The sequence below is a fragment of the Esox lucius genome, chromosome 9, assembly GCF_011004845.1.
Source record: "Esox lucius isolate fEsoLuc1 chromosome 9, fEsoLuc1.pri, whole genome shotgun sequence".
NCBI lineage: Eukaryota > Metazoa > Chordata > Actinopteri > Esociformes > Esocidae > Esox > Esox lucius.
The window spans coordinates 18,968,920-19,040,317 of NC_047577.1; the positions used below are offsets into that span (position 1 = coordinate 18,968,920).

General features: G+C 42.4%; 5 protein-coding genes across 10 annotated transcripts in view; 2 read left to right on the forward strand and 3 right to left on the reverse strand.

Annotated features, from left to right (window-relative positions):
- Positions 1–12,830: 12,830 nt before the first annotated feature.
- Positions 12,831–17,540, reverse strand: zgc:66455 (CUB and EGF_CA domain-containing protein). Of its 3 annotated transcripts, none has more exons than XM_010889275.3 (9): positions 17,142–17,344; positions 16,986–17,016; positions 15,673–16,875; positions 15,547–15,588; positions 15,364–15,431; positions 15,178–15,236; positions 14,888–15,054; positions 13,685–13,849; positions 12,831–13,462 (listed from the first exon to the last, which is right to left on the reverse strand). In XM_010889275.3, exons 1-9 carry the CDS (start codon positions 17,223–17,225, stop codon positions 13,080–13,082), a joined length of 2,202 nt encoding a protein of 733 aa, XP_010887577.1. In that variant the 5' UTR covers positions 17,226–17,344; the 3' UTR covers positions 12,831–13,079. The 3 variants fall into 3 exon arrangements, with proteins under 3 accessions (XP_010887577.1, XP_010887576.1, XP_010887579.1); XM_010889274.3 differs by having other exon boundaries at positions 15,364–15,458; XM_010889277.4 differs by lacking the exons at positions 16,986–17,016; positions 17,142–17,344 and adding an exon at positions 17,366–17,540 and having other exon boundaries at positions 15,364–15,458.
- A 469-nt stretch (positions 17,541–18,009) lies between these two features.
- On the reverse strand, positions 18,010–27,918 carry b3gnt2a (UDP-GlcNAc:betaGal beta-1,3-N-acetylglucosaminyltransferase 2a). Of its 4 annotated transcripts, none has more exons than XM_010889278.2 (3): positions 27,566–27,918; positions 21,868–22,006; positions 18,010–21,098 (listed from the first exon to the last, which is right to left on the reverse strand). In XM_010889278.2, exon 3 carries the CDS (start codon positions 21,072–21,074, stop codon positions 19,866–19,868), a length of 1,209 nt encoding a protein of 402 aa, XP_010887580.1. In that variant the 5' UTR covers positions 21,075–21,098; positions 21,868–22,006; positions 27,566–27,918; the 3' UTR covers positions 18,010–19,865. The 4 variants fall into 4 exon arrangements, with proteins under 4 accessions (XP_010887580.1, XP_010887581.1, XP_010887582.1 ...); XM_010889279.2 differs by having other exon boundaries at positions 21,836–22,006; XM_010889280.1 differs by having other exon boundaries at positions 27,831–27,912.
- A 4,820-nt stretch (positions 27,919–32,738) lies between these two features.
- On the reverse strand, positions 32,739–44,095 carry commd1 (copper metabolism (Murr1) domain containing 1). The gene is made up of 3 exons (XM_010889284.4): positions 43,868–44,095; positions 43,064–43,351; positions 32,739–35,666 (listed from the first exon to the last, which is right to left on the reverse strand). The coding sequence occupies exons 1-3, from the start codon at positions 44,036–44,038 to the stop codon at positions 35,559–35,561; spliced, it is 567 nt and encodes a 188-aa protein (XP_010887586.1). The 5' UTR covers positions 44,039–44,095; the 3' UTR covers positions 32,739–35,558.
- A 3,763-nt stretch (positions 44,096–47,858) lies between these two features.
- On the forward strand, positions 47,859–50,150 carry LOC105021534. Its single transcript, XM_010889285.3, has 2 exons — positions 47,859–47,923; positions 48,447–50,150. Exon 2 carries the CDS (start codon positions 48,459–48,461, stop codon positions 49,185–49,187), a length of 729 nt encoding a protein of 242 aa, XP_010887587.2. The 5' UTR covers positions 47,859–47,923; positions 48,447–48,458; the 3' UTR covers positions 49,188–50,150.
- A 7,707-nt stretch (positions 50,151–57,857) lies between these two features.
- The window catches only part of LOC105021536 (protocadherin Fat 4), a 20,742-nt gene continuing 7,201 nt past the window's right edge, over positions 57,858–71,398 (forward strand). Inside the window, exons 1-19 of the mRNA XM_010889286.3 lie at positions 57,858–57,996; positions 58,956–59,024; positions 59,329–59,492; positions 60,183–60,227; positions 60,314–60,403; positions 60,519–60,608; positions 62,109–62,216; positions 62,307–62,420; positions 63,191–63,284; positions 63,604–63,716; positions 64,005–64,178; positions 64,333–64,461; positions 64,721–64,876; positions 65,657–65,834; positions 66,239–66,372; positions 66,860–67,807; positions 67,995–68,120; positions 70,113–70,364; positions 70,575–70,673. Of these exons, the coding sequence (XP_010887588.2) occupies positions 57,897–57,996; positions 58,956–59,024; positions 59,329–59,492; positions 60,183–60,227; positions 60,314–60,403; positions 60,519–60,608; positions 62,109–62,216; positions 62,307–62,420; positions 63,191–63,284; positions 63,604–63,716; positions 64,005–64,178; positions 64,333–64,461; positions 64,721–64,876; positions 65,657–65,834; positions 66,239–66,372; positions 66,860–67,807; positions 67,995–68,120; positions 70,113–70,364; positions 70,575–70,673 (3,183 nt within the window). The 5' untranslated portion in view covers positions 57,858–57,896. The remainder of the gene's footprint in view (positions 57,997–58,955; positions 59,025–59,328; positions 59,493–60,182; positions 60,228–60,313; positions 60,404–60,518; positions 60,609–62,108; positions 62,217–62,306; positions 62,421–63,190; positions 63,285–63,603; positions 63,717–64,004; positions 64,179–64,332; positions 64,462–64,720; positions 64,877–65,656; positions 65,835–66,238; positions 66,373–66,859; positions 67,808–67,994; positions 68,121–70,112; positions 70,365–70,574; positions 70,674–71,398) is intronic.

Genomic DNA, 71,398 nt, shown 5'->3' on the forward strand with positions numbered 1-71,398 from the left:
CTGGGGTAGCAGGAGTATGATAACACTCGCAGACAGAATCTTCCACTTCTAAAAATGATATCCAATGACATCTCTTGTTCTACGAAACGGTTTACATATCCAACAAACCCCCCCCACTCCCCTCCAGTTTCCCTTAAAGCATGCAGCTCTGTTAATCGGCAGTCGGTGTAATTTGTCCTCGCCAAGATCTTTTCACAAACACGTGGCGTTCCCTGCGCCCCGTTTTATTTGCTTGCATTGTTGTGTTTTTTCTCGCCTTTCCAAGTCCTCGTCCCCGCCTGCCTGATTGTTTGCGGTTTAATCGCAGCTTATTCCTGGGCCTTGTTTCCTTTTCTTGTGTTTTCATTTCATCCTCGGCGTCTCTGAGGGCTTGTTTTCTGATCGTGCCATGGCTCCGTTCATTTGTCCCTTGCAGGCAGAAATCGACGCTTAGATACACAGGGAGAAAGAATAAAACAAACAGACAAACGCAGCCACAAAACAGATGCAAAGTGACTCACAAAATGTCTTTTCCGTCTCCGGCGTGACATTGGAGCCAGCCAGAGGAGGGAGGGACGAGCCGATGAAACGGTCGTGTCCATGGCCTCGGCGCAGTACAAGGAGTATGGTTCCCGAATGAGTCTGTTGCCTATAAGCAATGTTGATGGTAGGCCAGCTCGTAGGGTCTTCACAGAGTACTACACCTCTGTTACCTATTCTCATTGTAGAAGCCACCTGGACTAAAGATGAAAGCGAGAGGCCAGGACTGGTGTAAGGAAGGGACACCTGAGCGTCCGCTCTGCTAAAACCGCGGCTGAACACATCCGCAGACTGCAAAACTTCGCCTGGCGGAAAGCTGAGCCACAGATTACGAACGGAGACCGGCTATGCCAGAGAAACTCTACTGGAATTAGGAAAGCCATCCTGATAATAAATCAGAAATAGAGAGAGATTCACAACAGAGGGAAGGCCGGGTTTTTCACAGGGGGGATGGTGATTTGGCTCATTACAGAGTCCGGGCCTATTAAGAGATTTTAACTGGTTAACAAATACCAAGGAATAGGGATGGTGGTGGTGGGGATGGTGGTGATGGTGGTGACGGCGGGGACGACGGGGATGGTGGTGGTGGGGATGGTGGTGGTGGTGGGGATGGTGGGGGTGGGGATGGTGGTCACAGTGCGGATGATGATGAAGGTGGGTATCGGCGGGGATGGTGGTGACGGTGGTGGGGGTGACGGCGGGGATGGTGGGGACGGCGGGGATGGTGGTGGTGACGGTGGGGATGGCGGGGATGGGTGTGACAGTGGGGATGGTTGCGATGGTGGTGGCATTTTTTTTAAAAGCATTCTGGTATTCCATCATGGCGAAAGCACTTGACATTTCTGTTGACATTTGAGCCCCTTTGAGTCTGCTCGAAATTGCTACGTTTCATCCCGGCGTAATGCTTCACTTTAGAAAACCCATCTTATCAGTGGTATTATACAGCGGCATTATGCAGAGGTATTATGCAGTGCTAATAGTGCATGTAGATAGAGCACTTCACAAATGATACTAAAAAAAAATGCCTCGCATCACACATAAGGAGGATTTGGCCCGCCACTAAAGGAATACTTCCGAATATGCAAATACCAGTCGGAAGAATAAGGGCTTAACAGATTTGACTCATTCAGACAATGACGTGCGCCTCTTTCCCAGGATGCAACTGTCCGTCAGCAAGCGAGATTAGGGCTCGGGGATGTGACAATATGTTAAATGAAAGAGGACAATGAGACAGTTCCTTCATTACCGGGATATGACTATAAATGTTTCTCCTATTGTTGTATCCAAAGAATGACTAAAGCCCTAGCCTGGGAGGACAGTGTGTGAGTAAGGCTGGGCACTGCCCCCTGTAGATTAATATACTGTATCCAACTACTGCTTTATCCAACTGAAGGCCAACAACATGTCACTGGCTCGATCTGGAAATAGATCTACGAGCCAGGTACCCCCTGAGGGTAATTAGCATGTTGTCTTTCTAATGTGTCTCTATTCATTTCAAAGGAAACAGACCGATTAAAAAAAATATATCTGTCAAAGGGTTGGTATGGAAACCCTCTTGCAGGCACATCGGTTTGGGTTTTACAGTTGGGTAATAAGGGCACGTTACCAACCAGAGAGGTAGTTACTGAGAAGCACAGCGTGCCTGTGTCACAGCTACAGCCTACGTGTTGTAGCGGGTGGGACGTGGGGTAGAAAGGCGGAGACACAAGCAGATGTCCCCGTATTGATCTACAGCTGGTCCATGTGGATCCACGCTGGGGGTGGGGGGGTCATCTCTGTTAAAGGGGATAGAGGAGGTGCCAGTGAGGGGTGCCCTGGCACCACCTCCATCCTCCCCATGCTCCAAAACCCTTCTGTCCCGTCCTTTTCATCAATGGCCCAGGGCCGTTTTGTGACATTTCACCAGTAAATATTCACCCTGGATTAGTGAAGACGCAAAATACCAACACCATCTGCCGTCCATTACTGCGAATGTGTTTGATGGCCGCAAATAATCGGCTGTGTATGTATACATCAGGGCCGAGGACAACTGTTCTGCTGATTCACTTCCAGCGTAGCCGAGGCGAGGTGGTGGAGGTCTGTAGTAGAGAGCTTGACCTGAGGAAGTCAGCCCTGCTTGCGTGTACTGGAGCTTGTCTCTTAAGGGGGATGGGTGGTCGGTCCAGTTCCTCATATCTAGATTCAATCACAGTACTAAAAAGCGGCGCACCCATAGCCAGAGTCACCGCGTTGAGTATTGGACTGACTGGAGCCTTATCAGCCTGACCAGTCCACTCTCCACCGGCCAGGCCAGTTACCACTGGCTCACAGCCCAATCACACTTCAGAGGACTTGGCTAATAGAAAAATAAATTGCAGAGGCCAATTCCAATACAATGTGCCATGAGAAGAAAGGGAAAGAAAAAAAGAAAAATAACTCCCTCCCGCCTCTGATATAATAGCAACTCGACGCTCGTATCAGGTTAATAATAATCTATGGGATTATCACCAGCCTCATCCTGTTTCGGGAGATGCGAGCTCAGCGCTTTTTTCCCCCGATGGCGGCTCTTCTTCGGGACTGGAAATACAGGCGTTTCCCCCGACACACAGACACACTCCGGTACGCAGAGACGCAGCCCTCCTGTCCTATTAGTCCCTGTCCAGCTCTGCCCCGCAACAGAGACGCGGCCCTCTGTTCGGCAGTTCAGCTGCTCACTGAGGCGAGTGAATGACATTCCACACGTTCTACACACAGCGGAGGGGGTGCAAGAAGTTCCACGTCCAGCGAAAAAACTCTGGCGCAGTCCGTAAGTGAAAATTGGCGCCCACGAGATACAAATGAGTCCAATAAACCTACGCAGCACTGGGTTGGTTGGTCACTCACGCGCCGGCCGCGGGTTGGAAGCCCATTTGGTCGTGTCGACGCCTGCTGACACAGAAATGTTGTAGTTTCACACCAAACACACCCATGTTGACAGGATGTAGGCCCAATGCGGGTTGAAACGTCAGGCCCATGTTGCCTGCACACTGGGGCCGCCGGTCTTGAGGCCATGTGGAGCCGATGAGCAAAGTTTAAAACAAGGCCATGAGCTCAGTCTTTAGTAGTGGCTGCACATTACATGGTGTCGGTAAACGGAGCAATCCATACATATTGGAACAATAAGGAATCGTTTCATCTTTGGGTCAATATTCCAAAAGTGTGTTTTTGAAAGTTCAAACAATTAATATAGGGTTAAGGCCTTAATTCTGCAACCCACTGACCTCACCTTCTGCCAGGCCTGTCCTGCAGCAACCTTCAGGGTTGTGTTTGGAGGTCTCTCCTGCAGCAACCTTCAGGGGTGTGTTTGGAGGTCTCTCCTGCAGCAACCTTCAGGGGTGTGTTTGGAGGTCTCTCCTGCAGCAACCTTCAGGGGTGTGTTTGGAGGTCTCTCCTGCAGCAACCTTCAGGGGTGTGTTTGGAGGTCTCTCCTGCAGCAACCTTCAGGGGTGTGTTTGGAGGTCTCTTGTCCTAATTTATCAATATAAATTCAGCTGCCATCAGCAGTTACATCATCAATAAACAATACTGAGTCAGTCCCAGTCTCAGTCCAAGTCAAGCCCAAACCTCTGCAGAGGATTCCTAATCCACTGAAGTGAGCATTTTTGTTTGGCTATGTTTTTTAATATTTCACTCATTATGGCTTCCTCAACTTTCATTTGAAACCTATTTCGTTCTCCAAATAACACCAAACAATAGCAGACTAATGACAAGGCTAGAATTAAGACTTAATAAACCACTCTATTGCCAGTACAAATGAAAACACCAGACTAACTAGCAACACCTGTCAAGTCAACTGTCCCAATATCTTTGGTTCCCTGGACTGAAGTCAATGTATAAAAAGTGTTGTAATTTCTAGTAAAAACATACTGTCCCAATACTTACACCTACACACAGTAAGATACTTAATTTTCCATGTCACACACAGGCATAAGAGACATAAGCGGCCGCTTAGGTCCCCCAACTGCCAGGGGGCCCAGAACTGCTAGTGAGCCCCGGACCACTAGGGGAGAGGGGGCCAGAAATCACATTTTGCTTAAGGCCCCCAAAAGGCTAGGTCCGGCACTGGTCAAACACAGGCTTTTAACAGACACTCTCAATGTGCAATATTATTCCTTTGAAGACATTACACAACAAAAAAACAGGAATGAGGATACCAAAATTACTGGCATTAAAGTTTCTTCACAGTTTTATATGGTGTTAAAAATCTCTCTTGTTTTTTTCATGGCATCTAAATTGAATTGGAAGTGTTGCCAACTGTAGCCTGTAATATTCAACAATATGGCTGAACACTACCCTCCTATGTCATTTTTGTTTGACGGTGATCCATAATGAAGCAACAATGTGGGTGTTAGAAGGCAGACATGCTGACCACCCAAGTCGTGGCTAGCTGCTAAAGTTTAAGCAGAGGTTCATTAACCAGTCTCTTGACACACTCAATGGGTAAAGTCACTCCATCTTTGTGGCGGTGCTCCCTTGTGCACCTAACTGAGCAGATCGCTGGCTTGACCACAAACAGAGAGCGACAGAAGCCCACCCTCACCGTGGCTGGGAGCACAAAGCAAGGCGTCAGACCCCCGCAGAGTCGTGTAGGGGCACGTAGTGTTCCATCTAACCCTGTCCGTACGTGGCGTCTAAACTGGAAAAGGCAGACTAAGACTTAAGAGGCAAGTTTTACAAAGGACCACTGTATTTAAACAACAGCACAATAAAGCCTTCCCTGAACATATCCGAGCAGACTGACTGCCCTCAAAGATATCCAACAACACATCAGTCTCTGACCTCTGGTGGTGACGCTGTCTGCAAAGGCAACTTGACATCATGGTTCCATATGGGGTTGAGCTGCGACAGGTGGGAGTGAAACTGAGCTCCGACACATTTTCAACTACAGATTTCAGCACCCAGAGAATAGCCCTATAGCATACCACTCACTCTTGAAGAACTGCAACTTAAGTAAACATGGCGACATCAAAATGACGACAGAAAGTCTTTCTACAATCGTCTCTGTAGAAATATCAGTGTTTTCAAACTACAGTAAAGCACTTGAACAGAATGCTCGGTTTGTCATCAGTCGTAAACTAACATACAGAACTTATTTTGGGACGAAACATGCAGCCCATGAATGTTAGCTAACTAATGACACCACTGCCACGGCCCAAACATTCTCAAAAGACTATGAGGATGAGTATGGACCCTTGCTTTCAGCATGAAAACCACTACGAAAAAAGGTTGCTTTAAAATGCATCCAAATAAGAAAAACTATATACTTCGCTTGTTATAGTATCACACTAGTCCTGTATCAAAAGTGAATGAAAATCAGCTCATGTGGGTGCAAAAACGTATCCACAGTTCTTTGGCAAGAAATCTGAAAGGACTCATCAATTAGTTATACAACCGAAAAAAGTAAAATGTTAATATAAAATGTTGGAACGGAACTAAAACAATCCTTGCTGAATGCCCTAATTTAAATAGCATTGAACATTCAACCATAGCAAACATATTACCAGTTAAATCACTTCCGCCAATGACAATAGGTTTCTACACTCTGAGGCAGGCGGTAGTGGCTAAATATTTAATCCGGCTTCATTTTTCATTTTGACGCTGCAGGAAAATTCATATGGAGGCTCAAAGAATGTTTGAGAAGCCCTGTACAAAAGAGGTTTCCAGACATCCCAGGCCACAGACAACAATGCTGTTCCACCTGGTGAAATCATTGTTAGTAGTTTTGCAGTGATTTTCACCATGGTCTTAAAGGCCCCCCAAAATGGCTAGCACATCTATCAGCAACATTCTCTTTCACATTTGTCCTGGACAAACTCACCTGATTCATCTCATTTAGGGTTTGACGTCAGGGTGAAAATAACCACTACCACAATAATTAAAATAAAATGGAAAATAAATTAGGGAACTACACCAATAGCTGCATGAAAATGCAAGACTTTACATGGAAACAGGCTGAATCCACTACAAAATATGTGTTGGTTTTATGAGAACACTAAAATGAACAATATAAGTGGCAGAAAGGAAGATAAACACATACAGTAGGGGACGGATCAGTTCAGGCTACAAGGGTCATGGAAACAACGGTCGTCAAATTTCCATTTCCATTCACATATTGAATTGCATAATGTGTGCAGTTCTGTCAAGTAGCCAACAAGGGTGACTTTTAAAAGTCATTATTTTTTTCAAATGAACCCAATTTTCTTCTCCCTTTGTGATGTCCAATTCATGTTTATGGGATCGCCTCACTGCAAAACCCCCACAGCAAACTCAAGGCAGGGCAGCCTCGTTGAGACATCCACCCATCAACCCGAGTGACGCTGAGTCAATCTGTGCTGCAATACGCAGGACCAGGATTCCTCACTCTACTGCGAGGCAGTGACTTCGATCGCCTTCCTTGCCGGTACCAGCTTTGGGGCAAGGCCAAAACAGCCCAACCGCTTCTGTGATAGTCACAGAAAGAACCAGCAGTGGAGGAACCCTACAAAGAAATAGGGATTGTGTAATCCTTATGGGATTCTAATAATGATAACCATAAAACACTGTGGGATCGGGAGCGCTTCACTCTTGCTATTACAAATACTGGAAGGACTGGACTTGGTGTGGTTGATATCTGTTCAGCACTTTCAGGGAATGTTTTTTCTAAACCTGTGCTTTTGTTATTTCAAAAAGGTTGTCTTTTTTCCAATGAAACCTAATTGGATCTGAGATGAGATTCTGTAATTGTCCTTTAATTACAGCTGGGTAGTCCAAATGTCTTCCGGGAAATCTACACTAATATACAGTGCCTTCGGAATGTATTCAGACCCCTTCACTTTCTCCACGCTTTGTTGTGATATATACTTCATTTATAATTGATTACATTTATTTTATGCCACCCACCCACAACACCCCATCATGACAGAGCAACATAATGTATGCGTGTTCATAATGCATGCCAATTTATTGAAAATCAAAAACTGAAATATCACATGTGCATAGGTATTCAGACCCTTAGCCATGACATTCCAAATTGAGCTCAGATGTATCCTGTGTCCTTTGATCATCCTTGAGACGTCTTCAGATATTGATTGGTAAACTGACTTAGAAAGGCACCACCTTACTGCATGAGAACTTTCACTTCACAGTGCACAGCAAAGCAACAAACATGCCATTAAGTCCAAGGAAGTCTCCATAGACCTCTGAGAGTGAAATGCGTTGAGGCATAGATCCGAGGAAGGTTCTGAATGAATTGCTAGAGCATGGGAAGTACCCAGGAGCACTGTGGGCTCCATCACAGTAAAACAGACAAAGTTTGGAACCACTAACACACATTTAGTGCTGTCCATCAGACCAAACTAAGAAACTGGGCAAGAAGGGCAAAGGTCAGGGAGGTGACCAAGAACTTGATGGCCACCCTAACAGAGTTTCAACATTTCTCTGCAGAGATGGGGGAATCTGCAAGAAGGATAATCATCTATGCTGCACTACATCAATTTGGCCTTTATGGCAGAGTGGCTAGACGGAAGCCACTCCTGAGTAAAAGGCATATCATATGACATCTGAAGGACTCTGGTAGCATGACTAAAAATTTTACCTGGTCTGATGAGTCCAAAATGTAAGTATTAGGCTTGAATGTAAAGTGCTATATCTGGCGAAAACAAGGTAAAGCTCATCACCTGGCTAATAACATCATTACAGTGAAGCATGGTGGTGGGAGCGACATGTTATGGGGATGCTTCTCAGAGCCATGGACAGATGAACAGAGCAAAATACAGAGATTTAATTTTAAAAACTTGATCTGGTACACACAGGGCCTCAGACAAAGATTAATCTTTCATTATGACAATGACCCCAAGTACACAGTGCTGAAGTGGCTTTGGTACAGGTGTCCTTCTGTACAGGTGTGCAAAAGCCTGGACTTGAAATTTCTTTGAACATCTTAAGATCCAATCTGACAGAGCTTGAGAGGATCCACAAGCAAGAATGAGAGAAACTGCCCAATTCCAAACTGTGTGCAAAGCTTGTAGTGACATAACCAATTGTAGTGGTATACCCAAGAAGACTCAAAGCTGTGATCATTGCCAAAAGCGATTCTGAGAAAAGTACTAAGAAAAGGGTTGAGATATTTCAGTTTTTTATTTTACATTTAGAAAATTAGCCCGAATTTGTAAAAGCATTTTAATTATGTCATAGTGGCCTATTGTATGTAGATTGATTTAATAATAAATAAAAGCCTTAAAAAATGAAACAATAAAAATGTAAGAAAAGCACCTCCTTTAAAAAAGAAAAATACAAATGCTCTAAGGCAAACATTTATATTGATAAATCACAAATTTCACTTCCTAATAATCCCACACATGGTTCATCCACAGAATGTGCATAGGCGTGATTGGTAAATGGAGCACCAGGAATGAGAACTACTGAGGGACAAAAACAAGTGAGTTGACTATGTAACATCATGCACAAAGAATGTGCTTTATTATTATGAAGAGATTCAGACTCAAACATATGCTCTTTTACTGATTTATTGCATGTTCTGGATTACAACAGTGTTACTGTTACGTCCCGTGCCAGCTCACACCCTGAAACACCAATCTGGCAAACGCAACTCGCTCCCTCAAACGCAACACCAATCTGGCAAACGCAACTCGCTCCCTCTAACACAACACCAATCTGGCAAACGCAACTCGCTCCCTCAAACGCAACACCAATCTGGCAAACGCAACTCGCTCCCTCAAACGCAACACCAATCTGGCAAACGCAACTCGCTCCCTCAAACGCAACACCAATCTGGCAAACGCAACTCGCTCCCTCAGATCACAATCAGCTGAAATCTAGCCACCTGTTCACTCACCTGTTGTTCAACAACCCACACAATTTAGTTCCCTTCAGGCCACACTTTCCTTCTGAGGTATTGTTTTTGTAGTTGTGCAGTGGCTTATTTATTGAGCCGTTTCGCCTATAGTTTTGTCTGCTGTGTACCAAATGGTTTTGTCCTCCCTCAGTGACCACGTTTAGCCTACTCCTCTTGTACCTTTGCTTCTGATATCCTGACATCAACCTACTGCCTGTTCTCCTTTACATTGACCATTGTCTCACTCCTGTACCTTAGCCTCCTCTCGTTGGATCATCCCAGTTTTTGACCCGTGCCTGGTTTTCCTGACGTCTCCTGGATTTACATTGCCCACATTTAAACTAGTACACTGCGCTTGAATCCTTATCCTGAGATTCATTACAGTTATTAAGTCTTACAAATCCCTATATCACACTGCTGGAACTAATGACAGTTCCTCATTACCTTTCAATCTGTATAGTAGTACAGTTTGAATTGTTACATTTTAGTCTGACATTTATCCATCTAGAGATCCTGACCAGTCACTGGTCAGATGCTCTATCCATTATTTAATCTGCCACAGTAAAAGCCATCCTGCACAAATGTCATAATTATATTTCCATAAATATATTGGAAGTAGCACCTATCAAGTACAGTACGCTCACTGGACTGTCTAGTAAACCTTGTTTACATACTGTGCCCCCAACTCTGTGGGACGATTTGAAGGCCACTGTGCAGATAACTCAGCTTAAACAATTGTTGAATGGCCATTTTACAGTGAATTTTGTTTGCAATTTGTAATCTGTTTTCTAAACAGTTATAGATTTTTATTTTGTATTTATTATTTATTATTGTAATACATGGCACCCCTGTAAATGAGATCTTGGTCTCTGTTGGTTTTTGCTGTATAAATAAAATGACAAAAGATAAAGAAAAGAAAGAAAGCCAAATGTGATGTGCAAATAACAAGCGACAATACGTCTAACCGCTACAATGTAAAGGCACTGCATGTACTTTAGTCAAAGCCCACAAAATATAGCACTGCAGATATCACTGTCATCAAAACACAACGCTTTCTGTTTGTGGTCCCTGAAGGTCAAACAAAATACACGTGCAATGTGACACCTCTCTTACCACCATTTTGTTAAATGCCTTGGTGGAGCCAGAACCACCTAAAGCCAAGCAACAGAAAACACATACCTGAGCATCACCACCACTGAGGGACAAGCTGGCCGCTCCCCCATTCTAAACAGAACCGTCTCACACAATGCATCTGGGCAAAGGGGGATGGGGGAGGATTAGGTCCGGATGATGTACCCTGGCAGGCAGGTGAGCTCAGCGTGGCTCAGTGCATGGGGGGGGGGGTGCCAGGCCAACCACAGGGAGGGACGCCCTCTTCGACACCCCCTCCCTCCTGTCCGCCAGAGGGCCCACCGTGAGCGGCCGGAGGCGTTGCCCCTTCCCTCTGCCCTGTGGATTACTGCCCAGAGGCCGCTGTCCTTGCCAATTCTACCTAGTGGACGTGAGAGGCATTCAGAGCAGAGCAGCAACAAAGAAATCCCAGGTTCTGGGGCCCTGGCGTCTGATTCACCAGGGGTGGGTGGGGTGGGGGGGGCGCAGAGTAGATGCTGAGAGCACATCTGGAGAAGAGATCCGTCCTGCCGATCAAACCACCGCAGACACTTAAACACCCACAGAAAATGCACACACCATGTTTGAACAAAATCTAAGGTGAGGCCTCCATATTCACTTGCATGCTTGAAACCCAACTGAAAAGCAATCATACAGTTTTTCACATTTAACATTTAGACCTGTTGGTAGGTTGTACATAACCGCCTAATGACATCAACCAACTGAAACAGCCCCAGAGGAAAGAACCACGCAGATTCTGACATAATGCAGGCAGTTCGTTCCAATTGTACTGCGTCTGGGCTGTTCTCAAGCAGTAAGTCTAGTCCACAGATCACAGTGAGTCTTATTTCAAATCCAGCTCTTGAACACCGACATGAAGGAAGGGAACTGGGAATGTTATAAAAGGGACATTTTCTCCTGAAAAGAACACAGGGTTTGAGCACAAAAGGGGCTGAAGAACAAGTGCCCTGCAATAAAATATAGTAAGGTCAGCAGACTTCCCATGTGACAGCACACTGCCTTGGATTAGGTGGTGTAAGCCTATTAATGTGGTTTGGGCTAGGTGGACCACCCTGTCTCCCCAGCCAGCCACGGCTTCCCACCCCGCCCGGCCAGCCCAAGATTAGCCTGTTAAACGCACTCCCTGCCTGCATAATATGCTAACTCTGCTCCACATCCAATAGCAACAATTCAGATAGGGACCTGGACCGGTCTGACACTCTTATCTGGAGTTTTAGATCATTTAAAGGAATTTTGAGTTTATTTTGTGTCTTCAAAAACCGCATTTCTCTTATCATCGACTATTAGTTAGCATGTCTTAATTAGGGCAATGAACATCAAATCACTTAGCAGTTCTACACACTATTTACGATCAAATCACTTTTAAGACAACGGTATGGTAGGCCAAGCATACTGTGTATTTTGCTGTGGATCTTGGTGAATTGTGTAACGCATTTCAGTAGATTTAGCTACAAAATTTCATACAGCCCAACAGGCATATAATGTAATTGCTAAATACGATTAATAAATTCAAACTGAGAAAGTAATTTGCCTTGGTTTACTGCTAAGGTCTTTTTGCAGGTCGGCCTATAGCCTATTGAAATTCAGTCAGCACATTTTTTTTTTTTATCATTATGCAATTTCCTTGCATATGATTTTGGCAGTGGCACAAACAGAAAGAGCACTGTTTGACACCGTGTCATTTCAACGACAAAATACAATCTACCACTAAACATTTTTTACAGAGAGAGGATTAACATTTCTGAACTCGAGCCAGAGATTAGGTGCGATGGGTCTAGAGTTTCATCATATTGTGGAACAATCAACAATGGCTCATTCTTACCGTTTCTTTATCTATTCTACGACGGTCAATATACTAAGGCTTGCTTTTTCTCCTGCTCCAGTATTAGTTTTGTTTTACGTTTTCGAGTTACTATACTCATTGGCCTTTTATCTTTTAAATTCACCATTGGCTTTCGACATCACGACTGACAGGAAAAATAGACTTCATAGTTCGTTACCAAACCAAAAACTGGGCCTTTCCAGAAGCAATACCTATCGCTCGCTGCCACCTAGTGGGAATAGTGCGCCAGTTTGTAATTGCGCCGTATTGTACCTGGCAATTGCACAGGTGACCGGTGACATGCACACTTCATCATACAATTATTTCTAATTGCTTCACGATTGTTGCTCGTCTTAGTCAGAATTTCTCTTTCTGAAAAATGGAGCATTGCCCCCTCAACAGTAAAATGGTCATGCAAATAGCAGATATGCTAGTTCAACTGTTTACACTGGCATGTAACAGGATTTTACAGAAAAAAAACATTTCCATTTCAAAACAAAGCAGATGTGTAGAGCAAGTAAACATCTTTATTCACATGCATGTTTGGGGGGGGACGACAAATGAAATCCCCTTGTGGTGAGAGGGTACACATTCTTCCTAAAGACGGACCGTTGCAAACTAATATACAATTACTCAAATGTACTAGATACACCTGAGGAATTTACCAAAAAATATTAACTCATAAAATAGTGATGTATAATGCCCATAATTAGGACTGAATTCTCTTATTGGATGATCAGGACCACAAAGCCAACTTCACAGCTTTCCACCCTCTGGTTTGTTGTGCCCGTCAAGCGGCCTCAGGGGGCTGAAGCGCAGCAGGGGCAGGTCCACGGAGGGGCAGCAGTCCTGGGGGTGAACCCAGCCTTCCTTGGGCCTCCGTATCGGAGGTGGTGGAGGAGGGGGAAGCTCAGGGTGGGTGCTGATGGAACCGTCGCCGTTCCCGCCGTTGTTCCTTTTGTAGTCCGGGGGTGGGATGGGAGGGAGGCCGCTTCTCCAACAGGAGATCGCGAAGGCCCCCTGGTGGCGGCGGAGGTACAGGACACCAGCAGCACAGAGCAGCAGGATGAGGAAGCTGACCAGGAAGCACACCACATAGATGCCTATGATCAAATCCCCCATTTGTGCTGATGAATAGCCTAAGGACCAAGGTTAGGCAAAGGTAAGACACAGTTCACCTATCGCCAATCACCATCATTACAGAGCTAGCCTTTATGTCCAACATCCTTTTAAGGCTAGCTTTCGTCAGCGTCACTGTGGTTGAACCAACCAATCACAACGTACGACGTCCTTGTTCTTGGGGGAACAACGCAGGGTTATGCAATAGAAATCAGGTGACGGTACCGGAAAGGTGGACTCACTGTAGTGGCCGGTGCCAGTGGTGTTGACGCACAAGGTCCCTCCTGAGCCCAGCGGAGACATGTCTCTGTACCCAGGGTGGCAGTGGCACTCGTAGGACCCGAAGCGGTTCACGCAGTCCGCATTGACGTCGCACAGCGTCAGCTGGGTCGAGCACTCATTCACGTCTGTAAGAAAACCAGATGCACAAGCAGTGTGCATGGGGCATACAGGTCATTGGATGGAGCGTGTAAAAATACATTTGACATTTTTACATTCAAATATACACGAGGACACAAGTACAAAAACACATAAGGCTTAAAGGCAAGACTTCCTGGCTGAACGAGCAGCGTGAAAATGTAGAACATTTATTTATTGGCATTTTTTTTAATTCATTATCTTATTAGAAGGGATTTGTACTCCGTATGTTTGATCAATTACACATATGCTGAAAAGCTAGTCTCTCTCTCTGTCACCAACTTATAAGGCCAGTGTCTTGTGTTCAGGGGCAGGGATGAATGGAATGTCGGCTGAGCATGGCCTTGGCTCCTTTAAGCAGTAAGAGAAACAGGCCTCTGTCTGTGCCATAAAACCGCCATAAGAAACTGTTCTCTAGGAGGAAGCTCTTGAACAGTATGGGGTTATTATTACTTACATCTTACAGGTGAACAGAGCTCTATCCCTTATTGGGAAGAGCATAGTTAACTTGAGTCCCCATATAGTAACTGTCCAGATTGTTATATCTCAGCCTTTGACCAGGTTGTCTGGGCAACTGACATTCTATGATTTTCTGTCTCCTGGAGCTATTTGTGCAACCTTGCATTTGTAGACTAAACCGTAGTGGCTACTGCACCTTGTATGTATGCTAATTCTGTCATCTGTACTGTTGGAGGAGGATATAAGCTTGAAACTTGAAATGCATAATCAGAACAATCTATTATGACGCTATTCTGCTAGTCTCTGTACTCATTCTCTGTCAGTATTGTGACGGTTGTTCCCATGGTGCCACGTAATTAAACTTGAAGTAATCAACCGTTATACCAGACTCTGAGAAGTTCTTATTTGTATAAACCGCGAACATTTTCCATCTTCCACAATAAAAACCAGAACGCCATATACCTGGACACTGACTGTCCCCTTGGGAGTGTCTGCAATGAGGCAGAGCCATAATCATAAGTTGGATAGCAGCACACTGGGGAGGAAAGCAGGTTTGTATTGAGACTTGCCTACGGCAGACACGGAGATGACAACGCTGCGTGCGGAGCTGTTGCTGGGGCTAACCTCCCTGTTCAACAGCTCCTTCAGGACTTGATGCGGGTTCCAGTGAGCCGTCGTCCTCGTCGGTCCATCTCCAGTGTGCAGCCAAAAGATATAAAGCACCCCAGCATTCAGCCTGTTGAAACAAAGACAGATCAAGCTTCACAGGAAAAAATAAAACAGTCATAAAAAATGGATTCACAGTCAAGAAAGACATTGGACAGAACTATTGGTGAAAAACAATAGCAGTTAGAACAACCTTTTTATTCTTTTGCAGGATAGGACATCTGTGTAGACCATTTTGAACTGCTGATTCATCTGGAAAATACACTAATGGATAAATGCAGCTCCAACTACACAGGCAACAGTCAATTCTCATAGCTCATAAAGGACGGAATGACGTTGGTTGATGAATACATTAATTGCGCGTGAGAAGAATACTCACAAGAGACTTTACTGAGATTAAAAGTGTCTTTGCAATGTGGTTCCAGTCCTCCTCTGTGGTCAAGTTGACTTCAACAGACAACTCAAATAAGCGGTCTGGGAAACGCCAAAAGTAGGACACTCATACAATATTATTATTCTTCATTATCAATAGAATATAGAAAACGTTTTTTTTTTTACTCACCACCTGGTAGGTGTGGGACTTCGGAGTGATTTCTTACTTTCTCTGCAAAGTAAACATACAAGATTTAGAGACACACTTTTAATAAAACACAAAAGGAGGCATAACACGACGGTCAACAGTACCTACCATATCTCCTCTTGGAAAACGGTTCAACCATGTTTGGGAAATGATCAAAAGGATCCCGGGCCTCAATTGGGGAAGGAGTGTAACTAGTTGCCGTAGACGCATCTGCTGTGATATTCTGCCATTCTTGATTACCAGCCACTCCATCTCGGTCATTCATATCTTTTGTGTAAAACATGTTAGATACTGTAGGAGGGACGTGTTGTTTAGCAGTACCAGTAGTACCTTGGGATTGGGCGTCAACATTCCTTCGCATTGTCGATGTATTTGGTGACAAGGGTCTGGGATTCAAACTCTGGGTCTGCTCTGTGCGGTTCAGAGTGGTCTTCCTCACTGACCGTGAGGTCCCCCGGTGCGTGACCACCCCAGGAGAAGATGGGGTCGAGAGAACATCGGAATTGCGGCTCACCAAATCGCCACCTAGGTTCATCACATTCCAGTCGTCCTCTGTTGATTGGCCATCGGTTTTGCTCTCAATTTCTTCCGTCTCGTCTGAGATCCCCCTGTTCCAATCCTCTCCCTGAACAGGGGAAAACGTTGAGGTGCCCTCTTCGACCACTGGCTCCTCTGATGGAAGCTCATTTGCCACAGACGGAGGGATCTGGTGGAAAAAGTCTACAAACAAAACCTCTGGCTTGGCCTGTGCTGGCGGGGTGGGCAACTGAAACGAAATGGCTTCCCGAGAACCTCCCCCGTTCGTGGGGGAAAACCTGGCAAAACCTATTGGAACTGGCAAGGGTTTTGGTTTTCTAATTGTTGGTTTGGTCATCATGGGTTCTTCCGTGGCGCCAGCATTGGCATAGTATGTGACCGGTGGTTCCAATGCCTTGTAGCGGCCGTAGAAGCCCCGATGGGCCGGACTGGGGTTGCCCCCGATCAGCAAAACCACGTGTAGTGTGCTGGAGAGGGACACGTAGCTGGCTTGGCTCCAACACTTCTCCAGAATACTGTGACCGCCTGCCACCCCCATTGGCTCGTCCAAGTGAATTTGGTCCAGCTTCCCGGGGCACGCGTCAGCCGGGGTGAAATCCTCCAGGTGGAGGTACACACGTTTCCCAGGGTCTACTTGGATGGTCCAGTTGCACCAGAGTGGCGGGTTGGAACACATGTAGTCAGGGGAGAAGAACTCGCCGCTCTCGCCGCGCAGCACCTGGTGGCAGCTCCGCAGCGCGAGGAAGGCATTTCCCCCACTAACATGGTGGTCATCTGAGGAGAGGTGGAAAAATACTGAGTGGACAAAAATAACTCCAATGTCAAGGGATTTGAAAGGCATGAATCCAGAACTCAGGTTTTAATGAATACATATTAAGTCTCACCAGCAGGTCTGTAAGCATAATTTTCATTTGTCTAAGAACAAATAAAATAAATAAAAAGGATAGAGATAACATTAAATGAAGAATATAATAGGCATCTTGATGGTTGACATATCCAGATAATGTTTTTGTTTTTTGGATTAGGCGTAATCAACTTACCCAGGGCAGGTCGCAATTTGCCATAAATAAACTATAGCAAATAAGAAATACACGTGGAATGCATAACTTTAAATACTTTGACATTTTAGTTTCAGGATGTGTATATTTTAAATTAACTTTTATTTCGCAAGCAGGTCAGCTTCCTATATTACTGTGAGTTGTTCCCTGCGATGTTGCGTTCTCGTTTCCGCCAAAAGTACACATCAACAGGTGAAATTTATTACCAATTAGCGTGCCATTCCTTTCTTTATTTCTTACGTCGAGTTCTCTTCTCTTTGAAAAACCCATTGGGAAAGGTCAGATAGGAGGATCTTTGGCTTTCTTGTCCAATGGGTTGGAGAACGAAAGGAGAGGACAGCACACCAGGAGCGTGAAATTGAGAGACCTTTGATAAGATATGGTTGTGTCCACTAGGTGGCACTGCTACTCTCTTAGGTAAGATGAGAAAATGAGCAGGTCTGCTGTTGATGTTCAATACACTTGAATCGTTGGGTTATGGTGGCAATTGGGCATGCTGTTTATTTAATTTGCTGCAACTACCAATTGAATATCAGCGAGTATGGTATTATTTTCACTAATAAAATATGTTTGGTAATTTGAGTCACCGATGATCAACCTGTCATCTATCCGTCAAATGAATTAGAAAAAGAAAATACAAATAATTTACACACGCAAAATTGATTTGTTACTAAAATGTATGACAAAATTAAAGGATGTGATTTCCTACCTTAATTATTTTCGTTAGACCACTTCCGGTAATAAAAGCTGCAAATGTCTTCAATGCTGATTCGGTGTATGTTAGTAATAATCAATGTAAACCACAATTGTAATTGGTTTATAATTACAATAAGGGCCACGCATTCACATGAAAGTTATTTACTTTGTTAACCTTTATTTATGATATATTCAATACATTTATTTTGTTCAGTCTAGCAAAATACCATTATACCATTATAAATTAACAGATGAGCCAATTTGCTAACCCCAGTAGCTGCAACAATGCATACACATAGATGTGCAATATGTTTTCATATTTAAAAAACTGTTCAATAAAACAATGTATTATGTCAGTATGATTTCCTTGGTCACAAATTCAATGGGCAACATTTACTACTCCAAGAATGACCAAGTAGCAGGCCTAGCCTATTCTGTCCATAATGTTCGGTGGATTGAGATGTGTTAATAGTGACAACTGTAGGTCTACTGTAGCGTGAGAAAGCACACTGGGAGGGGGGCATGATATGCATCAATACAGTCGCTTTACCAACAGCAAACTAATTAGTTTTATCAATACATTTGAATGTATTTTTTATTAGCCTACTTCAACCGCATTTCTCTCACCAATTTCATGGCGTACAATTCGTGATTAAGGCCTTGCTTCTTCGCAACAACTCACAACGGATTCAGGACGGTCAATGTCCAAATACAGTTGGCCTATGTATTCCGACTTTTGATACGATTATTGGTTGTTATCACGCTGCACCTTCGGCTCGAAGTCATTCTTAGAATCCTAGACCAAAAGGAACGCTCTCTCCTGCCTTCTATCTGGCAGTGGCTAGCGTACGACGATGCACGGCAAAGGTTTTTGATTACTAAACCCCCATAACTTGGCCTGCGCTGGCTAATTGCATCGCCCTTCCTGAAACCTCTAAGACTTTAACTGCGAGCCAGTGACTTCAATGATGCGCAATTCAGAGACCCCTGTTCTATCAAATGTTTTGCAGCAGCCTTTACAGCACATAAAGAGCTATAGTCACACAGCTTGCTTTCATTCGACACCAATGTTCATTGCTTTCTTATACTTAAGAACTTCTTAAGTAGATAGTCAAAACAGCTGAACACAACCGTACGTTTCTACGGTAATCTCTAGTACTAATAAAATAAAATGTTACCACAGCAGAAACATTCGAACGAACAAATGCTGACATTGCTAAAAATTCCGGTAATTTACTTACTAAATGTGCGCACAAAAAAAAAGTGTATTCCTATAGGATCAAGTACAGGAAAATCTACAGAAAAATAAAAGAACCAAGTCTTGACTGTTGCCTGGTGTACGTTTTTCCACACTGATATGCTACATCAAAGAACACTGGTCATTCAGATCATTTACATACTGTAATGTCTGACCACTGGCTAAGCCATTTAGTTTACACAGCAGTGACACAGAACACGCCATTAAAGACATTGTTGTGAGAGAAAAAAAAAAATTCTAAACAGGGACAATGCAGCTGCCACATTTTTAACTAAAAAAGCAAAATACTTCACCCTGGTTTACTCAACAGTTTTAAGGTTAAGCAAATAGTTCTGTTAAGCTCCTTGCGGTGTGTATGGGTTTTATGTTGGTGTACCAGTGTCTTGAAAAACAGGACAGGCAGGACACCCAAGCACTGTGATCGTGACAAATTACATTTGTTTGTGTTAGTTATCCTTGTAGGACCATCCTGATCCCACAAGATCACATTCCATTTGGCCACACCTGACATTAGATTTGCTGAACACTGAAAATTGCTCATGGTAAAAAAAACAAATACTTTGCAATGCTTAGAAGAAAGGCAGCGGATTCCTCTAAAGCTGGAAAACCCAGTTGCTTCTAAACCTCCATGAACTCCACAACAACCAATGAAAGCACTTTAGATCACATCATACAAATAATCTTAAAGACCATTGAATGCATCACCAATGGTCCCCTATTCCCTATATAGTGCACTACTTTTGAGAGATATCTCACTGACAGTCTAGTTCTGGATCACTTAGCCAGGCCCATATTTTGATCATCTCGTTGGGGTTCCGACTGTGCACGAGCATTAAGCTCTTATACGCACAAGGGTTGTCTCTGTATTTTACGTCAATGTCAAACGTCCTAAAGCCCTTGTGCTTCTCCGGTGCCAGGCCAAGCCTCTGAAGACACATCCCCGTGTATACATCGTCGATAGGATACAGTGCTACCTGCTGGGAGATGTTTTGCAGGCGCAGTGCCAGGTCTCCAGAGTACAGGAACCCTCCTCCCCCAGCATAGGGTGGATAGGTCCCCACGAACACACTCTCCGGGATAAAGTATTTGAGCTTCTGGTTCCGGTGTGGGCCGGCATTGGTGATAACATCCCCTATAAAAAGGTCCTTGGCCTTGGCCATTCCGGAGGAATTCTGCAGGAAGTCCAAGATCCTCCAAGTGTTGACGAAGACGTCGTCGTCGCCCTTGAAGACGAAGCGGGCGTCAGGGCAGCGCTGGCTGAACCAGTCCAGGAAGAGCACCTCTTTAAGGGTGAGGTTGAAGAAGGAGTCCCGGTAATCCCATTGTAGGATGTCCCGGTGAAGAGCCGCCTCGTGGCGGAGCATCCCGGACAGGTCGGGGAAATGGTCGATTGCCGTGGCATCGCCCAGAAGGAAGACCGTAGCTACAGTATGATTGGCCAGAACACCCGCCCGTCCCCACGACTCCCTGATAGCCTGCCGCCGGTCAAAATGCGGAGCCAGGGACTTGACGGCCAGCAGAAGGTACGGTTTCCCCTTGCACACATGCGGCTGGTCCATGATCATCGGATACGACCGGCAGCGCATGTGCAGCAAAAAGTCCTGGAAACGGGGAGGCAGGGAACTGAAGTCCTTCACCTGGGTGGTGACTCCGTAGTCTGGTCGGCAAGGGTCCGGGGGCCTGGTGTCATTGAGCCAATCAGGCATCACCCGCAGGGAGTCGTTGGTCAAAGCCGGCATCAGGATTGGATTGTAGATGAAGTCCAGCCTCTGCTGCTCCTTATTCCAGAAGGCCAAACTGGTCTTTTCCTTTCTCCAGAACCTCTTGGACGGGATGTGGACCTTCCTCTGGCTCCCCCTGTCCTGGCCCAGGTTCCGAGACACTCCCACCAGGATAAAGATAAAAACATTAAGCATCATCATGATGCATAGCACCCGGGTTTTTTTCCGGCCCCCGTGCATCTTGAATCTCCTCGGTCTCCGGACCTAGACAGGAAATGAGAAGTGACAAACAGGAAGTAAGAGATCACATTAAAATCGAAACCAAAACCTACAGGATAAAGAGACTGTAGGTAGCAACCGTAATGAGATTTGAAGACTTACAACAAACTCAGGAGGCATGGGCCCATTTGGAAACATAATGACAGGTAGTCATTTGCCACAGACTTGTAGGAAAATTAAATGTATAAGGACAGTAGTTTGAATGCAAAGCAGTTTAAAAGCCCATGGTTGGTGCTACGTTTGTGTCGGAGCCAGTCCCAGCAGTAGCTGCATACCAGCCAGCGTTTCATCCCCTAATCCTTCTAGAATGAGTTGTGCACATTTTTCTTCACTCCTTCTATATTTCCTTCTCCTCCTGCCTCTCTTTCTAAAATGCCCCGATCACCATTGTCATGTGGTCCCAATTCAAGTCCTCATGACACCAATTATGGCTGGAGGTGTGGCAGTGTGTTCAACGGATATACTGGCCTCCTCACACAGACAAGCCACATATCCATGTGCATCAATGTTCATTTCATTGTGATCCTTCTTAATCCTCAAAGCACTGGCATGTTAGGAATCTGTATGCTTGTTCAATGTAAATGGAGTGTACAGCGATCATAAACTAGTGCAATGAAAAACAGTCTTTCATAGAAGTTATAATTGTGGTAATCTGGCACAACTTTTCATTTTACGTTATGCATTCATTTTAAATTTCCAGTTGGAGATTAGAAGTGACATACTGTGTCTTAAGCACCATGATGTGGCATATTACCAGTGAGTTGGAGGAAAATACTGGTCAGGCTGAACCTGATTCTGTGGTCTTGATGTTGATCTTCTCAGCCCATGTGGGTCTCCTGAATTGGAGAAGGGCCCAGAAAGGGGAACTGGTCGGGTATTCTGGCTTCAGCTACCTTGAAACAAACAAACATAAACAGAACCATGTCAGCACTGCCTTTTTCCTTCCATTGCAAAGGATTTTCATTACAAGACTCTAGAAACCAAAGTGTAATTACAGTGGATATAAAAAGTCTACACACCCCTGTTAAAATGCCAGGTTTTTGTGATGTAAAAGAATGATACAAAGATAAATCATGTCAGAACCTTTTTCACTTTCAATGTGACCTATAATGTGGACAATTCAATTGAAAATAAAACTGAAATCTTCAATTGAATTTACATATATTGAATTTACATCACAAGAACCTGGCATAAAAGTGTAGACTTTTTATATCCACTGTACATGTACAATCTCTCCAAAAATACCTCAAAGATCCCTCAAAAGCCAGGTTACAATAAGAGTTAATGTTTTCATCCAATGGTTACTCAAACTTGCCTTCGGGGAGCGTTCGGAACATTTCACAGATAGCACACCGGACTGAACTTGTCCTAACCATCCAGTGCCTGATTAGTGAATCAGGTGAGACTACCTCAAAGCTACAAGGAAAGTGTGGAACGTCTGCAAGGAAGGGTTTGGGAACCACTAGTCACTGACAATAATTACCTTATTTTGATCTTCTGTCACTGTAGATCATCTACTGAAAGCAATGGAATGCTGTACCTTTGACCTCAGAGGCTCATGCTTCAGAATTTATTTGATGGCTTGTGTATAAAAACTGTACGGAGAGCTAGGCTACACTGATTCAGATGTTGCTCTGCGCGTGCACACATTTGTCTGTGGGCATGTTCAACCTGCTGGGAACTAAAATAGGAAAAATGTGGGGATATCCCCGGCATGAAAACCTTGATTTTGAGGGGTTAGGTTTGGGTGAAACTTCCCATAATGATTAAGTTTAGGCATTAAGGCTAGGTAACATTAAGATATTACTGGTTAGGTTTAAGCATTAAGGATGGAAGCTAGATTAGATATAAAGGTTAGGTTATTGAGGTTTATGTTAAGGTTAGGGAACATGGATTGTTTGTTTTTGCGTCTGCTTTGAAGGCTGAGCAACAAACATGCCCCACTCACTTGTAATATATCCTATTTACAGTGCCCTATGGGGCCTGGTCAAACGCACAACACTATTGGGAATAGGGTGCCAGTTGATATGTAGCCTAGCAACCAGTACAGCGTACAGAACATTCCGCTTTCCTCGGTAAGCAAACACATCAGTGGCAGTCAAACATGGAACATGTCAGCAGTGGAGATTTATTTTTTGTACTGTTCAGCACTAGCAGAAGGCCTGCTCAGTTTAGGTGGATTACAGTGGCGTTTCATTCTGACACTGGGGACATTTTATAACAGTGGTAATGTTACATAACATATGAACTTAGTTTCCGTGAAAATGATTATAGGCTACCAGTCGCAAAGTCTATAGTTCCTTTCTTAAGAGCAGGGTCTGTCATGGGGAAACGCAGTGATAGAGACAGATGGGAAGAAATATAGACAGAGACTCCCGAGCATCTTATAATTAAACCCTTAGAAGACATGTTAACCAAAGCACGGTTAAGTAATTAAAAACAGTAAAACAAAAAAAGTTCTTGGCAACCGTAGGTATCTCATAACAAGAACTTTCTCGAAAATTTTTTTCAGGGCATCCAAATGAAGTATGAAAATGATTACAAACTGCCGTCGGGGTCGGTTCAAGTGCTTTCAGTATGATGGATATGCAGGACTATATTTGCTTTTGGTCTCCCAATAATCGGTGTCGATAAATCGGTCAATCTCTAAGAAATACACACAATAAATTCTAGTGTAGAGTTACAAATATTTACCTTGGTGGACTGCGGACAGAAACTACAAAGGAGATTTAAAGCCTGACATGCGGACTCAAAATGCCATTGTATGCATATATGGACTTCAGTTATATTCGCATTCCATAGGAATGAGTCAAACCTTGCGAGAACAATGTCCTGGCGTTCTCATCCGACTCCCCTGGGGTGGCAGGAGCTGAATAGAGGTGATTGCTGAGATAAAACTGTTATTGCCCATAAAAAGAATTAGTATTTCGATATGCTTCATTATATTGTACGTGTTAAGTATACTTTTTTACAGGGATGTTGCGTAGAAAATTCAGTTGGCGGACAGGGCAGTTCATAGAGGGAGCCAGACCAAATATCTGCTCCTACTACTGTTTTGATACATTCTTTGATATCTGCGAGGTTTTCCTGTCTTTTGTTTTATTGTCTTGGCCAAAGTAAAGATTAGCTAACTCAGGCTGGAGGTGAGTTCCTGCCATTTTCAGTGAAAAGTAAGACTTCTTGCAATGTTCAGATGGAGGGGCTTTTAGCAAGCTACATGTTTTCCAAAACTCCATAGACTGCAAGTTGAATAATACTAACAGAACATAAACGATATAGATTTCTACGGTTTCTAGGGATACTATTTCTATGGTTACAGCTACATCAGCCTTTTGTTGTTTTATAGAATGTCATAAATGGAGATAATGGAGACTACAGTCTCACAATGTTCCTTCAGCAAGTACAAAAGGGAAAAAAATACAAATAGGCACGTCTCAGTGTATATGAGAAGAAAGTAGTCATAGGTCTGTAGGAGTGATGGACTGAAAATCTTCGATTTCAGGCAAACGCCAGTAGGGCTGTTGCATATATAACCCAGTTATGTTTGTGTAAAGTTATAGTTATCTGGTTACAAATGGGGGCTTCAGGGAGAAAAGATGTGTTAAAAATGCCTCAGCCAATTAATTGGTCCCAGTCATCCAGTGCCCATTCAGTATGTGGCTATAAAGCAACATAAAATGTACATTTATTTTACATTTTTGTCATTCAGCAGACACTGTTATGCATACATTTCAAAAGAGCTAGGTAAAAAAAACACACACAGTTAAGTACTAAGTGCATTCTAATCAATTAATTAGATATCAGCAAAGGCAAGTGCTGGATAGAAGCCCACACAAATAAACAAATAGTTATCTGAAGACAACAGACAAGGATGGCGGGGAGTGGAACATCTTATTAACGAATAGATCATACCGTTGTCTGTGTACAGTTTCCTTTCCAGCACTGGACCACAAGTATCCCTCACTACCATTACCATAAGATTTAAAAACATGTCAGTGAATACAAGAGACCAAAAGGATGTTGACTGTATCCACTGGTGTAACAACTTGGTTTCTGTGGTAAATTTCCCTGTGGAACCCATTAGGCCCCAAAACATGTTTCAGTCAGTGGTTCTACCTGCTGTACCATATCTCTAGAAATAATTGCCAACCTCTCGCCCCCTCTCATAAAGCACTCTTTTAGATGAATAACTGCTAGACATAAAACGTTGAACCAGGGGAATTGTTCGCAAATATAGTTTGGGTGCTACAGGGTTATGCCACATTGCTGTGGCTCCAATCTCTCTGTGATTTTTATTTGATTAAAGGAATCGATCAAGGCCCCATGGACAGGCTGCCACATTTAGTGTTGCCAATTAGACAAATAGACAGGGAGCAGAACTAGCCAACAGTGCTGTTTAGAGCAAACACCGCTTCACACTGTTTGAGGTACAGAGAGATCCTCACTGGCAACTGTAATTAGCCTATGATCGCAGATACCCTGGCGTAGCTGTCGGCAAGAAATGGCAGTATCTTTGGGTAAAGCATGCTGTCCACAAGCTGTTGGGGGGGGGGGGGGGGGGGACCTCCAGCTAGATGTAATGCAAAAATATATTGTACCACTTTTGCAAAAAACTTCTGGATTCACTTGAGTAATTTGTAATTCTATTCATAGTGTTTTTTTTAATTAATGAGACAAATTATATAGAACTTCAAGTGGCTTTTGGTTTCAATAAGTTAGAGTATGTTATAATGAACATATAGTATTCTCCTAATAGGTGAAAATCAGTCATATTCCCTAAAACAGTGTCTTTTTAATGGTTAGAATACAGTAGTGTGGAGGCCTTCACCTCCTATCTCCCAGTGTCTTTTTAATGGTTAGAATACAGTAGTGTGGAGGCCTTCACCTCCTATCTCCCAGTGTTTCTGTCAATAACGCATGAATAGAAATGGGATGAAAAGGTTGTACTCACTACTGTAAGTCACTCTGGATGAGCGAATATGATAAATGACTTACATTCTATTGTTAGGTTAAATACTTAATGGCTTAAATGTAAATGTTAAAGCCTTACATGTTCTACTATTCTATCCTGAGACATTGACTTTGTTTAATCTGGAAAGGACTTTGTTTTTAAAAATTCTATTTAGAAAATCTAATTTATTTTTAGGATGGGACGAAAGCACTGTTCATAAGCAGGGGGCTCTGTCGTGGAATTGTATTTTTTAGTAGCCTATACATAAAAATAATCAGACATTATTTGAGCTTACCTTTAAAAAAAAAAAGATTAAATAGCCTAATCAATTATTTTGTTCAATCCTATGTGAACTAGTTAAGACATTTGTTCACTCTTTAGGCTAATTTCCGACAGTTTCCCTCACTGTCTTAACATACTGCTTTATGCACAATAATATAAGTGAGAGATAGAAAAAACAAAACAATGTTTGATCTGGTGGGATAGAAAAGCACTTCCTCAAATTTGGCAGTTCCCTATTTCATGCTGAATGTAGGTTAGCCAGTAGACTTGGACGAAGCAGTTATTACAACATTTGTTTTCAAGAGTCAAATTTTTTTTTGGTTTTGATCTGCATTTTTGGTTTTATTCGGCAAAGAGTGATTACCAACAGCAGTTAAACCTCTCAATTTGCTAATTGTTTTGCAGTTCTCTCTCAGGGAACAGACGTTGCCCTGTTTTCTTCACTCATTGCCCTTCGCTGGCAGACCCGGTCAGGGTGAGTCAAGCATAAATATAGTAAAACATAGTTTTTGACATTGTGATGTCTTTGCGAACGTTGATGGATGTCCAACACTGCCAACAGAGGATTACATCTATGTCCCAGTTCTACTACCTACGGGACATTTTAGGGTTCTTTCATGAGCCAACTGGAAGTTAAGGATGATTAGAAAGCCTCTATGATATGGCTAGGGTTGGATATTTAGCTAGGACACCCAGGTTTATCACCCTACTCTTACAATAAGTGCCAAGGGACTTTTAATGACCAGGACACATTTAACATCCCATCTGAAATACAACATGCTATGCTATGTTTTTGCAAGGCTGGTGAAATAAACATCCTACCTACCAATGCCAAAATCTACTCATTACTTAACACAACTAAATTACTTAAAAATAAACACAGCACCTTCAAATTAGCAGCTTTCTAAGGCTATTGTCCATTATCGCTAGATTAACATTTAGGCTACATTTCCCAACCTTATAATCAGAGAAATTTAATAATAATGAGAAATAATAATTTCATTATGAATTTTCTAAATTGTTGTGGTGGAGGAACCCCAGACCCCCACCAAAATTGGAACCTGCGATCTTAAACGTCAGTTATGGTTGCATTTGAAATAGAACAGCAATTCCGCTACAGCCCTAAGACTCAAACACACAGAAACGTCTAACTTACAAATTTACTTAAAATAGTTGAGTTAACAAGTGTTATTCTCAATAACCGATTGCTATACTTTACCTGTATAGCTAAGTTTCCAATCCAAGCAGTCCACATTTTTACGCACAAGTCAAACGCCTGTCTAACTGTAAAACACGCAACGCTTCCATTATCTCTTTGCAGATAGTTATACGTAGTGTAACTTGTCGCGCCTGTGCAATTAATGACCAATCCAGGAGTTACATATATTGTTGGTTGCAGTAGAAATGCTGTGTAAATGGAAGTCCTTCATGTCTTTACAAAAACAGAGAAAAATACCCCTGTATTAAGTATTTTCTTATCTGACCTCGACCGAAGTTGACTTCTCGCACACGCTCAGCATTTTCAGCCAGAGGTAAATTCCACTCCTCGTCTACCTCAGTGGAAGGGGAGAACTGTAGTTTCCTATCGCAACGTTTGATGGACACGACTCCTCCTTGCATTGCGTGACGTAATACTTTGGGGCGGGCATTCTCTTAAAAGTAAAAATCGTTTTAGCGACCATGTCATTAGACTTCTTATTCTAAAACCAAAGATCATGGAAGCAAGGATCATAATGAACTTAGGAAATTCACTTGAACGATGAGGGATTAATTCACATTCTTTTTCAGTCTTGACTATACAAGATGTATGTTATAAAATCAAATATAATTATTAATAAATCAAGTAACAACTTTTTGACCATAAGAAAAATAACAGAATATTTAGCATTTGGATTGGCTTGTCTATGGCAAACTAATTTGGATTACAAATAAATAATAATAATAATATAAATATGTACAGATTTCTCTGCACTTACATGGCACTTACTCTTTGTGCCCAACCCTTACATATAACAGGGAGCCTGCCCGGAGATATGAATGTGAATGTCTGAGTCTCGGATGTGTAACTAATTTCACCTGGGTTAGATGTGCCAAATGTAATGCTGTGCACTATATCATTCTCAAATGTACAGTATGAATAAACAACATTGGCGGCAGTCTATAATGAAACATCACAGCACTGTGGACAGATCTATTTGAAAGTATTGTTTCTTGTGTGTGTTTTGATCTATGGTTCTATGAGCATTTCCAATGCAATAGTTCACACTTCCAGGTTACAGTCTTTGGTGATATCATATGCTTACAAAGCAATACAAAACACTAAATCTTCTTTTGTCATTGCAAAATGTTAACAAGGAAATAAAAAATGTGTTTAACTATTAGTTTACCTGATAAAGATTTAAACTTAATAGGTGACCTCCTACTTGAGCATTCATTTTTTACCGTAAATAAGGAAAATGTGCGTGTTTGAACTTGAAAATACACACTGGAATTATTGCATTTGAAATAAAAAATGTGTACCCATAAACTGGCCAAAAAACTGCAGAAGTATTGTTGATATGTCAGTGTGAACTTTGCATCTTCAGTATGTCCCTCCATATTAGTTCTGGCATTTACCAACTGTACCTACATACAGTTATCCTTGGAATCCCCAAAGCCTATTTATAATGCACTGGTGAAACAGGCCCTGGCCTAAGCTCTTCACAGTTTCGTCTAGAAACATCTTTGTACATTTTATGGACCAGATGCAACCTCTTGTAGTGTACTCACAGGCTATGGAAGCCAAATCAGACATTTACGCTTGGTTCTCAAAACCAGGGGAAATGATAGGCAACTGACTTGAAAGACCAACATTTATGTAACATAAGCACAATACAATAGACATATAAACTTCCCAGAATGTTTCCTTGCCAGTGGCTTTTCTTTAGACAGTGGTGGTGTAACGTGTTGTTTCCTGCTTCCCTATCAAAGCATTCCAGTAGTAAGGCCTTGGTCAGAACCATTCCTCTAGGGTAGTAGGGTGCATAATGCCCTCTGGTAATTATCACAGAACCTATACTATTGTCAGATAGACAAAGATCTGGAAAACCGAAAGCTCTTTTCTAATACTGCCATTGACTTACAGTAACAATTTTCAACAGTGCAGTCCTTCGTTTACATAGGACATATCACGAATATGGCAGTCACTACAACCTATTTTAAATCTATGAATACTTGAAAACAAGCTAGCAAGCACACCACATTTATTTCTAGTAAGTTCTGAAGCAGAGTCATTTACAGGGAAGTTGAACATTGTGGTGATTGAGGCTCTTTACTGGTTTCTGTGTGTTCTGGTTTCTGCAAAACAGAAATTCTCTTGTTCTTTTGCATATTAACATGATTCAATCTCTAATCTCATTAACTGCATTTTACAGGACTGGGTAGAATGCATGTCTGCCTCATTCATAATTGTATTATTACTATATATTTGTGGTTTAAGGCATTCAAATGAGGAGTTCGTTATTTTTATCTGTAGTACAGGGCCAAGTGAATGTGTGTGTGAGAGAGATCCATGTCATTCAAGTGCCAAAAATAATATGCATTTAGGTTCCACACTGTCACGTTATGTTCACTCATCTGAGTTGGTCTGCCAAGGAGGTTGTTGTGCCTTTGAGTAACCACAACACAACTGGCTTCCTCAACTTTGCTAATCCAGCGGATCGCCACCCGAGAATAGGGTTTTAATTGGTACTTGTGCACAGATACATTCAATAAGCATTTATAAATAAATCAAACAGAGCTCTACACACTGGATACACACTAGATAGGCCAGCACTGGCCCTGATCCAAAGCCTACTGATCACAAAGGCTTAAACTAAAGTCAACAAGAAATTAATAAAAGAGATCCTAAAGTCTTTGCCTTGACAATGGGATTTGTTTGTCCATAGAGTGGAATGGAGTGCTCACTCCTATTCCTTTCTTTGGATTGGTGAATACATCTTGTTATACGAATATTCAATGACAAGTGCTGACGTCATTCAGTGGAGAACGACATGCTATGCTAGTCTTTTAAATATGATTACACGTCACTAATTTCCCTAGGTACAACAGCAACGTTAGATTTTTCATTTACATATTTCACATGCATCACATATTACTAATCATTACATCAGCACACTTGTAACAACTTGAGCATTATGAAATTTCTACAAAATCAAATAAGCCTAATTTACCAAAATAGTCATTTCAAAAATGACTACATTCTCAACGCTTACTCATTGACCCTGTACTAGAACATCTTGTTTAATAGCTAACTTCTTACCATGGACAGACTGGGAGCCGTGATGTCCTTCTCACTGTGCCTCCTCTCCTGTGGGTAAATTCAAGGCACTGTACAGCTGTCACAAAGCTGTACACCATTTGTTTTTTTCTTTACAAGACAAGCTGGGAGGGGTCCAAATACAACAAAACTGTGATGTAACGTACATAACAAAAATTTGCATTTAGTTAAATGCAAGCATATAATAAAATGTAGTGGTTTGTATTGTGTAATACTAGCAACAGGGCATCAAAAGTAAAACACAGCACAACAACCCAAGGCCTACATGTTGTTTTCACAGTAACCATAGTGGCCACATCAGCTCTACCCACCAACAAACCATCTCAGTATACTACGGGAGGCTGCTTAGGGGAGCACAGCTTACTTCATAGAGAATGGTGTTTGCGAGGCCTCAGGGGGTCTGGATTAGGAAAAAGTGTGAAAATGTATCCACCCACTACCGTACTACCATTACTCTATGGATGAGAGTCTCTGCCAAGGGACCTCAATGTAAATGTATAATAGACTATCTGGAATGGAGTAAACTGAATGGTGTCTAACATAATCCAGATGATGTGATAACGCTGTTTCCTCTGTGACTGCCCTTAACACAAGCCCTTTCCTCTCACTTAAGACACCACAATCCTTGTGCTGGAGATCAGTGTTCATCCATTGAACACGGTGCTAGCCAAAATAAGGAGACACAGATGAGAATGTACAGTTGTGTCCCTGGGGGCCTTTTGACACAGAGGTGTCTAGAGTGGTACCCCATCCGTGATAAAACCAGGAGGATCTCATCCCAGAGGCTGTCACATGCAGTCTGAGCTGTTCGGCTAGGGTGTCAGGCTTCCCTTTAGTTTACGAAGCCAGTGATGGCTGGGGTTGACTTAGAGTATGGAGATGAATTTGGTTGACGAGATGTCCATGAATGTACAACGAACTCTAGTATATTACAAAGTCTGATTAGGTACACAAGGTAAACTGTTGTTCTGCGTTTATTAATTAGAACAAGGAACTGTGTGAGAACTACAGTATCTCACAAAAGTGAGTACACCCCTCACATTATTGTGAATATTTGAGTATATCTTTTCATGTGACAACACTGAAGAAATTAACCTTTGCTACAATGTAAAGTAATAGGTGTACAGCTTGTATACCATGTAAATTTGCTGTCCCCTCAAAATAACACAACACACAGCCATTAATTTTTAAACCACTGGCAACAAAAGTGAGTACACCCCAAAGTGAAAATGTCCAAATTGGGCCCTGTGTGTCAATATTTTGTGTGGCCACCATTATTTTCCAGCACTGCCTTAACCCTCTTGGCCATGGTGTTCACCAGAGCTTCACAGGTTGCCACTGGAGTCCTCTTCCACTCCTCCATGATGACATCACAGAGCTGGTAGATGTTAGAGACCTTGCGCTCCTCCACCTTCCTGTTTGAGGATGCCCCACAGATGCTCAATAGGGTTTAGGTCTGGAGACATGCTTTGCCAGTCCATCACCTGTTTGCAGGCTTTCTTGTGCATCATCTTTAAAAGAGGCTTCCTTCTTGGACGACAGCCATGCAGACCAATTTGATGCAATGTGCGGTGTATGGTCTGAGCATTGACAGGCTGACCCCCCCACCCCTTCAAATTTAACACACCTGCTCCCCATTCACACCTGAGACCTAGTAACACTAACGAGTCACATGACACTGGGAAGGGAAAAGGCTAATTGGGCCCAATTTGGAAATTTTCACTTAGTGGTGTACTCACTTTTGTTGCCAGCAGTTTAGACATTAATGGCTGTGTGTTGAGTTATTTTGAGGGGACAGCAAATTTACCCTGTTATACAAGCTGTACACTCACTACTTTACATTGTTTCAGTGTCATTTCTTCAGTGTTGTCACATAAAAAGATGTGAGGGGTGTATTCACTTTTGTGAGATTCTGTATGTGAATATATCCAATAGAAACTCAGTGTGACAAACAGAAACTCAGTGTGCAACTAAAACATTTTCTTATCGTCAGAATGAAAACACTGTTTTCACATGTTGGTTGCAACACTCAGAGGATTACTTTGATGGCAAGGGGATCAATAAACCAAACAACTTCAGGGCACACTTGACTTTATTGATGCAATAACATGGCCAATATACTACAGCTCAGGGATGTTTTTATGCACAACACAGGGATTAAATAACATTAAACAGGTGCATTATTTACTTGGGACAAAAAAAGGCCACTCAATATGCAGTTTTGTCACAAAACAACACCACAGTTGTCTCAGGTTTGGATGGATAAAACTTATCCAACCGCAGAAATGTCCACCAGAGCTGTTGCCTGGGAATATAATGGTCATTTCTTTCCGTAAGCCTCCAACATAAGAGAATTTGTCAGTATGTCCAACAGGCCTCACAAGTGCAGACCACAAATAACCATGCCAACTCAGTTTAAGAAACTGTGGGACTGTCTGAGGCTAACCACCTGGACAGCTGATTAAACTCTCTTTTTTATTTTTTTACCCTGCTTTCACCCCAACTTTAGCAACTCTCTGTGAACTAGGGACAAAAAATGTTGAGATAAAGTACATATCAACTCCACACAACCTCTTTGAATATGCAGCTTGTGTTTAGGTTTAAGTTTTTTTTACCCCTTTATAGAATATTGTAAGCAACAATATTTAGGTGAAAAACAAATGGATAAGTTTCCTGAAAAACAATGAGAAACTGCCAATGCCTTGGTTGCATGAGGACACACCTCTCAACTAACATTTTCAGTACGCAAAGTCTGTTTGTGCAAGTTCAACACAGAACATTGGATTACATATTTTGCTGTATAAAAGGTGATCAAGTTAACATTACAGAATTCTGTACAGCTAATACAATTCCTTCCAGATACTCATGGTTGAAATGTTTACCTTGGTGACAGATGACTGCCAGGTGCTGAATAAATGTGTCATCTATCGCAATGGGCAAAAGCACAAAAAAAACTCCAATAAGAAGAAAAAAATGTTTGTTGAACTTCATATTTTTTTTTATTGTTACTAAAAAACAATTAACAAGGTGGTTCAAATCCCTAACTCTGATTGCCTGAGACTGTGGTATTAGACTATTACTGCAGGTATAACAGGACATTTTACAGCTCTAATTAACCCACTTTTTACTGCTCTAATTGCGTTGGTAACCAGTTTTTAATATCAAAAAGTAACCTTGGGAATTAATGGTATTTTATCAATACACCACAACAAAACATGGTGTCAAGGCAAACTACCTCATAATCTACCCTAATATATAGTGTTGGATCTTTGATTTTAAGGTTTTGCTTCCAGTGGTCTTGAGGCCCATTTTAATTTCAGTGACATTATGAACTACCTAGTACCAGGACATTTTAGCCAAAAACCTGGTTGCCTCAACCAGACGGCTAACACATGGCAACAAGTAAATCTTGACAAAAGCCCCAGCAAGACAAGTCCCTGAACACACATACAAAAATAAATGGTTAACTAACCACACTATCAACTATCTTGCAATAGCTATCTTAGCCTCCAAAATCCTCACACTGTTGAAAACATCCTGGTTGAGCAAACAGAATGATAGAAGCAGAATGGCGTGGTCAGATGTCTATCAGAAGGGCTGTTTTTTTACACGTTGACAAATTATTCACTTTTCCCACCTTATCCAAACCCTTATCAATATGCACACTCTCCATTCTGCCAGCCAGGCAAGCCGAACTCCTCTCCCCTCCTTGTGCAACAGTTACAGTGCCAGTAGGCATGATTCTCACACAGTGCTGCTAGCTACCAAGTCAGGGAACAAGATAAACTACAATCTAGTCATTGAGCAAGAAAATAGCAACAAGGACGAACAAAGATACTGACTTAGGGTTCGTGGAAATCAAACATATCTTATCAAATGTACCTTTTATAATGATTTTTTATGTGGAAGACCAAATGAAACATGAGTTTTGACACTTGCTAGGACTTGTAATGCTCGTAGACTTCAGCTAGATATTTAATTGGGTTGAACTGCATTCTGCAAATTTGAGAAACAGGTGGCAATAACGTGTAATAGTGTCCAGTTTAACTTGAGTGCAAGTTGAAAGTCTGCTTTCCAAAACGTGCCTTTGAGCAGACGACTTTCCCAACTGTTCAGATCATTTTACAGATTTTCCATATGCGACAGATAGGTTTGTCTTTCCTGTAGAACAGACCATCCTGTCAGCTTTGTTGCCATCTACATTGTTTTTTTTTTTTTTTTTTAACTTTTCTCCTCACCAAATTTCCCAGTGCAGGACGTTCAGGCCGGTTCTAGCAGTCGGAAGGTTTCGAAGAGCTGGTGAAGCCCATTCCCCTGGAAGGAAAGTCGATAATAACGTAGCGCATGGAGAGATTTTCTGTTCATTTAAAGCACATCAACTGCGTTGTGCATGCTGACTTATCAGCAAAATACATTGTTTTACTGGGACGACTATCACTGAGTACTGCTTGAATGAAAATAAGCAGGTTTTTGCACCAATCATAAAACAGTTCATTTATTAACGTGCAGTTGTGGTTTAAGGGTCAAGATCTAAATGAGAGAAAGTAAAATTGACAGACAGAGTATGAAGCGGGCTTCCACCATTGTAGATTAGTTATACGTTTAACAGTACTGCATGTTCTGTACATTAAAAGAAGAGTATTCTTCATAGCAACTCTATACTGATGGCACAATATGCCCTTTAAAAATAAATAGGGGTTATTTCAGACTACAGAGAAATACACTAGGTCAGTGTAAACCAGTGTTTACAGTAAATAAGGTCCACATTATCCAATCTGCTTAATGGCAAGATAATGTTTTTTTGTCCAAATTATGGAATTTTGGTAAAAACGGGGAAAACCAGGAAACTGTGGGGGACCTCCTCGCTTTCCGTTTACACACACGCGCTCGGACCCTAGCTGCGATGCACGATTGTGTCGATGCTCTCCTGGATGTCAGCCATCTTCTTCAGCACCTGGTTTACCTTTGCCTCATCAAACTCCAGACAAACAAAGTCTGAGTCCTGGAAAGAAAGACGAGAACAGAGCTGTGAAAGCGCATAAGGGAAGATACAGTGTCAGACACTTCATGAACGACAGGTTGTGGAGACATGGGATCAACTGATGTAATTTATAGTTAATAATAAATAGTTTGGATGTTTGTTCTATAAAGCAAATTTATAAACCCCAAAAAGGTAACAATTGAAAAGAAATCTACATTTCAGATGATTATTCAATGTAGTGCTTTGGATGAAGTAGGCCTGGAGCAACAGGTACACACAGACACAAATAAAGGTTGGCCTAAATATAGCTGCAGTTTGCCAGTGGCGCAGACAGTTTGAGATTTCCCATTTAAAAGGGGTCCCTTGAAACTCTCTCCTTCATTCTCTCTTTCCCTCTGAGGCTTTTTTTTTAAAATTAGCCTCCAATATCTGCAGTTAGAATGTGACCTTTCTAATCAGCATGGCACTGAAGACAGTTGAGATATTTAGAAAAAGGAGGATAAAGACAGACAGAGGAGGTCTTAAAATGTTTCTTCTTAACTATGTCATGTCCTCCAACCCCAGGCCTGTTCACATGTCACTTAGCCCACAATGATTAGGAATAAAGGAACGTTGACCGCAGAACGGCAGTGAAGCGTGGCAAGAACTCAGACTGACAGAATCATTCTAAAAGATATTTGAGCTTTAAAAAAAAAGAACAGCAGTAGTGTACACAGACAATAGGTAGATAGGAGATAGGCCTATCTATTCACTCTATTTCTATAAGATCATTACACACTGCTGAAAAATGCATGAATGTTCTCGGGAGACAACAATGGACCACAAGACCGTGTGTCTGTACCGGTCTATTATTCTGAATATTCCCAGGTGTGGACATCACCACATAATGGTCTTATTCTCTCTCTTAAATTTTTTTTATGTTTCCTGGTAAGTGCACTATTTCATTTCTACCTTCTTTTGTCTGGAAACATAAGCCCTTGCCTTCATTCAGCGGTCATTCAAGTCCATATTTGTGGCTTTAGTGAGTAGGACTTGATCGATGAAATGGGCTACTCAGAGTAATTTCCTCACGTTTTGACTGCATGGATGCAAAAGCCCTCAGCCTCCATGATAATTAGCTTTTATTACACAGCATCAGACAAAACAATCTGAGAACCAACAACAAAACGGGGAAAGATATTAGCATTAGCCTTTACAAAAACAGCTGCATAGCCACTGGCAGTTTAACACTTGCGCTACATGTCTGCCTCCTTCCACTGTTTCTACTCCATCAATAAAGCATAGAAAAAGAAAAAGACAAAGTGACTCTATTAAATTAATTTGCCTTAAAGTGTATGAGGCACTTGTCACCTCAACTCTCAGGGTAAAAAAAAAAAAAAAAAAAAAGGGACACTGACCAAATTTATGAATAACTTCTCTCCTACAACAGCACACGGGAGATTTCAACTAAGTGATGTCTTGTCTTGAAGGTTGTGCTGCTCTGCTGGCCTCGTTCTCAGTGCCAGGGGATTTTCAGACTGGCACAGAACTATCTGAGGCAGGGGAGCTCCAGCAGAGTCATTGTCATGGGTGCAGGCCCAAGACAACGAGGCACGGCACTGTAGCCTCACATGCCTCGTAGATTCCCGATGGGTTTGACCCCACAGGGAAACTGCTCCAAGTACCAGAGGCCTAGGTTAAATAATACATGGGCCGATCCTTATTTGCAACCAACATTGAAGCTATGGGCTGAGGAGAAAATGCACTGAGAAAATAAACATGCTGGAGGACTATTGGCATTCCTTAATGTGGCGTGTATCTTAAAGCTAAACTGTTCACATAAAAAAAAATAACCTCTGCTGCAGGAAACCTTTCTGGTGTCATAAAAAATGAGGTATTTTAAGTTTAAAAAGGCTTTAGAATTGTTTCATTTCCACTATAACATATCAGATCTTAAAACAAACTGCTTCAACCCGTACAAAACAAAAAACATTGAAATGTCCTGTCGCTATCCACATTAAGGGCTTACAGCTACACAGCATACCTGGCACAGTTAATCCTGATAATAGTTGGTTACAACACTTAGTGACAGGCAAATAAAATTGAACACATGGGATCTAAACTGTCACTTCGGAAAGAGCAGGTTATACAGGTTGAGCCCAATACAAAGGTAAGGCCCATCCCATCTGCTTTCATCAAGTAGAACCAACAACAACCAAAAACCACTATGTCAGAATATCGGTTTCACGTTTAATTTGATGAGCGGTGGTGAGTCTTAAGTCATGGCAGCCTATTCCCTAATTAGCACACCAAAGTACTGCACTATACAGGGAATAGAGGGACATTTAGGACACGGGGCTTGAGAGCCTAGCACGTCTCAGTTTGCAACGACTTGACGTGTGGGTGACGTCCTCATGACTGCTCAGCGTTTGCCTTCATTGCCCGGAGTTAATATGTTCAGTCTTCTGTGCAGTGAGAAGAATTTGTCCTGCAGTCTTAACTGTTAACCTACAGGACATTTCAACCAAACTCCTGGAAGGACAGTTACAGGACTGTGTCCTTAAAACAACAACAGGATAGGTAGATAACGGATTATTAACACTCCCCTGCTCGTTTGACAAGGTCCTTTGACCACCCACCCCACAAATAAACAAGCCTAACGCTAATCGCCAACCTCTTGCTATTTAGATGTGAGCAGACAGAGACGACAAACAAACCCTCCCTTTAAACACTTTTGCTCCTCATAGTGATCACATCAACAACAAATCGTTCTGACGGCAGATCACGTAAGTAGATTATTTGATGCAGGGTAATTATGCTTGGGTTGGGTTGCTCTGGGTGAAGTCAACGCCCAAAAAGAGACAAAAGGGTCGTGGCTAGTCTTTTGAATCATGGAACGTTGAAGGGCAGCTTCTCTATAGGCTCCACACCCACCACTGGTCCACCTGGTTGGACAGTGTTCAGCAAGGTGAACAGTTTTAGGTCTACATTAAAAAAGAAATAGCTGCGGTTTTGTTGGACCGAGATTCTGTGGAAACCTCCACGGTTTTAAAACGTCCCAAAACTTTTTGTGCCTACTGAACAGGAGACCTGTGTCTTGCTATATGAAATGTAAAGACCTGAAACCTCCTCCCCGATACAGTACATTAGCCACATATTGCCTGAAGGGCCTGTTTAGTACTCGTCCTGGGTGAACTCAATAGAATCTACTGTGGTTGCCCTGAAAGGAGAGCCCGGTCAGCAGTGTTGGGTGTCACATTTCTCATGAAGGATTGTTTAGCAGTTAATAGATCAATGGATTGGTAAAAGGACAAACCCAATGGACCACTGTGCTCCTGTGGTCTGAGACACAATCTCCGGTGTGTATATACTGCTGCACAATGGCAGAATCCGGTACCGCTGCTATTTTACCAAAAACTCTCTTTCGCCATTGTCTCTTAAAAAAAAGCACGAAAGTGCTGTAAATAGATCCTTTGCGCGACTTTTCCCAAAGCGATAGAATCACTATCTCACTCTTACTGCCCCTGACAAATGCTTCGTTTCCAGGAATATTATATGGTCCAGGAAACTGCCGAACCTGGATGGGAACTTGTTCCCTTTTTTTTTGTGCCACTTTCTAATTCATTTTCACTTGCATGAAAGCTTAATCATTGTCTCTGGCCATGGTTTGTCAATACGGAGGCAAATGATAAAGGATAGCTATAAACAAAATGGCCTCCTTATCAGAAAACCAACTGCAACTCAGAATTAGCTGAGACTTGTGCAAAGTATGTCTTACAGATGAGGCCCAACTAACTTGTCAACTACGCACAGGTAACATTGTTCATTTCGTTATGCAATCTGTGGCAATGATGCAAATGGTTACAAACGGTAGTGAAAGGTTTACCACACATTGTTGTACGGATTATACAGACACACCCATACACACAAATCCTTGGTTAAAATTCTCTCAAATTAGTAATTGCTAGAGCAGGGTTTAATCCTGCACACGGATTAGCCCATGAGCCCTGCAGAGGGAGGTGTAATTGGCCAGGCACGTATGATTTTGGGGGGTTGGAAATCATGTATGTTTGCCTTGGCTAGTGCAATCTAGCAACTCTTTGTGGCGGCAAACATGTCAAGTCCGCTGAGAGGGGATGAAGCACGAATTCAGTGTCACGCAAATGGGGACAAAAACATGGTGAAGGTAAAATAATTAAAAAAAACGTATCTCAAATTAGACAGAGATCACATCTCTCCTCTACCGCCAAATCAATTTGCAGGACTCCACCAAAACCACAATCAGGACTATAACGCCACTCGCAATGACGCAACAACCCTGAAAGCCTGCAACATAGACCGCAGCACTGTTACGAAGCCTGAATGATCAAACATATTTTTTATTCCATATAAAAGCTAAAGCTCCACTGGGAAAAATGGAAATGGAGCAAGACGTAACCCAGTTCATTATTAGCGCACGTTGATTTCAACTAAGACCAGAAGCGCCTCCATTTTAGCTCCACTCCTCAGGTGGTGAGACATTGTTAAATAGAGTAACTGTGAGAATTGTCAATTTAGTGGCTATATGGCGCAAAAATACTTATAGCCTTTTCAAACGCTTGTCCCAAGAGAGTTAACCATTTACTCAATAATCAATAAAGCCAGCACTGAAAAGGCAACAGTCTGAATGGTTCCCGATTTATCTGCAATACATTGTTTTGCAAACTATTCTGACCCCTGACCAATCCTCTAGTATTACTGAATTAAAAATACTACATGGCCATTTGTTCTGTTTGATTATTTTGTTTTAAAACACTGAAACATAAAATAAAATGCTGTAAGGTGAATTTTTTACACTGTACAAAATTATAATAGTAAATGGCATACAAAATAAAAACAGTATAGGACAATTCAAAACGAAAAATGAAATTATCAAGTGTTCTTTTTTTCATGGTAAACTGTTAAATATATACTTGGTGGTTGTCAAAAACTGTGTTGGATAACAAAGCTAGAGTTGGACAGCCTAACAGCAGTGGTTAAACCGGCCATTTCAAGGCAGTTTGCATGGGCAGTAATACAGGTCAGGGATACAGAACAGTGAGGCAGGCCAGGGATACAGAACAGTGAGGCAGGCCAGGGATACAGAACAGTGAGGCAGGCCAGGGATACAGAACAGTGAGGCAGGCCAGGGATACAGAACAGTGAGGCAGGCCAGGGATACAAAACAGTGAGGCAGGCCAGGGATACAAAACAGTGAGGCAGACCAGGGATACAGAACAGTGAGGCAGGCCAGGGATACAGAACAGTGAGGCAGGCCAGGGATACAGAACAGTGAGGCAGGCCAGGGATACAAAACAGTGAGATAGGCCAGGGATACAAAACAGTGAGGCAGACCAGGGATACAGAACAGTGAGGCAGGCCAGGGATACAGAACAGTGAGGCAGGCCAGGGATACAGAACAGTGAGGCAGGCCAGGGATACAAAACAGTGAGGCAGGCCAGGGATACAAAACAGTGAGGCAGGCCAGGGATACAAAACAGTGAGGCAGGCCAGGGATACAAAACAGTGAGGCAGGCCAGGGATACAAAACAGTGAGGCAGGCCAGGGATACAAACCAGTGAGGCAGGCCACTGGGTCAGCCATTTTGGTAACATCCAAATGTGCAGGCGTTCTGAGGTGTTTTCTTAACTGAACGCTATACAGGTGCATCATCACCTAGATTAGAGTATTGCCGGAAACGAAGATACTTGTGTGTTGCTACCAGTAATAAACGGTTTGGTTCCTGAAACTCTCCCTGGCACCCATACCATGAAGAGAAAACAGTGTGGTGTTATCAGTGGAGGCCACATGGTGCTAAAAGGGTGGAAAGGAAGCCCAGCAGTTAGAGCTTTGGGCCAGTAACCAACAGCCTCTTCTTCCAATCCCACGCCAATAATGTAAAATGTATTATACACTTAATCCATTTTGCACCAATAAGTGGCTCGGTAAGAGTGTCTGATAAAATGCCTAAATGTACACTGCAGGGGTTGGTGACAGAGCCTTGTGGCAGAATCGGCAAAACCCCAGAAATGCTACACTTGACATCTACTATTCGATGCTGGCCTTCAGGGAGGGACCGTGATCATTCTTGTGAAGTATTTGTCATATGTAGAAATCAGGTGAAGTGCGGCATCAGATGGAGTGGCGTTTATAATGTTTAATCGTGAAAACAAACACTTTTATTACATCCAGTCTCATTGGAGCCAGCCACTTCTTACTACTACCTACAGTAATAGCCTACAACCAGGTCATAAAATTAACGCTCGTCCAAAAGTGGGTAGATATCGCCATGGGTGTGTAGAATCTATCACCAGCCTGCCATCTTCCCTCCGTGGAAGACATCTACCATACATGATGCCTGAGGAGAGCACGGAACATCATCAAAGATCACAGCCACCCAGGCTATGGTCTAATCACACTGCTGCTGTCTGATAGACGCAACCAGAGCATCAGGGTCAAACACTTCCAAACTAACAGTTTGTTCCCTCAGGCCATAAGTATTCTCAACCAGCAACACTGATGCATGATATTGATCACATGAACATTCCAAATGCTCTGATGTCCTTCTATTTACATTAGAATATTTAATGTACCATTCGTAGGCATATAACACATTATATTTATAGTATAGTATTCAATACTTCTACCCATTTGTTCATATTGCTAGTTTAACATTGTTATGTACATTTTTGCTATACTTTTGCTCTATATATTTCTTAATTCTTACTGCATAGATGTCGTGCGACATGTCACAAGAATTTAATTGTTCTGAATTACTATTTTATTCGGTGCATTTGATAAAAAGATTTTGACTTTGAATGGAAATGCAACGAATCATCTTTCAGCACAACAGCAACCTGAAGCAAACAGCCAAGACAACGCCGGCATGGCTTTGAGACAAGTCTGTGAATGTACTTGAGTGGGCTCAGCCAAAGCCTGGACTTGAACCCCATTGAACATCTGTGGGGAGACCTGAATATCACAGTTCACCGAAATTCCAAATCAAATATTACAGAGCTTGAGGGGATTTGCAAGAATGAGAGAAACTGCCCAATTCCAGGTGGGCAAAGCAGGTAGCGTCATATTCAAGATTTGAAGCTGCAATCCTTGAAAGAGGTGCTTCTACAAACTACTGAATAAAGTGTCTGAATACACAAGTACATGATGTATTTCCCTTTTTTATTATTATTATTTTTTTAAAACATGTTTCTGCTTTGTCATTATAGGGTATTGTGTTTAGATTAATGGCAAAAAAATAAATCCAATTATATGTAACCAATTCCATATGAAGTCTGTAACAAAACAATACGCGGGGAAAGTGAATAGGTCTGAAGCAGTTCCTCAGTAAGTGCATGTAGGTGGTTAACGTGCCCTTTGTTTACAGTCGGTGTGATTGGTGTCGGCCCTTCACCCAGACTCACCTCTCCAGCCCTGCCCAGTTCCAGCTCCACCAAGGCCACAGGGCTGTTGGTGGCCTCCCCTTTGCTGGCCGAGGCCTGGAGGTCCACCCTCCAGGTGAGGCCCTTCAGGCTGGGCTCCCAGCGACTCTGATTCAACAGGCTCTCCCTCACCCGGGCCCGGTGGCCCTTCCAGAAGCGGGACAGAACGGCCGCCTGCTCGGTACTCACACCCCCTGTGCCCCGCTTCCTGGCCTGGGCTGTGAGGAAAGCCTCCAGCTGAGATTGATCCATGTCAGCAGTAGCAACAGACTGGAAAGAGGGGAGGAGGCAAACATGTGATTTAAAGCGGTTAACATTTGTCAGTTGCATTATCTTGGCCAGCACAACAGAAATGCAGACAGTTGATTGTAAGAACAGTTGCATGCACACAAGGATTTCAGGGTAAACTTGACGTTTCACATGTGTTAGGGCTGCCACCTACTGAAAGAGTCTGTAACTATACAGTAAAACCCTGTGTACAAAAATTATTTAGGTGACTAGGTGAAATGTTTATACTTTTGGTAGCAGACCACAACGTAGACTATACAAAAAGACAGAAAATATGTTTTTAAGCATTCATACATAGTTAGACATGTAGTATACTACTATTGTAACGCAACCATATAACAAAACCATATTTGTAACAACATGTAACATGTATTTCTTATGCACGTCAACCCCTCGTACGCAAATTCGGCAAGTACATTTGAGTTTCTTAGAGATCATTCAACAAAACTAATCTGTGAGCTGATTATGTCAAAATGCCAGAAGTTGACAGTACTGTACCTTTAAAAGACCCTTCATCTTTTCGTGGAGCGCATGAAAGTCCTCCGGTGTTAGGTCTGGATAAAGCTCACTTTTTAATAGCTCCTCGGTTATATCATTATTATTATAATATACAATTTGTGCTATGCCATTCAACAATCCGTTTAAAGATTTTGTGTCTACGTCGGCCATTTTTCCGCTTCATATGCCACGTGATTGTGACGCTAGTCACGTGAACGCGAACTCAATTGTTCTTTCACACAGTGCGTCAATCTCCGCCTGGCATACATTTATAGTCGAATAGTTTCTAAAATTAAAAGATAAAAATGTGACTAGTCTGTGGTTATAGGAAAACAAAAAATCACGTTCCCAATACATAGACATTCTAACCAATTTTAAGAACGTTTTCAATTTTTGTTGTAAAATTATACGATTCCTTACTCACCCTTACTGGAAGATGAAATATACTCAAATGAGGATTAGAGATTTTGTAAACATACCGTACAGTAGCAGCGAGTAGCAAATTGTATGTACTTGCAGTGTACGTGTTTCTACATGTGTAGCCACCTTTAAGTGGACACTTGCATTGATTGGTATGAATTTGGCTCAATACTGCATTAATAAACTATATGGCAGTTTAGACAGTTTTTCTGATCCAGAATGAACCCTTTTAAAGGTGCTACACATGGGATTTCTATATATTTTATTTGTGCATGTAATGACAATATATACACCGATCAACCATAACATTATGACCACTGACAGGTTAAGTGAAGAACACTGATAATCTCGTTATCATGGCACCTGTTAGTGGGTGGGATATTTTAGGCAGCAAGTGAACATTCTGTCCTCAAAGTTGATGTGTTAGAAGCAGGAAAAATGGGCAAGCGTAAGGATTTGACAAGGACCAAATTGTGATGCTAGATGACTGGGTCAGAGCATCTCCAAAACGACAGCCCTTGTGGGGTGTTCCTGGTCTGTAGTTGTCAGTACCTATCAAAAGTGGTCCAAGGAAGGAAAAGCGGTGAACCGGTGACAGGGTCATGGGGGCCAAGGCTCATTGATGCACGTGGGGAGTGAAGGCTGGCCCATGTGGTCCGATCCAACAGACAAACTACTGTAGCTCAAATTGCTGAAAAAGGTAATGCTGGTACTGATAGAAAGGTGTCAGAACACACAGTGCATCGCAGTTTCTTGTCTATGGGGCTGCGTAGCCACAGACCAGTCAGGGTGCCCATGCTGACCCCTGTCTACTGCCGAAAGCGCCTACAATGGGCATGTGAGCATCAGAACTGGACCATGGAAGAAGGTGGCCTGGTCTGCTGAATCATGTTTTCTTTTACATCACGTGGATAGCCAGGTGCATGTGCGTCGCTTACCTGGAGAACGCCGGCGGAGGCAGTCTGATGCTTTGGGCAATGTTCTGCTGGGAAACTTTGGGTCCTGCCATTTATGTGGAGGTTACTTTGACATGTAACACCTACCTAAGCATTGTTGCAGACCATGTGCACACTTTCATGGCAACGGAATTCCCTGATGGCATTGGCCTTTTTCAGAAGGATGATGCGCCATGCCACAAAGCAAAAATGGTTCAGGAATGGTTTGAGGAACACAACAACGAGCTCAAGGTGTTGACTTGGCCTCCAAATTCCACAGATCTCAAACCATTTGAGCATCTGTGGGATGTGTTAGACAAACAAGTTTGATCCATGGAGGACCCATCTCGCAGCTTTCAGGACTTAAAGGATCTGCTGCTAACATCTTGGTGCCAAATACCACATCACACCTTCAGAGGTTTGGTGGAGTCCATGCCTCGACAGGTCAGGGCTGTTTTCGCAGGAAAAGGGGGACCTACACAATATTAGGCAGGTGGTCATAATGTTATGGCTGATTGGTGTACATCTAATGTCATATAATGTAAAAGTACCTGCCCATTTTAAATGTGATGCCAGCAACAGGTTTCAAAAGAACTGGGCCAGGGGAATGCTTACCATTGTGTTCCCTCACCTCTTCTTTTAACAATACTCTGTAATTATTTGGGAACTGGGGAGACCAACTGCTGTGGTTTTGAAAATGAAATATATTCCCATTGTTGCTTGATAAAGGATTTCAGCTGCTCAGCAGTTCGGGGGGCATAAAAAAATATGGGACAGGGGCAAAAAAAGACTAGAAGTTGTGTAATGCAAAAGAAACAAACCTGGTGACACATCTCACAAATAATTAAGTTAATTAGCAACAGGTCAGTAACATGATTGGGGATAAAAGAAGTATCCCAGAGAGGATGAGTCTTTCATAACTACAGATATGGAGGTTTCACCACTCTGTGAAAGACTGCACAAGCACATATAGCAACCATTTGAGAAGAAAGTTTCTCAACATAAAATTGCAAAGAGTTTGGGGATGTCATCATCTATGGTACAATAAATAATCAAAAGATTCAGAGAATCCGGAGAAATGTCTGAATGCAAGGGACAAGGCTGAAAACCAATATTGGATGCCCGTGATCTTCAGGCCTTCAGATGGCACTGCGTTCAAAACAGATACGATTCTATAGTGGAAATCACTGAATGGACTCAGGAACATTTCTAAAACCTATTGTCTGAGAACACAGTATGTCGCTGCATCCACAAATGTAAGTTAAAACTCTACCTTGCAAAGAAACCATATTTAAACAAGATCCAGAACCGCTGCTGCCTTTTCTGGGCTCAAGCTCATTGAAGATGGACTGAGGCAAAGTGGGAATCTGTTCTTTGGTCTGCCAAATCAAAACTTTAATTCATTTTTGGAATCATGGACGTTGTGTCCCCCGGACTAAAGGGGAGATGGACCATCTGGCTTGTTATCAGCCCACAGTTCAAAAGCCAGCGTGCATGATGGTATGGGGGTGCACATGGCATGGGTGACTTGCACATCTGTGAAGGCACCATTAATGCTGAATAACATATACAGATTTTGGAGTAACATATGCTGCCATCCAGACAATGTATTTTTCAGGGAAGGCCTAACTTATTTCAGCAAAGACAAAGTCAAACCACATTCTGCACGTATTACAACAGCATGGCTCCATAGTAATATAGTCCGGGTGCTAAACTGGCCTGTCTGCAGTCCAGACCTGTCACCCATTGAAAACATTTTCCGCATTATGAAACGAAATATATGACAAATGAGACCCAGAACTGTTGAGCATCTGAAATCCTATAACAAGCAAGAATGGGAATACATTTCACTTTCAAAACTACAGCAGTTGGTCTCCTCAGTTCCCAAACACTTTTTAAAAGATGTGATGTATTTTTAAAAGATGTGATGCAACATTGGTAAACTTGCCTCTGTCCCAACTTTTTTGTAATGTGTTGCAAAACAATAAAATTTCTCAGTTTCAACATTAGATAAGTTGTCTTTGTACTATTTTCAATTAAATATAGAGATCAATGATTTGCACCTTACTGCATTCTGTATTTATTTTCATTTTATGCAGCGTCCCAGTTTTTTGGTAGTAATGTGGTATAATCTCACTCTGACACCCTTTTACCTGTGTCTTAATGAGGGCATTTTTGTATAGGTCAAGATCACGGATCCTTGCACTAATGTAACAATTATTCACTTTTCTTTCATTACCAGAAAGTGTTCTCTATTCTTATCCTTGTGTCAAGATATTCTAGTGACTACTGAACATGAATGATCTTGTGTGTTCCCAGCAACCACTTTCTGTTAGTCATGTATTCTGATTAATGTATGGGAGACAGACATTCCTTCCTCTTAAACGGGTGAGGGATGAAAGCCATAAGTCTATTGTCTTAGGAAGAGAATCAAAATCAGAATGTGTTTTTTGTTGCCAAGTAAATTTTCACCACAAACAAGGAATTTGTTCTGGCTGTTGGTGCAACAATCAATACAAAAGGAATAAGGGAACAGTGGACTGACAGGGTCTAAAGAATGCAGAAAATAATCTACAGACTTTCAGTTTCCTTTCCTCCTCCTTCCTCAGGGGAGGAACTGTTAAACAGTTATAACAGCAGAATAACAGCAGTTATAGCCACAGAAATAAAGCAGCATCATAAAAACTACTTCATAAATAAGGTAAAGACAAAGTCTGTGTGTGTGTGTTTGTGTGTATGTGTGTATATTTGGTAAATAAAATGATCTGCCAATAACATCAATAACCAAAACAGAATATTGTTTAATGATTGAATAGCAACAGAGGTTTACAACTTAACCACACTAAGCTGAATACGTTTAGTAATGGTTAAAATAAGGTTGGAATGTGTTACAACAGGTTAGAATGTGTTACAACAGGTTAGAATGAGGTTAGAACATGTTAATTAACAGATAGAATAGGTCAGAATAAGCACAGAGTACGAGGACAGTAGAGTGATTGGGTCAGTATAAACAGGTTAGAATGAGGTTAGAACATGTTAATTAACAGATAGAATAGGTCAGAATAAGCACAGAGTACGAGGACAGTAGAGTGATTGGGTCAGTATACTATTGTGTGGCATGGCTGGGGCAAGATCAGGAAAAAACCTAATCAAAGACAATGGGGACTGCCTTTACTTTACTTTTGCTTTATGCTTCTTTCCTAATTTCCCTCCTTCCTCTTCAGGTGTAGCAAACAATGGCTATTATTGAAACATTCAATGAAATGGGACAGCTCACATCGTCTGGATTCGGCATTCCTCGGCCCAGGCATGGCCTTCATCTGCTCTATTGGTTTTCTCATGACTTCATCACATTTGACAACAATGGTAACCTTGTGGCATTGCACAAACCCGAAAGTCAGGCATTCGGCTTCCATCAGTTCAAGAACCGAACCGAGTTTGGCGAAAACAGATACAAACTTCTCCCGAACCAGAACTTCCCCTACTATGGGGTAGGCAACCTGAATATCCAGGGGGCAGAAACACTACCGAATTACGTTAAGCAGAACTATTGTAGATACAGTGATAAGAGCAACATGGACCGTATCATCATCAGTCTTCCCTCTGGCTCCGTGGTGGATGAAGTCTATGTGACCCAACACGATGACATGAAGACATTTGATCGTGAGAAAACATACCGGATTAGTAAGGGTTTGGTCAAAATGATTCGTGATATGAAGCTGGCGGAGCTGCTACAGCAAACCGGGTACTTGGATTCCATGCAGGTGACGCTACGGACTACGGTAAATAGCTCAGAGAGAAGTAATAGGGTCGCTGCTGCGAGTCTCCAGCCGGAACCAGTGACAGAGCATGTGATTCACATGCCAGACGAATCAACGGCTCTGAGCGACCTGTCTGACAGTCGCCCCAAAAGAGGAATCTCCAATCATCCCCGGCCGGCGAGGAAATGCTGTGTCATTCTATGACAATGCTGTGCCAAGGATAGTTAGGTCAGATTCCAGCAGCACTGGTTTACCAGCATAACTATCGGGGGTGCAGGGAGTGCAGTCACACCAGGGCCTGTGTGACTGGCCTCTATCATAAAACAATTTTGTATTTCTATTCTATTCTGTTATCACAGTCAGGCTTCAGCTGGTAGGGGGCCTGTAAGAACAGCCTGCAAGCCAATTCTGTAACCAACAGGACACTGTACAGCTTCTACCCCCAAGGCGATATAATTTCTATTGACTACCCTGCTATCATCATTCATAGCCTTTCCTCTATTTACACACTAGACTCCACCCATACACTTTACACTTACTTGCACCTGTTGAGATAAATAATGTTTAAATAATGCTAAATTGTATGCTGCAGCCGGGTTAGGAAAATATGATTGAATACAATAACTATCAAGGTTAAAAACTCCATCATGCTGTTGTAATTCTCACACCTTGTCTTTTTGAGGAATGGGTCAAGACAGCCTTTTGTCTCACACTCACCCTGACTTTTCACTTGTCTTTTCAAGAGAGATAGCATTAAAACCCAACAATCAACATGCAAAAGAAACCGCCTCCTATACAGCAGGAAGAGACCTTCTGTCTCCAACCCCCTGATGTTCTAGACTAGGTTAGGACAATAGAATGTTAATTCCTGTAACCTTGTAAAGATTTCCCATCTGTATGCAAGAATCTGTTGATCTGTAACCGAAAATGACCCCAAGGGGGCAGAGTTTAGAGCATGTCCTTCCTCCTTGGACAGCGAAGAAACCAACGAGATTCGTCCAACATGTCACCATGCCAACGAAGAGCCAGTAAGGATGGTTTTTACTCACGAGAGTGAAAATTAACTGCCCCAGGGGCTATAGGAATAAAGCCGGTAGAGAGCCGGAGATCTGCGCCAATAGATGTGGAGACTTAAGGGTTAAAACAACTATTTACAGGCCCGCTGCAGCGTAGTTCATGTATTTTGACTTATCATTTTTATTAATAAATCTTTGTGTTAAATCTTCATTTGGACCAAAGCCTCTTCTTCTTCAGAGATTCTGATACACGTAAATTCTCTACACACCCATGCAAGAGACTGCCCACATGTTTTCACACTCAAATGTACACTATAGTTCAAAAGTTTTGGGTCGCTTAGAAATGTACATGTTTTCCATGATAACATACATAAAATGAGTTTGAATAGGAAATATAGCAAAATTAATATGGAATATAGTCGTTGACAAGGTTAGAAATTATACTTTTTAATTTAAATAATAATTATGTCCTTCAAACTTTGCTTTCGTCAAATAATCCTCCATTTGCAGCAATTACAGCCTTGCAGACCTTTGCCATTCTAGTTGTCAATTGGTTGAAGTAATCTGAAGAGATTTCACCCCATGTTTCCTGAAGTAGCTCCCACAAGTTGGATTGGCTTGATTTTCCAGATGTTTAAGCTGCTCCCACAACAGTTCAACAGGGTTGAGATCCGGTGCTGGCCACTCCATTATAGACAGAATACCAGCTGACTGCTTCTTCCCTAAGTAGTTCTTGCAGAGTCAGTGTGCACAATGTTGTACGAGATCTTCAGTATCTCTTGCAAATTTTCGCATGGAATAGCCTTTATTTCTCAGAACAAGAATAGACTGATGAGTTACAGAAGAAAGTTATTTGTTTCTGGCCATTTGGAGCCAGTTTTATTGCTTCTTTAATCAGCATAACAGTTTTCAGCTGTGCTAATATAATATCAGAAGGGTTTTCTAATGATCAATTAGCCTTTTAAAATTATATATATATTTTTTACCTTTATTTAATCAGGTAGGCCAACTGAGAACAGATTCTCATTCGCAATGTCGACCTGGCCAAAACAAAGCGCAGATGTGCAGGAAAACATAGAATTACACATAGAGTACACAGTATACAAAAGAAGGTTTGATTGAGGTACAAATGCAGTACAGAGTCTATACACAGTTAGTGCAAAAGTGATAAGGCAATACCACGAGTACAAATGCCTTGAAAGTCTAGCTAAAATTGTAAAGTGCAGTAGAGGGAATTATACAGTTTGTGCAAAGTGATGAGTATTTTGTGAGGTAGGTCGGTTAGTGGGCAAAGGTGGAGTGGCAAAGGCAATAAATAGCATAATGCTAGGGCATACCTGGGCAAATGGTATAGTGCAAAGAAGCAATAATATGAGACAATTTTGCAGATGTGTGTGCAAATCTGCCATGGGGCATGACAGTAAGGGCAGCTATGTGCAGAATCAATGTGCGCATGATGGAGGAGAGTTAACACGTACAATGAAGGGTCAGTAGCTCGGACAGACGTATTTTAAAGGCAGTGAGGGGAATGAGGGTCTCATGTTTTTTTTTAATTTGTTCCAGTTTGGCAGCTGAGGACTGGAAGGAGTGGCGGCCGAAGGAGGCGTGGTCTTTTGGGATGACCAGAGAGATGTACCTGCTTGAGCGCTGGCTGCGGGTTGGTAAAGCTAAGATGACCAGTGAACTTAGCTACAGAGGGGCTTTGCCTAGCAAGCACTTGTAAATGAATTGGTACCAGTGAGATAGGCGCTGGGTGTGTAAATAATTGGTACCAGTGAGATAGGCACCGGGTGGGTAATGAATTGGTACCAGTGAGATAGGCGCCGGGTGGGTAATGAGGGCCAGCCAACTAATGGGTCTCCGGTAGCAAGACAGATGGCACTGTAGACCATATCCAGTTTCTTCAGGAGAGAGTTTGAGGCAGTTTTATATGACATCACTGAAGTTTAGGATTGTTATGATGGTCATTTTCATCAGGACAAGCTTGGCAGCACGAGTGAAGGAGGCCCTGTTGCAGAAAAGGAAGCCAACCCTGGACATAACTTTGGACTGGAGATGGTTTATGTGGGTCTGGAGGGAGAGTGAGCTGTCTAACCAGACACCTAGATATTTGCAAGTGTCCACATATTCTAACACAGACCCATCAAGAGTGGTGATGCTGGTCAGACGTGCAGGTGTAGATTTACCAGAGTTCAGTAGTAGTTGGAGCTCATGGAAGGAGTGCTGTATGGCATTAAAGTTCTCCTGGAGGTTTGTAAGCACAGTGTCCAATGAAGGGCTGGATTTATACAGAATGGTGTTGTCTGCATAGAGGTGGATTTGATTCACCAGCAGTAAGAGCAACATCATTTATATATGAGCCCTGTGGTACCCCTCTGGAGACAGCCATAGGTCCAGACAGCAGGCCCTCCGATTTGACACACTGGACCCTATCAGAGAAGTAGTTGGTAAACCAGGCGAGGCAGTCATTTGGGAAACCAAGGCTGTTGAGTCTGCCAATAAGAATAGAATGGTTGACTGAGTCAAAGGCCTTGGACAGGTCAACGAAGAGGGTTGCACAGTAGTGTTTTGTATCAGGTGTGGTAATGATGTCGTTCAGGACCTTAAGCGTGGCCATGGTGCACACATGACCAGCACGGAAGACAGATTGCTTAGCGGAGAGGGTGTGGTAGGACTCAAGATGGTTGGTGATCTGTTTGTTTTTTTAGACTTTCAAAGACAGGGCGGGATGGATATAGGTCTATAGCAGTTAGGGTCTGAAGTGTCCCCCCCTTTGAAAAGCGGAATGACCGCGGCGGTTTTCTGGGGATTTCTGAGAGAGACAGGTTGAACAGAGTAATGATAGTGGCTGCAATGATATTTGCGAATAGTTTTAGGAAAGATGGGTTGAGATTATCTAGCCCGTCTGATTTGATTTACTGAACTTTATCAAAACTTTGACTGTCCAGATAGGGGTGAAAGAGAAGTGGGGGGGACGGGGGCTGGGAATTAGGGGGAAGCTGGGGGAGGGGGTACATAGGCATGTAGCTGCAGGTGCTGCGGAGCCATCAGGCGGACAGGTGAAAAGAAATGCTAATTAAAGGTCTCTAATATCAAGGATCTGTCGGTGGTGACGGTGTTTCCATACCTCACTGCAGAATGGAAGGGCGACGGTGCTCTTATTCTCCTTGGATTTTACCGTGTCCCAGAATGTTTTGGAATTAGTGCTACAGGACGCTGTATATATATATATTTATTTGAACTTACACCTATTTATATAAGTTATTGTTTCATGATCTATACATCTAGTGTATAAGAAACGACAACACGGAGTAGGGGTTTCAGCCCAAAAGCAGGCCCGTTATTTGGATTGGACCAGAACAAGACACATTGTATGTAAATATAACAACTACCAAATACTGTACAAAGAGTATTTAGTGACCTTTATTTAATGAATATTTAATGCCTCATCCACTGAGGTCAACCAGGACTAACTTTGCCTGAACAACTATCAACTGTTGAGGTCGACCAGGACTAACTTTGCCAGTACAACTATCAACCGTTGAGGTCGACCAGGACTAACTTTGCCAGAACAACTATCAACCGTTGCAAAAAGCATAGATGCCTAGACCGCATACCTATGCCACAATATCATAACATCTGCAGATGTCTACCAACACACCACTCTAAATGCTATCTCAAATCACACCACACACAACCCCAGTGATTCTATCGAAAGCAAAGGAGGGAAAACATGTTGGCCCTTGGGCTACATCAGGATTTTGATGTGGCCCAATGCTACATCAAAATGGTCATATGGATAGAGTACAACATATAATTATTAGTAGCTTAAAAGTAGTAGATGTTATTCGAATTAAGGTACCAGAATGTTACAGTGTGCAGCCTGGTACAATGTAGCACCTAGACAAAGGACATTGCTCCCACAGTATCCTGGTTAGATTAAGATTTTGATTATGTAAAACCAGGTCAAATATTAATTAGATACAGCCTGGTACAATTTAGCACCTATACAAAGGACATTGCTCCCACAGTATCCTGGTTAGATTAAGATTTTGACTATGTAAAACCAGGTCAAATATTAATTAGCATGATATACTTAAATACTATACTGTATTTTTTGTACTCCTCTTCCAATTATGAGATGTCCAATTTGCAGTTATGTCCTTTCCTTGTCAGAAAAACTCCACAGCAAGTGGAGGGGAGTCAGAAATCATGATGTGTCAGGGCAAATCTCAGCAAGCCTTACTCCTTGTCACCACACTGCTCGCTCAACCAGGAGCACTGGAGACGTATGTAGCCAATAACCACAGTTGAGCTCGCAGGCACACAACCCACCACAAGGAGTTGCTAAAGTGCCAGAACAGAAGACAGTCCTGAGCACCCACCACACATGCTGCTACCCTTTCCTGTCCCTTCTGTCCCATTTTTACCAAAACAATAGCAGGGTATTTCAACTACAGATTTACCCTGGCAACTTTGTAACAGATCGCTCTTATTAGTTAAATGGCTTTGTGAAAATTAAAATGTATTTAAGGCGGGGGAAATACAAATGCTGCAAGAAAGCGACCTTTCACAGCTTCTAGGTATGCATATGTAGAAGTAGAAAGATGAGTAAAGTGGCCTCATTGATGGGTAACTGGTATGCATTTGCATCATATATAATTGATAAGGTGATAATTTGTATATTGAGAGAGTCAGAACAGTAGCAAGGTGCTTTCAGTGGGACAACATAACATCAGTACAGGCTTTGGCCTCATGCCATCTCACTCTTTTGAGGTTTATGTAATTCCCTGGCGACAAACTGTTTGTCGTGTGTTAATATTATTCAGACCTCAGCTCAGCGTCCACTCAAACACATGAATTAGCCCTCTCAAACCAGAACCATAAATGCAGTACTTTCCATCCTCATGCATCTGAGCAGCTAACAGAATGCTGTGAAGAGAAAGACCTTGGGGTTGTAAGGAGCATACATTTCAGAGTTCTACCACCACCTAAAACAGGAATAAAACATTAGCTACAAAGAGCCCATTCAAAACTCAGTCTAAGGTGAATTCTGTTTAATCGTCTAAGTTAGTAACTCACAACAAGCTAATGATAATAAACTGCATGCATAATGTGGTAATAAATTCATAGTACAATTTTATGCAGACAGCAAATCAAAACCCTTGTATTCGTACTAAGATTTTAGAATGGTGAAAGTGAACATGACAACCTGTCAGCGTCCATATACTGTTGACTCATTGGGAACCTGCTGTCCACTCAACAAATCTTAAGCCAACTGTTGGTACATGTTTGCATTAGCAATAACATAAATTGTATTGTTCATTGAAACAACCTATTCCCCACCCTTCATTGCCTATTATGTATTGAGACAGTCCTGAAAACGATTGGCCGGTATAAACACACTGTGGTACAACGGTTATGCCTGTGTCTAATAGGAGTTTTTAAGATGAATGAAGCTCATGTATTTAGTTTATGGAGATTGGGCGTTTGGAATATTCAAATTTTTTCCTATTCTGTTATACCCATGGTTTCCAGTGTGCTGCAAAACGTAAGTTGCAGTTTATGCATTTAACATCTGTTGATTGGGATTGACATTGGACCGGAGGTACAAGAACAGCAGATACTGTATCAGAATCAGAAAAGGTAGCTGACTAAACTAATTACTCCATTATTTTTGCTCTCCTAGAAATCTCTATTTCACTGTTGTATGTCTTGTACATCCTAGGTGGGACTCTGTAGACTGTAACACAGGATAAATCAATCGAAACTGTGTACATGTGAAGTAGCCAGGAGCACCACCTTTGGTGACATCAGTTCCCAACAAACACGTTTAGCTTTCTTCATGCGCACTGCCGTGGTTGGCAATTATCACACCTGCTTTTTACTAGCATTGTTTTAGAAACAGAAATTGACAATACACATTGTTCTGGTCATGTGTCATGTGTCACCGGACCCCCCCCGTCTCAGTTCCAAGGTGTTACGCTGCTATGTTATTGTGCTGGGGGATATGAGGAATGTACTACTAACTTTTCTCAGTCTCCTCCAGTTTAAAATTTTAGGAGGAGATGAGGTCCTGGCCCACACCTGCGGATTACCTGGTTTGGGGGGCCCGTTGCTGTCCCTGTCCTTGTCCACCTGGTCATACTTCTGACCTAGTCTAAAATCAAATAGACTCTGGATTTAGCCCAGAGAAATGTATTTATTATTCCAATTGGACTCTTAATATCTCACCCGGCACAGCCAGAAGAGGACTGGTCACCCCAATGAGCCTGGGCCCTCTCTAGGTTTCTTCCTAAAATTCGACCTTAGGGAGTTTTTCCTTTGCCACTGAAATTCAACACTACTGTTGTTTGCTCCTTGGGGTTTAAGGCCGGGTGTCTCTGTAAAGCACTTTGTGACAACTGCTGTTGTAAAAAGGGCTTTATAAATACATTTGATTGATTGATTGATTGATGTGACTAATTATATTTTTCTTTCGCAGAACATGTGGCAGAGCACTTTCTAAGAAGCATATTTCCTACTTGGCCACAGAAGGCATTTATATATGGCCTTTATGGGGTTGTGTGTGGCTAAGATATGCGGGGGAGCAAACTGTTGTGAGGTTCTGATGTCACTGCTCCTTGCCTTGAACATTTGATTATTTTGGTTTAAGGGGACAGATGGCCTACTAACCTTGCCTTCTAGTGTATTTTTCTCATTCAGGCTCGCTTATTTTTTTTGGGTAGGTTGCCTTGCAGGGCCTTGGAAGGGATTGTATTTGTAACTGATACTCATACACAGGCAGTTAAGGCAGGTATATTTATAGATCGCATACTCACTCATAAGGCAATTAGCTTTGGTCTAAAAAAACACACTATTTCATCTATCACTTGTCTTTCAGACAGTTTTCATTGAACATATGTAGTTTAATGCCTCCACAAAAGTTACTAGAAAATTCCAGAACGGGACAATCATTTCCTATATACTTGTAAACTTAAGGTTTAAAAATAATTTAAACGTACCAGATGTGTGGTAACCATCAAAGTGAAGACTATTTTGTTTGGTGTGATCCACTATGGACATTCCTGTGTTTAAGGTGTGTTTCCTGGTCATGTTGAAGGCTGTTTCAGAGTAGAGAGGAACTTGCACTTTGGTTTTGTTTTACTTCAACCACGAAGCTTATAAACGTTGTTGTCGAAAACTGTACTTTTTAAAATAAAGGATCTTTAAGAAGCTATAGTGAAGAATAACATAGAAACATACTTTTGTATTTTTTTGTAATGATTTTCTGAATATTAAAGCATTAACTAAAAAAGATAGATACTTGCACACACTTAATAGTAGTTAGAAAGGATTTTATGTGAAAATTAGAGTTATTGCTGTAAAATAGTAGAAATATACTTTATTACAATATCTTTCTGTCGTTTCATATTGTTTGTCTTGCACCCGTGCTGCCATGACTTTTATCACAAATGTATGGGATTTTACAGTGCCTCTATAGCACATCTTAAGTGTGTCTCAGAGCTGTCAAGCCAAGGAATGCATTTTGAATCAACTTGTATTCAGACCAGATTTTGCGCCTTGACATGGCAGCGAATATGACAGAAGACACTCTCACTGTTAAAATGATAAAACACACATTATCTGCCTACCAGGAAATTATACACATGCAAAATATAATATATACTATAGCGCACAAGCTAAATACAATGAATGCGCAACACACTGTGTTGTCAGTGCCCTTTGAACGTGTTTATTTCCCTGTTGTCAGGCAGTAACAATAAATTGCCTGTCATAAAAATGGAGAAACTATTATGGCGAGGTCAACAAGGTGTGTCCAGTTGAATATCCCTTGTAAATTCAAGAAATCGATCAGTCAGTCAACACGGTGCTGTGGCCTGTACTGTGAAATAGGATGAAGCCGACACCATCAATGATGGCTGCTCTACGTTTTATCCGGATGTTTCTCTTGTCAGGCTCACTGTGCGTTCACACTGTCAGAGGAGGGCCTATCGGTGAGTACAGAAAGCTACATTTCAACGGCTGATGTCCGAAGTCAATAGTTTACAATACACATACACTGTATCTAGACGACAGAAAACCACTAATGTCCAGTGTTGCGCAGTTTGTAGAGCACACTGCTTTCAACGTCAGGGTTGTGGGCTCGATTCCTGCTGGTGGTTTGTTTGTGTGGGGGTATCTGAACATGTATTTACTCACTACTGGCTGCTCGATAATGCAAAGTGCCTGATTATTTTATAATATGTATGTTCTTTATATTTCTATGTACATTACTGGCTAGGGTTTAGATTAGTTTATTGAGAGATGGTTGACACCAAACTGGATTATCAGTAAGAAGGGCTGTAGAACATTAATCTATACAGTTTGAAAAAAGGTCTACACTGTGAAACACCAAAAACTAGTGGGAACTGAGCTGCCACCAGCTTTAAGAAGACAAAATCTTGCTTTTGCTGTATTATTGAAACATCATTCTGAGATATTTTAAAATGTTCAATGGTTTGTTATTAAACCATTTAATCAGGAACTGAAATGTGTGTCCTTGTTAAATCTCTGAGCTTCCACAGCACAAGGGTTAAATACATAAGCAAGCCACGCATTTCTCTTTTCTTTTTTTTCTTTTTCTATTTCCCGACATAAAACCCATTTCACTCCTGCACTGATTTTCCTCCTCACACGTGTTTCCATGGTCAGTGGTGGGTTGGAACGCCATGAGCGTCAACGTGGATAAGAGTGTCTGTATTGTTACGTTCAGTAACATTGACCTGACGTTCAGTAAATGTAACCGTAAAAGGACTTTCAGGAGTTTGAGGCCCCCCCGTTGCCCCTTTGATAAAGAGTCGTCAAAGGCTTCGAAATGTGAAAACAGAGAGAGCTGGACGAAACTCAAAGAGATATCACAGAATTTGTAAACCAAGAACCATACAAACCATACCATGTTTTGCTTTTCTTTTAGGTACCTCTGTGGTTAACTGTGCAGCAGGGTCAGAACTGTTCCTGGGACCTGTGAATGAAAATTATGAAGGTAAACTAATCACTGATGTGTAAAACCCATTGCAGTCAAGTACTACACTAGTTCATAAGTCACTCAGCCTGTGTCTTATCAATTTATTAGCATAACCAGTTTCAGACATGAAACCTGACCTGTCATTGGTCAGCGATGTCTCATTTCAGGTTGCACAGGAAGAGAGAACAATAGCTTAACGGGGGATGACCTGTCACTTACAGCTTTATAACACTTAATGTAAATGGGTTAAACCTAGAAATCAATAAGAGTTGCTGGTACTATCATCACAATCATTTTTTGTCTCCCTCTGATGCTTCAATAGGGGAAGTTGAAGTCCTCAGTGGGATTCCCACGGATAATACTGTTAAGCTTGAGGATAACATCTTTCCAGGACACATCAACTTCCTCGAGTTAGTATATAGCCCCGGGAGCACAAATGCCACAGTCCAAACCAAGATGGCACTGGATACAGATATATTTACAAAGGTGAGATGTTTATGGCTTCTCTACAATATAGCTCTGGTCCAGGAAATACTACAATGTACTGTAGCTCGGATCCAGGACGTACTACAATGTACTGTAGCTCTGGTCAGGTGTTTTGTAAAAGCACTCTGTGACATCTGCTGATGTAAAAAGGGCTTTATAAATACATTTGATTGATTGATTGATGGTCCAGGACATACTACAAAGTTCTGTAGCTCTGGTCCAGGACATATTACAATGTTCTGTAGCTCTGGTCCAGGACATAATACAATATACGGTAGCTCTGGTCCAGGACATATTACAATGTTCTGTAACTCTGGCTCTGGTCCAGGACGTACTACAATGTTCTGTAGCTCTGGTCCAGGACATATTACAATGTTCTGTAACTCTAGCTCTGGTCCAGGACGTACTACAGTGGACTTTAGCTCTGGTCCAGGACATACTACAATGTTCTGTAGCTCTGGTCCAGGACATAGTACAATGTTCTGTTGCTCTGGTCCAGGATGTACTACAATGTTCTGTAGCTCTGGTCCAGGACATACTACAATGTACTGTAGCTCTGGTCCAGGATGTACTACAACTCTGTTAATGTTCTACAGTGTTTATCCTTGGGTATATCCTTTTGTATTGACTATATACTATATGAAGGTTTTCTTGATTGCCATACTATCTCTTTTTCTGTCTCTCTTGTAGACTGGAGGGGAACTTTGGTATTCTGTTGTCTGTGAGACTGGCCAGGTAATTAAAGTTATAGTTAATATCTTCTGTATGCTGTTTAAAATGATTGTACAAAAAGTAATTACATTCTGCTGACATCTCTTTAGATGGCCAACAAACGAAAACTTATTCTCAATGACTTAAATGACAACGCGCCAGTATTTGAGCAAAAAGTTTACTCAAAGGAAATATCTGAGGTAAGGCTGTCTGTGGTGGTTTAAAGCAAAAAATATGTCAAAAACCTCTACATCCTACACCTTAGGAGACAAAAGAGAGCCTGCACATTCACGTGTTGTTTTTTTGTCCCTCCAGATACAGTCGGTGGATACTACTGTGATCCAGGTTAAAGCCGTTGATGCAGATATCACCGTAACCCATAACCGATTGACATACAGCGTTTTGGTGAGTCATATTCTGACCTGTATTTAGAACGAGTCTCAATGTAGGAGTGCTAATATGATCTGTTCAACCTTTTAGATTATACAATCAATATATTAAACTCTCGAAATAAACGCCTAGTTTTCAACTGTCCCCACAACTGGTCTACAAAATCTGCCAGTGCTATGTAGGTCTAGAATCTACAGCAGGAATTGAGTAACTCAATGGATATTATAAATTAATACATGGATCATACACCAATCAGCCATAACATTATGACCACCTGCCTAATATTGTGTAGGTCCCCCTTTTGCAGCCAAAACAGCCCTGACCCTTCGAAGCATGGACTCCACTAGACCTCTGAAGGTGTGCTGTGGTATCTGGCACCAAGATATTAGCAGCAGATCCTTTATGTCCTGTAAGTTGAGATGTGGGGCCTCCATGGATCGGACTTGTTTGTCCAGCACATCCCACAGATGCTCCATTGGATTGAGATCTGGGGAATTTGAAGGCCAAGTCAACACACCTTGAACCCATTGTTGTGCTCCTCAAACCATTCCTGGACCATTTTTGCTTTGTGGCAGGGCATATTATCCTGCTGAAAGAGGCCAGTGCCATCAGGGAATACTGTTGCCATGAAATGGTGTACATGGCCTGCAACAATGCTTAGGTAGGTGGTACGTGTAAAAGTAAAATACACATGAATAGCAGGACCCAAGGTTTCCCAGCAGAACATTACCCAAAGCATCATACTGCCTCTGTTGGCTTGCGTTCTTCCCATAGTGCATCCTGGTGCCATGTGTTCTCCGGGTATGCGACGCGCACAGACCCGGCCATCCACGTGATGTAAAAGGAAATGTGATTCATCTGACCAGGCCACCATCTTCCACTGCTCCGTGGTCCAGTTCTGACGCTCACGTGCCCATTGTAGGTGCTTTTGGAAGTGGACATTGGTCAGCATGGGCACCCTGACTGGTCTGCGGCTACACAGCCCCATATTCAACAAACTGCGATGCACTGTGTGTTCTGACACCTTTCTATCAGTACCAGCCTTTACTTTTTCACCAATTTGAGCTAGAGTAGCTCGTCTGTTGGATCAGACCACATAAGCCAGCCTTCGATCCCCACGTGCATCAATGAGCCTTGGCGACCCATGACCCTGTTGCCGGTTCACTGCTTTTCCTTCCTTGGACCACTTTTGATATGTACTGACCACTGCAGACCAGGAACACCCCCCAAGGGCTGCAGTTTTGGAGATGCTCTGACCCAGTCATCTGGCCATCACAATTTGGCCCTTGTCAAAGTCACTCAGATCCTTACGCTTGCCCATTTTTCCTGCTTCTAACACATCAACTTTAAAGACAGAATGTTCACTTGTCTAATATATCCCACCCACTTACAGGTGCCATGATAACAAGTGTTACTCACTTCACTTGATCGGGTCATAATGTTATGGCTGATCGGTGTATTCTAATACTGTTCCACAATGACTTGGCTGATGTTCCTCATGGTCTTCTAACATAGGCCCCAGCACCAGCTGAATTTGAGATCCGCGGCGATGGGTCTATAATCCTGAAGAGACCTTTAAACTACAACTTCGCCCAAAACTATAACTTCACTGTAGAGGCGCGGGTAGGTGATTTCTGCATGTTATTATTTTCTCTGTTAAAAACGGATAGCCATGTGTCTCAATTAAATCTCTGTCTGGAATTCTTTTTTTAGGATAATGGTGGCCTCTTCGACACAGCAAATGTTCTCCTGGAAATTACCGACTTTGATAATCTGAGTCCCTATTTCAGTCACAGCCTTTACCAGGCTACCATCCAGGAGAACCACGTGAGCATCCACACACCATCACACCATGACACATCCAGAACCACGTGAGCATCCACACACCATCACACCATGACACATCCAGAACCATGTGAGCATGCATACACCATCACACCATGACACATCCAGAACCACGTGATAATGCACACACCATCACACCATGACACATCCAGAACCATGTGAGCATGCATACACCATCACACCATGACACATCCAGAACCACGTGAGCATCCACACACCATCACACCATGACACATCCAGAACCATGTGATTATGCACACACCATCACACCATGACACATCCAGAACCATGTGAGCATCCACACACCATCCCACCATGACACATCCAGAACCACGTGAGCATCCACACACCATCACACCATGACACATCCAGAACCATGTGATAATGCACACACCATCACACCATGACACATCCAGAACCACGTGAGCATGCATACACCATCACACCATGACACATCCAGAACCACGTGAGCATCCACACACCATCACACCATGACACATCCAGAACCATGTGATTATGCACACACCATCACACCATGACACATCCAGGACCACGTGAGCATCCACACACCATCTCACCATGACACATCCAGAACCATGTGATAATGCACACACCATCACACATCCAGAACCATGTGAGCATGCACACACCATCACACCATGACACATCCTTAATCTCTCTGCGAAGCCGCTATGTTGCCAATGTGTTGCCACTGCTGTGTTGTCTGTTCAAATACATAATCTTATCTTCAGCAAGGGCCTTTCCAAAGCATCCAACCAGAGGCCATCCATGCCCAAGATGGAGACACTGGCATCAATGTGGCCATAGTTTATACAATCAGATCAGGTAATCTACCTTACGTTTGTATTACAGATTTGGACTACAACTCCAATCAGGAAAAATAATTAAACAGAATGATATGAAAATAATCCAAATACATTTACATAATAAACATTAAGTTATGCCAGTGACATTTATCAAGGCAGTTTGCATGGTTCTGTTTTGGGGCATTTTATATTTTATAAACTGTAGACCCAGAAGTAGGATGGAATTGAACCTATACAGTATTTATGCATTGGAGGCAGCAGGTTAGACTGCTGGACCACCCCAGGCCACTATCTGTCATGAAAGGTTGAAGTGACATGTGGTTTGACTTTCCTATCAGTATCGCCAAGCAAGTATTTGAGTAACTTTAACATTGACGCCAACACTGGGGTCATCTCTGTGGTGAATGGGCTGGACAGAGAGGAAATACCATCCGTCACTGTCAGTATCAAGGTAAAGATTCAAGGACTGACCATCCATGATAAAACAATTCTATTTTTGAAGATGTACAGTGTCTTTTCTTTAAATTCGTTTTTATATACACTGTTATAAACTTTTAAAGAGATATTTCAATTGATGCTTAGTTTAGAAGTGTTGTTCTTCAAGAATTAGCGGATGCATGTTAATAATTTATAGTTAAAATATGTTGGAGCAAACACAGATGGTCCATTTAAGTTGTATAAGACTGCAGTTAGAACTGTACTGCTACTAAGAGTCTCAACATCTATATTTTTCTACAAGGCATCCCAACAGGATGACAGCCAAAAGACTGCTGATGCCTCTGTGTCTGTTAGCATAGAGGATGTGAATGATAATGCACCAGAATTCAACAAAGCCAGCTACTCTGTGGAATTATTGGAGAACTCGCCAAAAGACACTGTTATTTTCAGAGCGACAGTCACTGACCCGGATGAGGTACCACCTAGATGTTAGATACACAGAAGAAATTGGTGATGGGCTTACACCACAAATATGCATTTCACAGAGTTTCTACGTTTGCTAAATACTCTGTCACACTCAAGCTCTTTTTTCACCCAATTTGATATGAACACATTTGTATTTGTCTCAGGGTGGATTTGTGGGAACATTCCGGATCATTCCGGACACGTCACCTTTCTCTATAAGTTCGGATGGGACTGTCACAGTGAAGACCTCCGCTGACCTTGACAGAGAGACTGTTGGAAGCTTCGCATTTCAGGTCAGGAGGTTTCTTCTAACCGACTAACAGTCTAACACATAACAGAACTTAGCGCGTATATCACATTTATTCATGAATCAGCAAGGAACCTGTGAATGACTAAAAAAATAACTCCAGGCGTAGTGGCACTTGGTAATGCTGGGTACAATGTGCAAAAAAGTACACCGCATATCACCAGAAGTTGATCACCATGGGCAGCGGGCATGACAGTTAGTACACTGTTGAACACCTCTTCATCTTTCCAACATCTTATAATAAGATTGAAGCGCGGGAAAACAACTTGCCCAACCACAATGTTACCGCAGATGTGAACATCACCCTCCTTGATGAGAATGACAACCGTCCTCTCTTTGGAAGCCACAAGTACGAGGGCAAGGTTTTCAAGAACCAAACCCTGGGGATGTACATTACCCAGGTGAGATGATTTCTAAACTTGGCCCTCAATTAGTCAGCGCAGCTGTTTAAGGGTTTCATCAAGAGGCCTTTACGATGTGTGAGGGATTTTTCTGTAAATTGCTTATAATCACACGTGTTATGAATATATCATTATGCATGTTTAATTAATCACTTCATGTGAAATCCAGACACACTGACAGCGACTTCCCACATGATATATTTCACCCACACACTCGGCTGGACAGTGAGCTCTCACCATGATATGTACATCTTGATCCGGGGGTCACCATGAGTGGCCTCCCTAATACTGTATAGTATCCTCCTGTACACAGACAGTTACGACCCTAAAATGTATGACTGTGTTGAGTTCATTGGAAGGACGACCCAAAAATTAACCATGAGGTCGTCATGAGTAGTCTTAATTAAGAACACTCAGGAAGAAACTGAGAACAAGGGAGAGGGCCCCACTTCAGGGGACTCTCTAAGAATGGTCAGATGGCGTTATGGGTAAAAGTTTTTGTACAAAAGCCATGGTCCCGGACTTAGAATTGGGGGTGTATCTGCAGAAGGACCTGGCTTTAATGTCTGTCATTCTTGTATGATTTTCATTAAAGTCTATTGGATTCACAAGTTCCTGAGTTGAAGTGCTTTTTGTTTTAGTCGTTGTGGACTTGGGTTTTTCACGACAGATCCAGGAAAACAGTGATATCTTCTTTGTCATATGATTAGGTCCAAAGGTGCAGTATTCTAAATGGAAAATGATAACACCATGAGTCATTTTGATGTACGCAATTGCTAGGTTGAAGCTGCAGACGCGGATGCCGGTTTGAACGGGCAGGTCAAATACTCAATAGAGTTTGGAAACCTGGAAGGGTATTTCACCATTGATGAAAACACGGGAGAGATCAAACTGAACAAAACTGTTCCTCTGGAGGAAAACCGGATCCGGTTCTCTCTGTATGTAACCGCAAAAGATGGTGAGTTTGTGAACGTTCTCGCTTCAGAACGCGGAACTTAGCGTGTGACAAATAGTGAAGGTTAAAGTTCAGATCTATTGGGTTAACGATGAACACTGCGGCAGATGGATGATCATGAATGTTGCTTTCCATTTTTTCTAAATATACAGGAAATAGAGGGCCATTGGGGGATGGGGGACATTAGAAAGTGGGTTAATGTGGGTGGTGGGCTTTTATGGGGATGGGGAAGTGAAATGTAATGAAGGAAAAATAAAAGGGATTCGATATGTTCCAAAATATAAGATGTTATATATGCAATGGTTGAACTGATCTACCCCTCATTGTTTCAAATACTTATTTTATTTTGAGTTTCAAAAACAATTGGACCCCAAATTGACTAGTGATGTTCCTCTACTGTCCTATAGGGGGTCGCCTGTCTCAATCATCTTCAGTGCCAGTGGAGATCCTGGCACCTGGAGATTCCAAACCCCAGTTCCTGCTGAACACCTATCAGGGCAGCATAGAGGAAGAGAAGCAACCAGGGGTAACAATCGTTAAGGTGAACCTCTCCAGAACTACTATGTCTAATCTTTGACTTTGACTGTGCCCAGCATCACCCAGGGAGGGGGAGGCTTGGTCAGCAGGGATGTCATCTTGCTTTAACAACTCCCATCTCCAGGGCCGGCAAAGCTAACTGAGGTTGTCAGGTGATAGAGCGTGCATTCAGATGCATTGAGCCATTGACCTTTGGTGGAAAAAGCACTGTGTAAAAAAGCAGAATGGCTTGGATGCTTGGAAGAAGACTTACTAAGATTTTCAACTCTCCCAAATGGCATGGATGCTTTGAAAGAAGGCTTACTAAGCCTTTTAAACTCTCCCGAAACCATTGAGAGTTGTTGGGATGAGACAAAGCTACTAGATACAATTACAATATACAAGATACAATTGAATAGGACAAAATTGAGAAAGGGAAAAAAAGGGTATAATAAAGAAACGAAAAAAAGTAACCACAAACTTCAATAACATGATTGCATCCTTGTGTATAGGTGACCTTCCTGGCAGCAGTTCCAGTGACTCCTGTAACACTTCAGGTTTTGACTGACGCTGACAAGTTCGCCATAGACTCCAAAGGCATTTTCACCTCCAAGATCAAACTGGACTATGAGACCCAAAGCAACTACTCAGTCCGGATTTCTATCTCGGACAGCACCAGCAGCGATGAGGCAACTGTCGCGATCCAAGTGGTCGACATCAACGACAACAGCCCTGTGTTTGCCGCCAGCTCCTTAACACACCCAGTCCCTGAAGATACAGCGGTAGGGGCCAACATCACAGCCGTGAGTGCCACGGACGCAGACGACGGCTTCAATGGAGAACTCCGCTATGCCCTCCAGGGAGGCGAGGGGCAGTTCGCTATCGACCCCAGGACAGGGATGGTGCTCCTGGCTGGGCGACTGGACAGAGAGACCAAAGCCGAGTTCCTCCTGGAGGTGGTTGCTCAGGACCAGGGTCGTCCGGCCCGCTCAGCCACCGCCACGCTGACCATTCAGGTATCTGACGTCAACGACAATGCGCCGGTTTTCTCCGAAACGGAATACGTGGTTGAGGTCTTAGAAACGGAGTCGCTGGGTAAAACACTGATCACGCTGGCAGCGGTGGACCCAGACCAAGGCACAAACGGTGCAGTGACTTTTAGCATAACTCACCAAGACCCCCCCTCAATCCCGGCCGCGTTCGAGTTGAACTCTTCCACCGGAGCGCTCAGTCTCGCTCAGGTCTTGGACTATGGATCAGTGAAGGTGTACCAGCTAATGGTGCAGGCTGCAGATGGGGGGAGCCCATCTCTGTTTGGAAACGGCTCGGTGCTGGTGAGGGTGAAAGACGTTAACAACAACCCGCCCCAGTTCAGCATGGAGTGTTACGACATCTCTGTCTCTGAAAACCTGGCAAGCGGAGCAACAATTGAGACCCTGAACGTCACGGACAAAGATGAGGTCAGGTCCAGGTCCATCCTGATATATCGCCGTGATACCAAGAGTTATTGACAGTACCCTCTAAATTTGACTGACAATATATTGCCACAGTTAGAGCAATGCAACCTCATGATGGCTTATCTTATGACTAATGTCGGAGTGATAACCTAACATGCAACATTAACCGTGCTCTTTGAACTCTTTTTAGGGTGGATTCTCCAACGGTTACTTCATTTTTACCAGTGACACCTTCAACATAAACCGTCAAGGTGAAGTTTCCCTGAAGAATGATGTCACCTTAGATAGAGAGACAAAAGATAACTACATTTTACAGGTATAGTTTGGTATTTTATTTTCATTAGCGTGTTGATTTTTTGATTGCATGCTGCGTCAATCAACATGTGCTTTATCAGAATCTTTTAATTGGCTTTACATCCAATTACAGACCCGGGTACTGTTGGGTGTATGTGTTTAACTATAATGCCGATGGCGTTATTTTTCATATCTTAACAATGGACAAGGACCCACTGGAGTACAGTTGCGCTCATGCAGATATTGGGAAGTTTTGGCATTGATTTAGAACATATGACTGATCATGCAAAAAAAAAGTATTCTATTTAAGGATAGTGATCATATGAAGCCATTTATTATCACATAGTTGTTTGGCTCCTTTTTAAATCATAATGATAACAGAAATCACCCAAATGGCCCTGATCAAAAGTTTACATACCCTTGAATGTTTGGCCTTGTTACAGACACACTAGTGACACACACAGGTGAAAATGGCAATTATAGCTGAATTTCCCACACCTGTGTCTTTTTTAATTGCAATTAGTGTCTGTGTATAAATAGTCAATGAGTTTGTTAGCTCTCACGTGGATGCACTGAGCAGGCTAGATACTGAACCATGGGGAGCAGAAAAGAACTGTCAAATGACCTGCGTAACAAGGTAATGGAACTTTATAAAGATGGAAGAAGATATAAAAAGATATCCAAAGCTTTGCAAATGCCAGTTAGTACTGTTCAAAAACTTATTAAGAAGTGGAAAATTCGGGGATCTCTTGATACCAAGCCAAAGTCAAGTAGACCAAGAAAGATTTCAGCCAAAACTGCCAGAATAATTGTTCGGGATACAAAGGAAAAACCCACAGGTAACCTCAGGAGAAATACAGGCTGCTCTGGAAAAAGACGGTGTGGTTGTTTCAAGGAGCACAATATGACGATAGATGAATGCAGATGAATGCAGAATGTTATCAGAAAATACTGGCAGACAATTTGCATTCTTCTGCATGAAAGCTATGCATGGTACGCTCTTGGACTTTCCAGCACAACATTGACCCTAAGCACAAGACCAAGTTGACCCTCTAGAGAAAGGTAAAGGTTCTGGAGCGGCCATCACAGTCTCCTGACCTTAATATCATCGAGCCACTCTGAGGAGATGTCAAATGTGCGGTTCATGCAAGACGACCTACGACTTTGCATGACCTGGAGGCATTTTGCCAAGACGAATGGGCAGCTATACCACCTGCAAGAATTCAGGGCCTCATAGACTATTAAAAAAGACTGCATGCTGTCATTGATGCTAAAGGGGGCAATACACAGTATTAAGAACTAAGGGTATGCAGACTTTTGAACAAGGGTCATGTTATTTTTTTCTTTGTTGCCATGCTGTGTTTTATGATTGTGCCATTCTGTTATGACCTACAGTTGAATGTGAATCCCATAAAAAGTAAAAGAAGTTTTTAGCCCGCTCACTCATGTTTTCTTTATAAATGGTACATATATTACTAATTATCCAAGGGTATGCAAACTTTTGAGCACAACTGTATAATATTTAACTGTTGACCCACCTCGACACCAAAATAAACACGCTCCTAGCATATAAGTTCATATAGTATCCTTGCAAGTAATTGGCGCCATTGATAAAAAAATACAAATACTGACCTATTTTGTATGCTTTGAAAAAGGAAAATTATACTTTAATTGAACAAGTTCAATTGGACATGAAATCCCCAATCATTGAGGAAATCTGGATTCACAAGTTTGTCTTCACAAGTTAATCAAGACAATGACCGCCTCAAGGTCAAAAAGCTATTTTTAAGCTTTCAAGACATAATTTGTTATTTGGCTAATTTCATAAAAGTTGCTTTTGTTCAGCTTTAATAAAGGTGACAATCATTTTGGGGGGGATACTTAGTTAAACAAATAACAGGAACAACAAGGATAAGTGCAGAGTGCTCTTTTTAATAGTCAGTACTACCATGAAATGCGTTCGGGTTGGTCAACTATGACAGCGTTAAAATACTTCTCCTCTGACTGTTCCTAGGTGGTGGCGGTAGACCAACCCACTGACGGCCTGAATGCTACAGCCTGGCTCAACATCACCGTTCAGGACTATAATGACAACACCCCACAGTTCCCTCCTCTTCCAGACCCCATCCCCTTTCCTGAGGGGGATTACTCCGACAAGTCCCCAAAAGAGGTGCTCCTTATCCAAGCCAAAGACTCAGATCTCGGCCCCAATGGAGAGGTCACCATGTCCATCTCCTCATCCACCAAGCTCTTCCGCTTCAGGGAGGTGAGTCCAACTGACCAAGGACACTTTTGGGATTTCAGGTTGGATGACTGAGGGGTCAAACAAATATTTGACCAACAAAGAATTAAACTCTATTAAATAGCAAGGGGCTTTTGATTTTTATAATTGACAAACCATTTTCTGTTGAGGACATTGAAGCATGGCATATGAGCTTAATCATCAGCATTTACGCTGGCGTCCCCTGTGTCGCAGGACGGGATGCTGCTGGTTGTGGGTCCTCTGGATCGGGAGACCAAGGACGTCTATGAGCTGGTCATTGTGGCCTCTGACAACGGGACACCCCAGAGACAGGTACTCAATACAAAACAGAAAAGCTACCCTTTGTAGAGGTCCAAAATGAAACGAATGCCATAAATGCGTGGAGGATGGATAAATGTTTCGCAATTTATCACGTAAAAACTCTCCAGTCGTTAGAATAACAGTTCTTTATTTCAGGTTTAATCGTATATATGGGAACAAGTACCTTTACAAACACAGAGTACAAGTACAGAAACCAACACAGAGTAGTGTCATGACGGTTGTTCTGATTTGACATTGCCACGCTTGGAACTAATACTCCTTCCCAACTGTACAAGATGACGCCACTAGTCCTTACTAAACGCACACACAAGGAATAGTTGTCGCCATGATGTAGCCTAGAGAATGTGAGGTTGCACATAGACATAGATCCAGGAGACAGGAAATGACAGGATTTCAGTTGCCTAGACAACTTGGTGAAAGCTCACACATTACAGCTGGGGCTTGTTACTACAGGTGGTTTCGTAAACTTTTGTAAACTCAGGTCTCCCAATAAGGAATAGAGTCCTGTTTACCTTTACAATAAAGGAACAGAAGCCCCCTGCTGCTATTAAGACATTCCCCCAAAAGGGAGACTTGTAGAGGTTTCTGACAGGCCCAAGGTCTAGTCTACCACACATAGATGGAGACTAGGAACCTTGCTCAGCCAAGATTCCATTCATTACAATGTGCCTGGATACAGAGAAGGGAAAGACATTGGCCATGGAATACATGACTAT

Bases quoted from the DNA above. Each gene is read 5' to 3' on its own strand.
- b3gnt2a (XM_010889278.2), bottom strand. From the start codon at position 21,074: ATGCACGGGGGCCGGAAAAAAACCCGGGTGCTATGCATCATGATGATG.
- zgc:66455 (XM_010889274.3), bottom strand. From the start codon at position 17,225: ATGTCAAAGTATTTAAAGTTATGCATTCCACGTGTATTTCTTATTTGC. The intron at 15,459-15,546 runs GTGAGTAAAAAA...GGCGTTTCCCAG, and splicing joins AGTCCCACACCTACCAGGTG to ACCGCTTATTTGAGTTGTCT. The intron at 13,463-13,684 runs GTGAGTCCACCT...CTTGGTCCTTAG, and splicing joins CACTGGCACCGGCCACTACA to GCTATTCATCAGCACAAATG.
- commd1 (XM_010889284.4), bottom strand. From the start codon at position 44,038: ATGGCCGACGTAGACACAAAATCTTTAAACGGATTGTTGAATGGCATA. The intron at 43,352-43,867 runs GTACAGTACTGT...CCCTCTTTCCAG, and splicing joins AGATGAAGGGTCTTTTAAAG to TCTGTTGCTACTGCTGACAT. The intron at 35,667-43,063 runs GTGAGTCTGGGT...CTTTCTTTCCAG, and splicing joins AACTGGGCAGGGCTGGAGAG to GACTCAGACTTTGTTTGTCT.
- LOC105021534 (XM_010889285.3), top strand. From the start codon at position 48,459: ATGGCTATTATTGAAACATTCAATGAAATGGGACAGCTCACATCGTCT.